The sequence below is a fragment of the Chionomys nivalis genome, chromosome 16 (assembly GCF_950005125.1).
Source record: "Chionomys nivalis chromosome 16, mChiNiv1.1, whole genome shotgun sequence".
Classification (NCBI taxonomy): domain Eukaryota; kingdom Metazoa; phylum Chordata; class Mammalia; order Rodentia; family Cricetidae; genus Chionomys; species Chionomys nivalis.
This window is the reverse complement of record NC_080101.1, coordinates 38,060,470-38,132,558: the sequence shown is the minus strand read 5'-3', so window position 1 is coordinate 38,132,558 and position 72,089 is coordinate 38,060,470.

Here is a 72,089-nt window from a genome sequence, read left to right as displayed (position 1 = left end):
CCAATATTTTAATTCACAGCATTTATACTATATTAAAATGTGTGGGCCTATTTTATACAAGTAAATTGATGAAAAACTCTTTTTAGAAATTAAAAATAATAAGTACTCTTAGAGTTTTAATTCCATCAAAAATGTCAGAAACCTTCCTGCATTCTCATATTATTTTCGTCAGCTTCACTACAAATGTTGTGTGTTTCACTTCAGTGGCTTACACTTTCATTTAAACTAATGGTTAGATGGGTGAGGGGTAACTCTGCGTCAGAAAAGCTACATGTCCTCAGAGGTTTTGCTTTATCTATTTACATCTAACTTTCTGTTTATAGAATAGCAATGATGATAATATTGCTCCTGTAATGCTACAAGATTTAACATAGTAATTCATATCATTCTCAAAATATATATCCCAGTTCAAAATACTCAAAATTGTTCATTAGTTTTATTATTATTATTATTATTATTATTATTATTATTATTTCAAATTATCTGTAAGTAAATCTACATGGCCAATGATATCCTTTATAAAATATTCAAAATTGATTTTTGCAAAATTCATTCTTCATCCTATTTTTGTTCATCTAGTACATTCTTTCTAAGAGAAAGGACTGTGTATTTTCCGCAAGAGATCAGTATATTTCAACTCTTTGGGGACAATGCAAACAAATGATATGATCTGGCATTCTGAATGGGGTTAGCGGAAAATTTGGCAAAGAGCATGCCTGGTAAAGAAGAATGAAAACCACTCATTTTTATTTTCTCCATTTTGTCCTCATTAAAGCCTTCAGGTGAGATGAGTGCCTGAGAGGGGAGAAAGCACCCTCCCTTTGTGCTGTGCCTTTGTTTTTAAGATGACAAGAGTTTTAAAATTGTCCCTAATGGGAAATAGTATGGAGTGTATGCAAATACCAGGAAATGCTATTGGTGGTCGCGGAGAAGTGGCTGGTGGGAGGATAAGTGGAGGATGGGAAAATTTACACTTATCAGAGCCCCACAGCTCCCCCTTTCCCCCAGGAAGCAGAGGACTTTTGCCAGCTCTAGATCCAATACTGAACTGGTGTGTGGTTAGACACAGCACAGTGATCACAGCCTCGAATGAGGTTGGAATTTAATACTCTGACAGCTGTGGAAACAGTAATGCAATCCACATCACTGTGGATGGTTGGGTCACATTTGCAGGCTTCACTGAGGGTTCAGAAAAGCACAACAGCGCCTGCACCCCAGAGCTGCTTATAGTGCTTTAGAACTTTGAAATTGCTCTCTTTCAAGAAGGACAAGAGCTCAAGGTCATTGCTCCTGACTGGTGTCTCACTGATTTATTTCATTTCCCTTGTCCAACTGGCCTGTGTTGACCTTACAAAACTGCATCAACAAATTGAGTTAACATCCTCTTAAGCTAAGAACGATGAAATGATTCTTTCCTTATGCCTTCAGTGTACTATAGACAATTGTCTTCCTAGGTCCCTCATCCATTTAAGCAATAAGATAAACTTTAATCGAAAAACAATGAATATGCAGAAAAGCACTGCTAATATAATCCTCTTAGGCCGAAAACAGTTGGAAATTAGAGATATAGGAGACATGTCTATCACATGTATGATAGTTTAGATCAGCTGTGTTTTGGGGAATGTCCTATCTTGTTGGACACTTGTGTGCGTTTTTGCTTTAAGTACCTGCAACTCTTTTCACCAAATATTTCAATATTTTCTCTTTGGCAGCCATTTCCCTACGAGTGCCTAAGTTTGTCATTGTGTGCCTGTGTATGTCTATGTCTTTTTCTCTTTGTGTGTATATCTCTGTGTGTTTCTCTATGTACTGTTGTGTCTTTGTGTGAGTCTGTGGGGGAGGCGTCTGTGTGTACCTGTGTGTAACTTGGTGTATGTATTTGTGTGAGTCTATATATTTCTGTCTGTCTATCTGGATGTATCTGTGTATGACTCCATGCGTATGAACATGCCTTTGTGTGATTCTATCTGTGTATGTATATCTATGTTTTATTTCTGTTGCTATTATCACTTTTCTCTCTTTTTTACCAGAGGAAGAAAGCTGAGAGCAAGAGAAAGGTATACTGAGAAATTTTTCTGAGTAAATGAAGAAACACAGTTATGTGAGAGTTGGAAAGGAAATAATAACAAAAATAATAAATATCTGTAACATACAAAGCACATAAACTGCTGTTTCAACGAAATCTTGTTCACCATTAATAAGAATAGTAACTGAATTTTTTCCAAAGCATATTAAAAGCATAAAACACATTGATTTAACACAATGTCTGATATACTGGTTGTCTAGAATTTTGAGTTGGTTCTAATATATATATCTGGGAGCTAAGTTAGATCACGGATCTATTTTGGAGGCCAGAGATCATCTGTGACTAACTTCTCAGTACTTTTCCAAGTCCAGGTTACATATGGGGGCACTCTGCAAAGACTGGCCTTCTCATGGAGAAGGAATCCAGGGCTCTGTGAAAGATGCTTTTCTAAGCTGTCAAGTTTAGGGAGCAAGTGAAGTCCTGAGTAAATGTATGTTGTTGACATAGGGACAGCCATGTTCAAGAACCCCACAGGAGTGGCAAAGCCATCCCCATATGACTCTCAGAGGGATAGCAAAAATGTCTACCAGATCTTTCCCCACCCAGATGTTGATATCCCAAAGATTTTTCCCCTACAGGGGCTGCTCCTACCAAGATTAGCTCATCTTGCTAATGATTTGGCTGTATGAAAATATCCCCCATTCCCGTTGAACTGTATATAATGAAGATGTTGAAATTTAGTTGATGCAGTTCTCTCATCATAATGAGTACAGCCTACCTAGTCACAGTATTTGTATTTCCTATGTCTTTTCTTCATTTTGATGTCCCAGTCGGGTTAGTTACTAAAGACATAAGAAATATGTCAAAGTGACACTTGAACAGTGATGATGACACTGGACACCTGACTACAGGGAACTTGTATTGGTCAGAGAGAGAACATTCCTATGAAATGTGTGCTGATAAACAGAAATGATGAAACAAATGTAAGACAGAAAGTAGGCGATAAAACCTGGGGCAAAAGCAATCTAGACGTAGACAGTTGTTTGCTGAAGGAGAGTTTGGCAATAAGTGAAATCTAGAGCTAACATAGTTACGTGTTGGTGCTTTGATGGAAATTCTGGGAAACCACAGAGAAGCTTGGAGACATTGAAGCTTCATGTTTTTTTGTGCTGCATACAGTTAGTATCATGGGTTTCCAGAAAAGACAGTCATGAATTTAACTACTTGAAAGGAAACTAAAAATGGGAAGAACCGAAGAGTGGATACCTAGTCCAGTGTTGTAAAAGATTTACCTCTACGATCAAACTATTCTATTCTACAACGGTGTTCTTCAATACTGAAGGTAAGCAACACAAAATTCTTCAGGAAATCCCTGAAGCTGACATATTCACTAGACCCCTTTCTTCCAGAATCAGCAATAAAACGTGCAAAGAGATCTCTCAGACAAGCCAAGCTGAAGACTGAGATCAGACCAGCCACCTGAAAGAAGCAGAAACCAAACAGCTACTTGGATGAAGTTTAAAACAACTGGTTCAGTTGGAAAGGACATTGTGTCTGTCTTGGGCTCCCTGTCTGGGGTAAGTAGACATGAGTGTAGCATGTCACCATGAAACATTTTGTTACACAACACGGAGGTTCCATTATGTTTCAACTTTTGCTTTCATTTTACACTTAGCAAAACCAAACTACCACCACCACCACCAAATAAACAAACAAACATTGTCGGAGAACTGTCCATACTGACAATTCTCTCTGCCAATAAAGCCACCTTGAATCAAGCAACTTAGTCAGCAATTGACTGACCAGGATTAATCATAGAGATATTGGACTGAAGAAGTTGGATAGAGAGGGACAGGAAGAGAGAAGGAAGGCTAGAGGGAAATTTCTGGGGCTTTGCCATCCGGAACACATGGAGATTAGGGTGGGCCAATTGCCCCTCTTCTGTTCATTGGATTTATCAGGTTTTTAATCACAATTTCTGACTCCAGAATTTTGATTAATACTAGTAGAATTTAGGTAAATGTTACATCTGGTGTCCAATGCAAGGCATTATTAAACCATGACAAGTGGTAAACACACCAACTGACCACCATAGCCCCCATGGCTGGCTTTGTCCCCCTCTGCACGGGCTTACATAGTTGTCCAGTTTTTACATTGCAGGCTTTCTACAATTGCCTCCAGCTGCTGCTTGCCCTCCACCCCCCACCCCCAATCCCAATGGCCGGATCCCAAAGGCCTCTGGTCTTAGCTGCCCACCCCTGGCCATTGCCCTTACTTCCTACCATGTGGACTTTTCCTGCACCTGATCCCCAGGCTACGAACTCAGGTCAGCTCAGCTGCCTTGATACTTGATTGCACCTGCTCAGGCTTCTATTACTACTCCCAAAGCCGCACACCCTCAGCTCCCAGCTACACACGAGCAGCTGCAGGTGCCTCAACCCAGCCTGTGTAGCACAGCTATAGCCCACTGCAACCACAGCACCTGCCACATAAGTCTGGCTTCCTGGGCACCCCCCTTTCCCACAGCATAGCCACTACAGCTGACTACTTACCCTCTGTACATCTCTGCTATTGCCATAGACACTGCTGTGGACAAACTGAAAAGTTATCAGTTCTGGTGAGCTACCTAGGAATTTGTGAAATGAGAATTAGATTTTAAAGAAAAAAAGGGGGGGAGAGGGTCTTTCCCATGTTAGGAATAGGAAATATGACAATGCAGGGAGTTAGGACCCCATTTAGTGCTACTATGGAAGGCTTGCTAATGGGAAGAATAAATGAGGGGATAAACCACTTAGCAGAGATTGACATAATGCCATTTTTAATTGCTATCTGTTTGGTAATTTATATTCTCTCCTTAAAAATTGTTTGATAACTGTGCCATAGATGAAAATTTGAATAAGATATAAACCTTACAAAGACTTAGTATTGATAAGATTCAAGCTTAGAAAGACTTACTAGTGAAAATAATAAAGATTTGACTGAGACGATACAAACCTTAGTGACTGCAACCCCAGCCCCTAGGCTCCATATTAAGGCCCAAAGCCCTCGCAGCCTTATGGAAGGCCAGGTTAGTCCTAGGAACCACAGGTAAAACACTTTCCACTGCCTCAAAACCCCATTAAAACCTTTCCAACAACCACAGGCTGTACCCCAAACACCCCACCTCTGGCTCTATATCCTGGTCTACAAGTTTAGAAGAAGTCTTTTGCTTTGCCAGAGGATAGGCCAGATGGAGGAAAGACAGCTAGGACACTGCTCATTATCCACTAATACTCCTTAAAGCCTGCCCAGCACCCCCTTCCCTGGCCTCCACACGAAGGCCCACAGCCCACAGCAACTGTACTGGAGACCAGAGTGGTCCTAAGGATCCCAGAGAAGATACCACTCACCACTCAGTAAACCCCTTTAAGTCTGTCCAATAATGCAAGACTGCAGCCCCATCCCTCAGCCCATATACCAGTCAGTCTACTACTTTGGAAAAGGTCTTTGGCTTTATGACAGTCCAGGCAGGATTACGGAACCCAGATAAGACAATTCCTACCACCAAATAACATTTTAAAACCCAAACAACAACCAAGTACCCCATCCCCCGGGTTCCATGCTAGGGTTCAAAGGCCCTGCAGACTTATGGGAGGCCAGCCTGATCCTAGGAACCTAAAGATACTGCTCACTAACCACAACAACCTCATTAAAGCATGCCCTACATTCCCAGACTGCACAGCCTCTGACCCCATCCCCAACCCCTGGTTCCACATCCTGGTCTACAATTTTAGAAGAAGATTTCTGCTTTATAAGAGGTCAGGTCAAAGCTAGGGAAGCCAGGGAAGACACTACCCACCACCCACTAGCACTCCTTAGGACCACTCAGCAACTCAGGACTGCTCCCACTCCCCTGGATTTCACACTAGGGCCCACAGCCCCCAACAGTTCTATCAGAGGTCAGGGCAGTCCTATGGACCCCAGGGAAGACAATGCCCATCACCCACTAAACCCCTTTAAGCCTGTAAAACATCCCCAAACTGCACATACACCAACCCCTAGAAGAAAATCAAGAAGAAAAAAACAAAACAAAACAGATAAAGGAAACTGCTCAAGACCTAAAGATGAAAATAGAAGCAATGAAGAAAACACAAACAAATGGAATCCTGGAAATGGAAAATCTGGGTAAGTGAACAGGAACGACAGATGTAAGCATCACCAACAGAAGACAAAAGAAAAGAGAATCCCAGGCATTAAATATATAATACAGGAATTAAATTTAACACCTTGCCACATAATAATAACCACAGAAAGAGCTTCGCTGCACTAATGGGAGCTCACCGACTCTGAATTGACAGTGGGGGACCTAGCATAGGACTAAACTAGACTTGCTGAATATGGGTGACAGTTGTATGGCTGCAGCATTCTGTGGGGACACTGGCAGTGGGACCAGGATTTATCCCTACTGATTGAACTGGCTTTTTGGAGCCCATTCTCTTTGAGGAGATACCTTGCTCAGCCTAGATATAGTGGGGAGGGCCTTGGTCCTACCTCAAAGTAATGTGTTAGACTTTGTTGACTCTCAATGGTGTTGGAGAAGGCCACTGGTTGGTTCCCGGCCACCTGGCTAGCTTAGACCCAAATAACACAGAAACTGTATTAATTAAATCACTGCTTAGCACACTAGCTCTATCTTATTATTGTCTAACTTTTATATTAATTTAACCCATTTCTATTAATCCACATATCGCCATGTGACTGTGGTTTACTGGGTACAGTTCCCAGCATATGGCTCCATGGCTTCTTTCTGACCCTGCCCTTCTTTCTCCCAGCATACAGCCTAGCTTTCCTCACCTAGTTCTGTTCCTCCCTGCCATAGGTTCAAAGAAGTTCTTTACTCATTAACCAATAAAAACAACACATAGACAGAAGGGCCTCCTACACCACAATGGGAAGCCATATCCTCTCTGAGAAGTGCCTCCTAGTGGGGTGGGGGAAATGTGGAGGAGAGGAAGGAGGGGAGGGAGTGGGAACTGGGATTGGTATGTAAAATGAGAAAAGATTATCTTAAAATAAATAAATATAAATTTAAGAAAGCACTAAACATGCAGAACAAGAAAAGAATATTAAAAGCAGCAAAGGAAAAAGGCCAAGTAACATATACAGGCAGACTTATTAGAATCATACACAACTTTTCAACAGAGACCCTAAAACTGTGAAAGGATAGATTGATGTCTTGCAGACTCTAAGAAACTGGGTTGACTGCCAGCCCAGACTACTATATCCAGCAAAACTTTCAGTCACCAGAGATGGAGAAAACAAGATAGTTCATGACAAAGTTGCATTAAATCAATAACTACCCTCAAACTCAGTCCTACAAAAGGAAGGGAAACTCCAACCCCAGAAAGTTAAAAACACCCACAAAAACACAAGCAATAGATAATCTCACACAAGCAAAACCCAAAGAGTGGAAACACACATACTACCATCAACAACCAAATAGCAAGATTAGCGATCATTGTTCATTATTATCCCTCAATATCAATGGACTCAATTTACTAATAAAATAAAAGGCTAATAAATGGGATACAAAAACAGGATCACACCTCAATATCAAAATAGATACTACCTCATAGTAAAAGTTTAGAAAAATATTTTGCAATCAAATGGACCTAAGAAGTAAGTTTGTGTAACTGTCTGAATATCTAGCAAAATAGACTTCTGAGCAAAATTAATCAAAAGAAATGGAGAAGGAAATTTCATATTCATCAAAGGAAAGATTCATCAAGATGTTGTCTGATTTCTGAGTATTTATGCCACAAATGTAAGGACATTAACATTTGTAAAAGAAAGTTACTAAAGTTTAAATCAAATTGAGAACCACACACACTAATAGTAGAAGACTTTAACACCCCACTCTCACCAATGAACAGGTCATACAGATAGAATATAGACATAGAAATAAAGGAACTAACATAGGTTATGACTCAAATGTATCTAATAGATATCTATAGAACATCTCACCCAAACAAAAAAGAATAAATCTTCTTTTCAACACTGCATGGAACAGTCTCCAAAACCGACCATATACTCAGTCAAAAAACAAGTCTCAACAGATACAAAAAAATTGACATAACCCTCTGTATCTTATTAGACCACCATAGATTAAAGTAGGATTTTAACAGAAATCCTACAAAATTATGGAAATTGAACAATTCTCTACTGATTTACCACTGGGTGAAGGACAAAATAATTAAAGAAGTTAAAGACTTCCTAGAGTTCAATAAAAATTAATGCCCAATGTACTCAAACTTTCAAGACTTAATGAAAATGGTACTATTACGAAAGTTTGTAGCACTAAGCGTCTTCATGGAGAATTTGGAGTGATCTTATACCAGTGACTTAACAGCACAACTGAATGTGCTAGAATGAGAAGAAGATGTGGTAAATAATTAAATTGAAGCCCAAAATCAATAAAATAGAAATAAAGAGAACAATGCAAAGAATTAATGAAATGAAGAGTTGGATCTTTGAGAAAATCAACAAAATAGATAGCCCTTATTTAAACTACCCAAAAGGCAAAGAGAGAATACTTAATCAACAAAATAAAAAACAAAAGGGGAAATAACAGACTCCAAGGAAATACAGAGGCTCATTAGGTCATATTTCAAAAATCTGTATTTACAAAATTGAAAAATCTAAAAGAAATGGACAAATTTCTTACTAGATACCACTTACCTAAGTTTAATCAAGATTAGATAAACAATTTAAGTAGACTGGATATACCTAAGGAAATATAAGCAGTCATTAGAAGTCTCTCAACTTAAAAACTCTCAGGGTCAGGCAGTTTCAGAGAAGAGTTCTACCAAACTTTCAAAGAAGCACTGATATCAACACACTATGAACTACTCCACAAAATAGAAACAGAAGGAACTATGCCAACATTTTTATGAGACCAAAGTCACCCTGATACCAAAACCACATAAAGACTCGACAAAGAAAGAAAAAAATCAATTTGACTCATAAATACAGATATGCAGAAATAGTCAACAAAATAAGGACAAACCAAATCCAAAAATACATAAAAAAACATCATCCACCATGACCAAGTAGGCTTCATCTCAGAGATGAAGGAATGGTTCAACATGAAAAAATTTGTCAATGTGATCTACTATATAAATAAATTTAAAGAAAAAAAACATATTATCATCTCAATAGACACTGAAAGGCCTTTGACAAAAACAAACACCCCTTTATTATAAAAGTCAAAACTTAATAAAAATAAAAGCAATATACAGCAAACTGACAGCTAACATTAAATTAGATGGAAAGAAACTCAAAGCAATTCTACTAAGATCAAGGACAAAACAAAACTGAATGCCAATGGCACAGGCAGTAAGAAAGACAATAAATGGGACCTTATAAAATTAAGAAATATTTGAAAGGCAAAAGACACCACCAATAAGGCAAAATGGTAGTCTATAGAAAGGGAAAAGATATTTAATAACCTCACATCTGACATGGAGCTGATTTGCAAGATACATAAAAAAACTCAAGAAACTACACATGAGCAAACCAAATAATACAATAAAAAATGGTTTAGAGATCTAAATGGAATTCTCAACAGAAGAATCTGAAATGACTGAAAAACACTTAAGGAGATGTCTGACATCTTTAACCATCAGGGAAATGCAAATCAAAACAACTCTGAGATTCTATCATACACCATCAGAAGGGCTAAGATAAAAAATACTAAATACAGTTTATGTTGGAGAGGATATGGAGCAAGGGGAACATTCCTTCATTGCTGGTGGAAGTGCAAATAGCCTTTTTGGAAGTCATGGTAGTGCTTTCTTAGAAAACTTGGAATCAACCTACCACAAGATACAGCTATAGCACTCTTGGGCATACCTAAAGACTGTACAATAATATCACAGTTATACTTTCTTAACTAATTTCATAGCAGCTTTATAATGTAATAGCTAGAACCTAGAAACAACCTACATGTCTCTCAACGGGTGAATATATAAAGAAAATGTAGTACATTTACACAATGGGATACTATTCAGATGTTAAAAATAAAGACACCAGAAAATTTGAATGAATTCCAAATGAATTAAACTAGAAAAAAAATCATTCTGAATGAGGTTACCCAGACTGAGAAAACAAACATGGTATGTACCCATTCATAAGTGTGTATTAGCTGTAAAGAAAAAGAAACTGTACTACAATCCATAGATCCAGAGAGACTAGGTAACAGTGATCATTTATGGGGGGCATCTAGATCTCCCTAGGAAAAGGAAATAGAAGACATTTTGTGAGTGAGCTGAGGAAAGGTAGGGATGGTAACAGGAGGAGTCAGTGTGGGGTGTGGGTGTAGGGTATTGAGTATTTCAGGGTCAGGTGAATGCCTGGTTCTGTGTAATCTCCCCCAGAATCTACATGGAGTACCCAAGTTTAGACTCCTAGAAATATCAGATGTGTAGCCTCAACTGGCCATCTCCCGTGACCAGACTGGTGCCTGACCCAATTGTGATTCAAGAGGCACCATCCAGAAACTAATAGAGGCATATTCAAATCCACACAATAGTCAAACAATAGGCAGCATTCAGGAATCCTGCATGGAAGGAGGAGAAAGGAATATAGAAGCCAGACAGGTCAAGAACATCATGGGAAGGTCTACACAATCAACTAACCTGGGTTTATAGGGATTTACAGAGGTTGAACCAACAACCAAGGAGCCTGCATGGAACTGATCTAGGCACTCTGCATACGTGTCATAGTTGTGTAGCTTTGTCCTCTTGTGGGACTCCCAACAGCAGGAACAGGGGCTGTCCCAGACTCCTTTCACTGGCTTTTAAGAAACTACTTCTCATACTGGGTCACCTTGCCCAGCCTTAATACATAGGGAAGTGCTTAGTTTAAATGTAGCTTAATATGCCATGTTTTATTGATACTCATGGAAGATCTACCCTTTTCTGGATGCAGATGGAAGTAGAGGGGTGTTGTAGGAGACTTTTTGTTAGTTCATTGCTGCTCAGCCATAAAATACTGTTTAGCTTAAGTGTATTTCTGGCTATCTCATATCTTAAATTAACCCATCTCCATTAATCTGTGTATCACCATGAGGCTGTGACTTACCTGGTAAAGTTCCAGCATCTGTCTCCAGCAGGGCTACATGGCTTCTCTTTTGACTCCACCTTCTTTCTTCCAGCATTCAGTTTAATTTTCCCCACCAAGCTAAGTTTTGCCTTTCTATAGGCCAAAGCAGTTTCTTTATTCATTAACCAATAAAAGCAACACATAGACAGAAGAACCTCCCACACCAGAGGGGATGGGAGGTTGAAAGCATGTGAAAGAGAAAGGAGGGAAGGGTCTGAAAGGAGAGGATATGGGTGAGACTGTGTCTAAGATGCAAAATAAATAGATAAAAAACAAAACAGCAAAGCAAACAAAAGATAGGTCTTGCAAAGACTCACTGATGAAAATTTGACTAACAGGATACAAGCCTTAAAAATACATGGTAATGGAAATAAGAAAAATATTCAGACACAGAGAAATTTAGAGCAGAACCTATTGCACATTTTGCATTATAAAATTGAAAAAGAACAGCAGCTCAAGGTCATTAGAAAACCAATATTTGTTTATCCAGTTACCATATAAGAATGACCCCCAGATGATAGGCATCCCCAAGTCTATGCAGAAATTGACTGGAATCCTATAAAAGTTTTTGATTTGAAGATATTTTAAAAAGCATTCATTTCATATAGTATCCATTACCTCTATGTGACACAGATGTTAAATTCATGGGCACCACAGAAAACAGAATTATTCCACAACACTGGAAAGATTTAGCTACAGCAATATTCTAAGCTGGTCCTCAGTTGCAATGGAAAACATGGTGGAAATAGGAAGCTAGAATCATAGAACAATGAGGTAGGACCAGGGGTATGGAAATTTCCCAAGATCAGCTTTTCCATGAATGTCAGTATGCTTCTTTGAAAAGATGGTCTAGATTTGATGATTACAACTTGGTACTTTGACATATATCAGCTTTGAATGCCAGGAACAGGATTGAGGAATCAGGGAAGAGATTGAATCATTTCCTAAAATTATACAAGTATCATAAGAAGCCTTCATTGATTTTTCACAAAGATTGACCTCAGTGGTACATAAGACGATATCAAATCCAGACATTAGACAAATATAAAATAAATGCTAATTTATGATATAAAAGGGTGACTAGGCCATTAGAAGCAAGATCAACACCATTAGATGCATGGATTAGAAATACAGCTGATATTTGATCTCATGCTTATGATGATGCTTTGATAGGAGAAGTAATTTCTAGAAATTTCAAGAAAAATCAAAATGTCAGATGTTTTAATTGTGGTAAGCAGAGACATTTAACAATGGATTGTAGATAAGTTGTTCTTAAAAACAACAGTTTAGTTTTTCAAAGAGATGACCCAAAAAGAGTATGCAGAAGTAGTGGCAGAGTAGTCCAGCATTGGACTAATAAATGAAAATCAACAAGGGACAGGCAAGGTAACCATTTGCCATCATAACACAGCCTATCATTGAAAGCAGGAAGTAAAGCAAGGCAGGAACCTGGAGGCAGGAGTTCTTGTAGAAACTATGGAAGAGTATTTCTTCCTGGCTTGTAGCCTCTCCTCTTGGAGCATGAAGGATACAGGGATGGCACTATGAGTCCCTAGTGAGCTGGGTCCTCCCATATCACTCATCAATCAAGAAAAGGTACCCCGGGCCAACCAGGTAGGAACATTATCATAATCAATCTTTCTGCTTCTCAAATGACTACAATTGACGTCAAATTTACATAAAACCACCCAGCTCATTCCACCTCTGTGTTCAACCATTATAACACACTGACTGAGCTTCAACGGTGCTAAGGCTCTTCCATCAGAATGAGTACAACCCATATGATCCAAGTGTTTCTGTGATCATATATCTCTCATTTTCTCATTCTCTCATTATTCCTGGTCAGGGTTCCAGGTCTCACAGAGAAGGACATATCTCAGGCAAATGAAAATGTAAAAACTCCTGTAGTCATTTATATAATTTTAAATACAAAGGCTTCTTTGGATTGTGTCTGGTTTATAGTTCAGGGTCTGTGTTAACCTGGTCAATCTTTGGCAGGGCTGTTGTTCATCATAAATTCCTTATGCAGGAGAGTGGCAGGGAGGAGAATTTGGCCTTAAGAACCTCATACACCTCTGTCACTGCTATAGTTTTCTATACATTTTCCCTTTTCTTCTACTCTACTTCTTCATGCTCTTTCTCTCCTCTTATCAAATATCAAAGTTACTCTTTTGTCTTGTGCTGTATTACAGCAGGCTCCAGATGACATTGGGTTTGCCCAACCTTGTGGCCAAGGTCTTAGATCCACATCTCACTATGTTCTTAAAAATCTCATAGTCACAGAGATGACTTTTTTTGTGGACACTTTTGTGATGTCATGTGTGTGATGTGAGATCTTTGTGTTTTAAACTGTAAGTAACTGATTATGCCAAAAATTCCCAATGAATCCCCCAATTCACAAACTCACACAGTGTTGGGGGATCATTTAACACTGAAAGGCTGCTAAATATATGGTCATGGACCACTGATATTAAAATGATCTAATTTAAAGTTTTAGAGAAAGTTATCTTTTCAGATGATGGGAATGTAGTATGAGAAACAACAAGCAAAGGATGCCTTGCATTCTATAATTCCTCTCTAAAAGCCTTTTGATTATAAAGCATCAATGTTAAGCCAATATCAAATTCTGTTTTTGTAATTTTAAAAATGATAGTATCACACTAAGTTTCTGATTCTGCAGAAATAGCTCAGAAATACAGAGACAGAGATGCTTCAAGATACATGTTCACATATTGTAAGTTATTAGTGGTAAGGTGTCTAAAGAAGCTATTGCTCAGGGAGGACTCATCCCATTCCATTCAGACTTCTAAATTGTCTTTATTGGGTAAACTTGGGGTTCTTATTTCAAAATTCTTTTAGGGCTTCATATTCACTGGTCTTGTGTTCACTAAACTCTAGTTTAATAAATGGACTCATTAGTATCCATGCTTTTTGCATCTGACAAGTCCCTGCATATATAACCATAGTTTTGGCTTTTATTCCTTTAAATACACACACACATATACACACAAACACACACATGTACACAAAACACAATATCTTTTCTAGGACACCACATGTTATAAACTTAACAAGTTGAAAATATAATTTTCTAACTCCCCACAACTCTACCTTCTTATCCATTATTGTATCACACCCTCCAATTCTCTAAGCATGAATGTGTGCTGTCCAGTTTTACCCCTAGATCCTTCCTTAATTATCTCTATTCCAAATACTTATTACTTTTTGTTGATTCTATCATTGTAATATCTTTAATATCCATCACATTTTTATTTCCACCACTTCTGACCTCAGATAATGCAGGACCTCATTATCCTGGTTTAAACTGCTCCAGTAATCTCCTTTCCAGTAGCTTTGACCGTCTCTAATCCGTATCTGACAATGCAGCTAGAGTAATCTTTTAAAATGCAAATTTAATCATTTTATTTCCTTGTTTAAATCCTTCAAATGGCTTCTCATTTTCTATAGGTTGAAGTCCAAATGCATCTGCGTGTCATGCTGGTCACTCCCATGGTCTCCAGCCAAATGCATCTTTTACGTCTGACTGTGTAGGAACCCTTTGGATCGGGTGAAAGGTCCAAGCTCACTTCTTAGTTTTGAAAATCCACCAGTCCCTGAGCATCAAATCCCACCAATTCCTGGACTCACCCCAACCTTGGACTTGAAATCCCACCAACCTCAGACTTGAAATCTCACCAAACCTCACCAATAGGAAAGCTCTGCCCCAAGAATTCATATATATTCCCTGTCTCATGCTCAGTTCTTTGCTGTTTCTCTCCTCAGCAGAGGCAAACAGCCTCTTATGGTTTTTCGAATACATCTTTTGTTTGAGGTTTGTGTGTTGTGTGACTTTGTAGTATTCTTTTGCTTTTGACTGCCAGAATACCTTTTTCTTTAGAGCCACAACATTTACACTTATTCTTGACATCACAAATGCATAAAAGAGCTTCTTCACAGTCCAAATCGAATTTATCACATCTTTGCTCTGTTTGCAATGTCCTTTAGTCTCTTTCTACTTCTAAAATCCATCAGCCACACTTACTATTCTACAAAACCACTTATCTTCATGATTTCTCTAGAGGAACAAAACTAATGAGGCAAGTATGTAAATATACAAAGATATCAAGAATTACATAGAATACAGCATCCTTTCTAAACGCAGTATCTACCTTATTTCATTATTCCTTGTGTGATCAGTTACTATATGGCAGTCTTTTCCTGGGGAGATGAGATACAAACTTCTTCTCACACCAGATGGGATACCATGACAGACCAAAGTATAGACGCCATCAAAATCCAACTTGGTGAACCAGTGAATTTTCTTGGATTTACTTAAAGGAATATGGGTGAGAGGTTCTTCACAGAGGAAAACTTATCCCAAAATAGCTGCATCACCAAAGTCCACTGCAGGATGGGTAACATCTCACAAAATGTGAGGACTCTAAACACATTGGCCAACCTGCAAGCAGCTCAACAGGTTGGTGAGGATCCTCTTGAAGTTGTTCAGTTGCTCTAAACTTTTTTTAGGAACTCACCTGATTTCTGCATCTTCCAGGTAGCTGTCATGGTACGAGTCTTTTTTGCAGCTCTTTCAATTGCTTGCTCTGACAGAGTAGGGCCTAGTGAATCTAGTTACTTTCAGAAACTTCCTGAAGCTATTTTTGAGTTCTTTATCTTCTATCTTAAAGAACTTCCCTGCAGGATGAAGTGATTTAATCTCAGAGGAATCTGCTACATGGCACCAGCATTTTTTTAAAAATAGTCTCTTCAGCATGAATTATGTATACAAACATTGTCCAGTGTCTTTTTTTGGAGGGAAAGGGAGGAAAATTAAAGAATTTATTCATGGAGGCAACAAGTCAAAATATATAGAGCCATTATCCCACTTAAAGGTCATCAGGTAGAAACAGTCAACTTTGCTGATGATGTTTAATACATAGTCAGTTACAGAATGTATTACCAAGTAAAGTTCAGTCTGCCAGACTCATTGAAACCTTCAACTAAGTCAAGAACATCTTTATTATGGAGAGATGCAGCCATTTAAATGTTTATTTCATCTACAGAAGCGTTCATGGACACAGTCACAAAAGTAATTGACCCGTTCTCCTGGAAATCTGTGAACCTGACAAATTGACACATAGCATTAACTAAAATACTCTGTGGAGTAATTCCGTTTCTTGTGATGCTTAACCTTGATTGTTAATGGGACAGCATCTAGATTCACCATTACAAGAAGGCTGCCACCATGTCTTTGTCAAATTGTCTAGATTAGGTGAGGTGTGAAGGCCTACCAAAAATGTGACAATAGCATTTCTTGAGCAGCTGCCCCAGACGAAATAAGGAGAAAACAAGCGTAGAACAGATGTTCAGTGATCTCAGTCTCCCAACTGTGGATATAGCATGTATGATAAGTCATTTTAAGCTCCTTCCTCTTATCATTTTCTAACATGGTAGACTGTGAACCAAGACAAACTTAGTTTGGGTTTTTATCGCTGCGAAGAGACACCATGATCGTAGCAACTCTGTAAGGAGAACATTTACTTGGGGTGGCTCACTTCGAGTTTCAGAGAGTCAGTCCATTATCATCAGGGCAGAGAGCATGGCAGCATGCAGACAGATGTGCTGGAACTGACAGTCCTTACATCTTGAGCAGAAGGCATAGGACATTAACTGAGAGTCACACTGAGAGAAGCTTGAGCAAAAGAAATGTCAAAACCCAGCCTCACAGTGACATACTTCCTTTAAACAGGCTACACCTCCTAATAGTGCTTCTCCATTTGGGGGCTATTTTTTTTTCAAATACCACACAAGCTCTTCCTTCCTTAAGTTCTACTTGTTTGTTAGGTTTATTTTGTCCCATTGTGGGATGCAACAGAAGCCCTGAGCAAGTGAAATCCTGAGTGAATGTGTGTTATGACCATGACTATGTCGAGGGCCCCAAAGCCTCAGCACTATGAGAATGACAAAGTCCTCAGCAAGTGAGGCTCAGAGGGATGGCAAAGACTTCTTCTGCTCTAATTGTGAATGCTGACAGTGTGTACAGAAAATGCCCACCATAGTTTTTCTACACACCTGAATTATGGCCTGAAGGCTACGCCTGTACAGAGACTACTCCTTCTATTCTAAGAATAGCTAATGCTGCCTCCTTATTCAGTGGTATGTAATAGCCCTACCTCCCTGTTCAACTGTAAATAATAAATATGCTGAGCTTCCAAAGCACTGAACATCTCCATCAGAGATCCCAGGAAACATGGTTCCTGATTTTTCTATGTACCTGTGTGTTTGTCTTTTTATTTTATTTTATTTTTTTTAATCCCCTAGTTTCCCATAGTCAAGGCAATCCCTGGGGCAAGGGTAGAACATCACTGCAATGAAAGTAGCAACTAACACAGTCATGCAGAACGAGGTAATTAGATATTCTCTCCTTGTGACACAATGCCATCTTTTCTAGATATCTTCAATTTTATAAAAACTGTTTAAGCAATTGTTTGTGTCAGTTTCTCCTTCCATCTGAGATTATAAGGAAACAATAAATAGAACAAACGTCATATAAATGGCAAATTGAATGTTTGATAAGCAAGTTAATGACTGAATCAATAGATATTTGAGAAAAACCTATATAAAAATTTAATATGAACACTTGCTCGGGTGAGGCTCCTTACAATGGGAAATAACAATTATAGTCAGAACAGATCTTGTTTCCAGTTTCAAATTCCCTTGTCTTAGCTCATTCTTACATTAACCATGCTTTTGAGTTGCCAGGGTTTCCTCATGAAACAGATGGGCAAGGTAGGGTTAAAGAAGGTAAAAATTTGGTCTATGTTACAATGATAATTACTGACATCATCTGGCTCCTGAACCTTTACTCTTTTAAATTATTCTCCCCACAATATCCAGGTTTTAATAAATGTATGTTATAGTATCTCGCTATGATTTCCTCAACAGTCTTTTACTTCATTATTAATTTTCAGCTGTTCACTGTACATGGTGAACTGATATGCTGTTATTTGGAGCAATATGTTGGAACAAGCTACTGCTTGACAAGTTTCCAATTTTTAATATTTATAAAAATGGAAGTAGTTCAAATAGTTGCAAATTAAAACACAGTTAAAACTACTGTATCATATCAAACGTACCAGTGCTTTGATTTCTAAGTGAATACTGCCTGCATATGTATAATCCATCACTACTTCAAATTAGAAAAGTACTTGTAGCAGGTCATTGATCCTTCTGACAAAATGACCTTCTAACTACTTCTTACACAAAATAGATGTGTTTTCCCTTGCATGTTATCAAATCGAGATATTTATAGTGGAGGCTCATTTTTGTACTCTGGGAAGCTTAGTTAAGTCCATGATTTAATTAAACTGGTGTTTGCATTTGGAAAGCAGGAATAACCAAGGGCAAGGACATCCACTCACACATTGCCCTAGTTCTGCATGGAGATGTGCACATCTGTCAAGGTTGCAGAAACTGGACCCATGTGCCTGGGTAATATTGCATGGTGTATCTGTAGCCTGCTTTCAGGGCACTGTCATTTTACAAATCTACAAGGGATAAAAGGAATCTTTCCTGAAACACACCATTATTGAATTTGTCTAGTATTTTTCATCTCCTTAAAGGTTTATTTTGATTGCATTTACTTTTGGGGGAAAAGCATAGAAAATCTAAGGAACTATAAATCAAACACACTAATTCAGTATCAATACCTAGCTAATGGCAAATGCTGCGCCACTGAGAAGTATGTAGGTGAGTAATTCAACATTTCATCTTCATAAAAATTGAGATTATAGCTGGGCTGTGGTGGCGCACACCTTTAATCCCAGCACTTGGGAGGCAGAGGCAGGCAGATCTCTGTGAGTTCTAGGCCAGCCTGGTGTACAAGAGCTAGTGCCAGAACAGGCTCCAAAGCTACACTGAGAAACCCTGTCTCTAAAAAGAAAAAATTGAGTTTATATAAGTTTAGACTTCTTTCTCATTTCAGAATCTGTATTACGCCACAAAACCAATTTTCTTTTCTTTGTCTTTGTGATTAGCACTCGAGAAACAGTCTCCTCAACTGACACTATTTTCTACAACTTCTATTGTAGAAACTTTCTATTTCTGATGCACAATCATAATATCTTTATGTTCTAATAATATTAAATTAAGTTCTAATATTACTAAAGACATACTAGGTGGCATTATATAAGATTTTTTATAGGATAAGAGCTATAAATTATTTTAATCATAACTACCAGATTGTTGATTTTGAATGACATAATCTTTTTCTTAAAGGAAAATTCATGGGAGGAAATATTGAAAGTACTGAAACAATAGGGAAGAATCCTAGACTTTTTACTGTGAGATGTTTTGGGAAGCTGAGTACAGGCATGAGTAGAAAATTATCTTTTGGGTGCCTCCTCTGGGGAGAGACTATTGAAAAGAAACATGAAGAAAAGGAGAATTGAGATAGGAAAATTGGCCACAGTTTGAGGAACTGATGATTTATTTTTACCAATTGAAGTCATCTCTGGCATCAGGAAAGGTCTCTATTTTAGCATACCAAAGAAGAGAACATGAAAGGGTGGTGTAGAATATGTGCAATTTGGTAAAGCATAGTACCCTGGGCACTTCAAGTATGTATACCCAAAAAAGATTAGAAACACATGAGAAACAACATGTGAAGGTAATGATATCAAGGCAAGACATAGTTCTTATCGATGTCCTTGGCAGACTGTGGGTATCTCTATAATGCCCTTAGGGCTTTCCGTCTCTTCACCCATTCCGGTGATGAGAGAGAGAACTATATATGGTTTGCACAAAATTACACGAGTGATCCTGCTTGGTAAGACAATGAATTCATAGGTAAGTTGTACAATAGGATTTAAAGAGGTAAAGGATGCAAAGAAAAGTGTCACAAGAGTGGGGTTTGTCTTTATTGCTCTTAGCAGCAGCTTATTTATCTTAGCAATTTGGCAATTGTTCATTCAGTCTACATAGCCATAATTTCTGTCTACCCTCTTATGCAGGATACCTGCTAATTCTTGTTTGACAATAATGGTAAGATCTAGTAACAACAACTGAAAACTGTCATTTCATTAATATTTTTAAAAATGAAGAAATAGTTAATATAAAATAATCAAAATAGAAGCATAAATATCCAAATAAAATGTGATAGAGATTTAGATAGAAATTTAACATTGTATGATAGAAGTTTCTGGTTCTGTTTTTATTTTTTATTTATTTATTTATTTATTTATTTGGTGTTTCTTTTTTTTTCTTTTTTTTCTTTTTTTTATTGTTTATTTATTTATTAAAGATTTCTGCCTTCTCCCCACCACCACCTTCCATTTCCCTCCCCCATCAAGTCCCCCTCCCTCATCATCCCTAAGAGTAATCCGGGTTCCCTGCCCTGTGGGAAGTCCAAGGACCACCCACCTCCATCCAGTTCTAGTAAGGTGAGCATCCAAACTGCCTAGGCTCCCACAAAGCCAGTACGTGCAGTAGGATCAAAAACCCATTGCCATTGTTCTTGAGTTCTCAGTAGTCCTCATTGTCCATTATGTTCAGCAAGTCCAGTTTTATCCCATGCTTTTTCAGACCCGGGCCAGCTGGCCTTGGTGAGTTCCTGATAGAACATCCCCATTGCCTCAGTGTGTGGGTGCACCCCTCGCGGTCCTGAGTTCCTTGCTCGTGCTCTGTCTCCTGCTCTTGATTTGGACCTTGAGATTTCAGTCCGGTGCTCCAATGTGGGTCTTTGTCTCTGTCTCCTTTCATCGCCTAAATGTTTTTCTTTGGGTTCACCTTCTTAATTAGCTTCTCTAGGACCACGCATAATAGGCTCAACGTCCCCATTCATGGCTAGAAACCAAATATGAGTGAGTTACATCCCATGTTCCTCTTTTTGGGTCTGGCTCACCTCACTCAGGATAGTGTTTTCTATTTCCGTCCATTTGCCTGCAAAATTCAGGAAGTCATTGTTTTTTACTGCTGAGTAGTACTCTAATATGTATATATTCCATACTTTCTTCATCCATTCTTCCATTGAAGGGCATCTAGGTTGTTTCCAGGTTCTGGCTATTACAAACAATGCTGCTATGAACATAGTTGAGCATATACTTTTGTTGTATGATAGGGCATTTCTTGGGTATATTCCCAAGAGTGGTATTGCTGGGTCCAGGGGTAGGTGGATCCCGAAATAAGTTTCTGGTTCTGTTTTTAAACCATCAGTTTGCATAGTACAATCTTCACTTAACTAGACTATCATCTGGCTAATTAAAGAAAGTAAAGCTAAGCTCAAACAATTATATTTTAGTTCTTGCTACAGAAGCAATTTTAAGTCAAAGATAAATTTTACTTTTGATTGGATAATATTTTTTTTGTAAAAACATGTTATATGCTAGTAGATATGGTTAGGTTCAATAAGCTATTTCCATTATTCCACAAAGCTTACCCAAAACAGTATGCTAAAATTATCTCAGTTTCTAAATTTTCTGTTTGAAAGTGGCTTTGCATTCATTTGTCTTACAAAATGGCACATGTTCCTTTTCCTGGAGTTCAGTGTCCCAATCTATGACTCTAGCTTGACTGCAAATAAGAAGAAATTTTTAAATAAATTTAAGGGAAATCAGCAATGAAAGAAGAAAAAGCAAATAACACAGACTAGCCTCCTTTGGCCCCAAACAGAAAAGATGCGGACGTTATCACGCTGTATGGAAAATGTTAGAACGTCAGAGTAAAGCCCTATCTCTAATTTACAGAAAGCATTCAGGGATGAGGCTTGCACCCAACCGAAAGAGCAGAGCAGTTGATGGATATTGGCCCGAAGCTCTGGAGCCATGCGTGCACTTGGAAAACATTTTAACTCTAATCAAAAATATTCAAGATGGTTTGAAGAACCATCTACTCTAAACATAGTGTAGGCTACTAGACAGATTCGTCATTAATAACAGTGAAGGATCAGAAACAAAATTAAATCAATTATATATAAAAGATAAATATTTTCTTCAAACTAAGAAGTACATTCTCACAGTTGTGTTTCCCTTTTAATGGAAGTGGAAGCAATTGCCCATCTCCTTGGTAAATGATTCTCTGAGCATGTCTTTGGACCATTTGTACCTACTCATTCCGTATCAGCTTCCAACTGTGTCTGCCAATGCACTCAGCACTGGTACTTCGAGTATTGATTGTCATTGTTAAACTTATGAATATCACACAGAACTTTACCAGGTTATCTGTTTAATTTTAAACATGAAGTATAGAGCAATTGGTCTTATAAAAAATGTCACATATTTCTTCAGGTATCTGCCCTCCCATCTTTAGAAACTTTATATTTCTTCCACGTTCTTAACTTTTGCTCACACAATCCCTGCCACTTGGTGTCCTGTGATGTGGCAGCTACCTACATGTCCTCAGGCCTGCAGGGTACACTGGACATCAATAGAGATATGAAGGATAAGCATCGAGGGACTCTGCACACCTTCAGACCTGTTTCTGGTCTCTGGATGAACAGCAGTGAACTCAGGAACTTGTACAATCTGTTTGGCCTCAAATTTCTCCTTAATCACAGCCTTTTCAGCCCTGCTTGTCCTCATACTTTATTCTCCCCAGGGTCCAGTAGAAGTAGAAAGAAGTCCTGACGTCCCATGGGTGCATACAAGAGATAGTTCATGCCCTGAACTTTGGAGTCAGCATCTGACACATCATACCCACTGAGTGAGTTCTCTTACTGTTGTACGGGATGGCAATGTCCAAATACTGAAGTAACAAATGTGACTTACGTAGAGAGATGGTATGCAGGATGACCTAAGACAATTCTGTTCTCAACGGCACCAGTGGCTGAAGCTGCCAGCACCAGCTTCCCCCATGTGCTCCTGTGCTTTTCAGACTTACACTACAAATACGAACCCTATTTCTCTTTTAAATGCACTATTCAGTCTGAAAGTCAAGGTTGATGCATCCATAATAAGTTCTTGCAGAAGAAGAAGGATTTTGCAGACAACCTCTTCCTCTACAGGACATCAAGGACTCTGGTTGTTATGTGAGTTTCTTTTTGACAGGAATCAAGAACAACAGCATACCAGGACATGGGCTGTGCCAAGAAACTCTTTCCCCCAGTTTTCAATGACTTCTCACTATAGTTGCTACTCTTTCTTTGTCACCAGTCTTTATTGATTCTACTCTCCTTTTGTTGTTTTCTTGTTTCTGTCTCTGCTATTGCCTTATGTGAGGACTGAATGAATGACAGGCGTCCCGCTCACCACAGTTGGCCTCTGTCTGCATTGTGCCATCCACTCTTTGGCCTAGGCTTCCAGGTAACTTCATTAAGGCAGAATGATCGCCTGCCTAAACTCACTCTTTTTTACTGCTTCCCAGAAAAGACAATGTCAGAGCATTACATTCACTTGTTTGAAATTTAAAATTTCGCATTTTATAAGCCATATTGGAATTTAGGAATTCGAGAAAGTGGAGTAGGATCCTTGATATGGAAAAATGTAAGGATTTTCCTGTGGCTGTTGTCTAATGTGGGAACCTTATTAGAGTCAGACAGCAGGCAGGTTACCCCTGTTAAGGAAACAGATAAATAAGGATTGTTCTAATATTTACCTGCTTTTGTAACATCTACACTGTGTGACTTTCTCCCTGATATTGCTAGTTCTGCTAGTCTGTTACATTCTATGTATTAGTGACTTTGAAATTTCAAGTTATTATATTTCAAAGGGATATTTTAAAATTAATTTCAGAATAAATAACTTGATTAACCATCCTATTTCTCAAAAGCTTCTCAGAATTAAAATATTTATAATTTACACAATTAATGTAGTCATAAATTGTGTTCTTTACTATTTGAGGATGATGTGTGTGTGTATGTGTGTGTGTGTGTGTTTGTGTCCAGATTGACTAACAATGAATGAGTTGTTAACTTCAAAATGAGATTATCCAGAGAAAACTAAACAAAATGAACATTATCTTCTAAGTTCCTATGAATTACTAGCATAATTGAAATATTAGTTGTCTTGGGGTTCAAGATACATTGTTGCCAGAAAATAAATTGGTACCTCAAAATCTATGGGAGGTTGTCTCTAGACTGTTTCCCCATATGAAAACCCATAGCCATTTTAGACTTAGATACGAAATGGCACAACATCTACATAGGCCACGTTTGAGTGGTTCCAAACACTTTACAGTGTAACTGCTTTATACATATTTTACTGTGGTATTACTGGGAATAATGAAGAGAGTGTAGCCAGTACAGGTTTGGATGAATATCACAGTTGAACTTCAAAGGTGGAAGACTGAAATAAGAAAGCACAAAATGTGTATTTAGTTTTTTTATTTGATCAATTTCATTGACTACTAAGATTTCAGCCACTAAGAATGTAAGCTTTGAATATTAATTAAAGATATAAATCCAAGCGTATGTTGCAACTTAATTATTTAGCAAGTCTATATAGTGAATATGAACTTGGCGTGATTATTTTCTATTTATACATTCCCCTATGAATCATAATTGCTAATTGCTTTGACAATATTCTTTTTGTCACAATGTGACATTATTTTGAAAATATGATCAATATAAAAATTTAGTAAAACAAAATGAAAACTCTAGAATATCAAAAAACTCTTGATTTTTAAATTAATTGAATAAACATATCATGGTATGTACTACATACCCCAATACCGTACAAGGAACCATAAATTCACCCAACTGTAACACAAAATCCCTGCTGTTAATCATCTTTCTAGGGCTGGTGTCCAGAAGCTTCACTGGCTTACTGGCTATTGTATTGGAAAAGCTGATTCAAAGACCTTTAGCAGCTTAAGGTTCTGTTTAGGAATCGTTATTCCTCTTTGATATTTACTCTTATTTCTTCCCCCATTGATGAGGATGAAACTCATGGTTCCCTCGAAACTTCTGAGAACTGATCCAGTCCTTGCCAGGCTTTCTAGGAAGAACTGACTTCAGATAGAAACAGGCCACGTATTTTCCATTTTTAAAAGACTATAATTCATGAGAGAGAGAAAAATATCAACATTATCCACATGACTGATTTTTTTTGACAAGACACTTTTGTCTAGAAGTAAATATATTTAGTTTGATTATGTTGATTAATGTGTTACAACAGTCTAGAAATAAATGCATTTGTTTTGATTACTATGATTAATTTGTAACAACAATTTCTTATATTGTGATCAATATTTATGGCCATAAGCCCCAAAATGAACCATTACTTTAATGGACATGAAACATTCAGTTCTCTCCATAATACAGCTCCCAGAGCACTTAAGCGGTAAATAATGTGATGCTATACCACAAGAAATCCACAGACACTTAGTCAATTCATTCAGATAGACTCAGAAATAAGTAGGTGCATACATTTACTTAGACTCCTAGGATGCTGTCACTGTGAAATATTTTTATGGAAAAGCATAGAATGATCAAATTCTTCTACCTCTTCCATTAAGGCAGAACTCTAACTATAAATTTCGATAAAACTAGCTTCTGTTTTTCAATCATTTGTTCACACGATGTTTGCTTCATTTTCTCTCTTTGGATACACATTATTCTGTCCTGTTAGCAGACTCACTGCTACTGGCTACCACTTTAAATTCCAAGGCCTGCACACAGTTTCTGTTCTGTGATCGTACATCATGCATTTTTGCTGGGCTGACTGGAATGTAGTGGATGTAAGCGCATATAAAATAAAGCTTCAGCAAACATGACAGAGCCCAGAACAGAAAGGCTACAATTGTATAAACACATAACCGTGATTATAATTACTTTTCTACAGAATATGTAAGAAGGAAAACTGAAATTCCCTAAATGATTTTGTTTCAGGAGCTTTTCTCCAGATAATTTTCTAAACAACTGGCAAATGAATTGTCTGATTTCCTTTCATCTGTGTGTAAGAGGAACATCTTCTGGGAAGTGATTAAATGCTGAACAAACAAACAAGATAGTTGACGCCCACAGCTACCATGGTCTGCATTTAAAGCCTTTCTTTCTAGGTGCAGTCCGAGCTAAGCATATAAGGAGTGTGCGACCTCAGGGAGGGATACACACTTGGAGACCCTAGTGATAGTCAGAGGGTACACTTGCCAGCCGCAGTGGAGACGCAGGATGTGTACACGTCGAATTCTCACCAGTGGAAAATATTTTATAAGCAGTAGTGGTAGAGACTAGGCAGTGATTTTCCTACAAGTGATAGGGACTCAAAACATACTCTAGACTGAAAGGGATGCTAAACATGAGAAGAGGCAATTGAGCAAGATCAAAGGAGTTCCCCAGCTGTTCTCTTCTCACTGTCTTGGGCACTCTTTGATGTCTACATAACTGTTTGGGCTAAAATCAGAACCCTGTGGGGAAAAGCCCACCCCCATTTATCTGAGCTACTTTTACCATCCTGCCTAGAGACTGATAACTGGGAAGACATCCCAGTATATTTGCTGGTTAAACATTAAAGTCAAAGGGGCATTCTTATTTTATAGAAAGGTGATAAATAATTAAATAGAATGCGTACGTGTTTAAATGATTCTTTGTTATATAATGATTTTACTGAGAATAATTTATGCCCCTTACACTCAAAAACCATTGCACTGTGGATTGTAAACAGTGAATTGTAAGTGCAGATATGTGGAATCATCGTCAATGGCAACTTCAAAACATTTTCTTTACTTCAGGGAGAGAAACCCTGCAACAGTTAGCCCTTGTCTCTCCTCCCCATACTAAGCAGTCACAGTTCACTTTCCATCTCTCCAAATCTGCCTCTTCTGGACATTCCACATTCATGGAATAATGCATAATATCTGGTCATGTATGAGTGCCTTGTCAGCATAAGGCTAGGAATTTTTCCCTCGAGTTGAATGTTTATTTTCAGTCCCCTCTGCTAATATAATATTTCAAGAGCTTGAACCTCTGACTTTCAAGAATGAATCTTATCATTCCTTCAAGCTTCAGCTGAAATGTCCTATTACAATAAAAGTAATATAAATTTTCTTTGTCTTAAGAAACTTCCTAGAAATAACAAGGTTAATGTTAAATATAAATTAAATATGTTAGACACCATCAAAGTCGAATATTATTATGCCATGTTGTGTCTGTCTGAAGATATTTTTTTCCTTAGCTGAGCGATTACTTCATGACTTCATTAATTGTCTTTCTTTTGCTTGTGAGAGGGACAGAGTGCTTTTATGTCTTCAGGAATTTCGGGCTAACTTAAAAATCCCCTATCTTCACACAGCAGGTGAGTATACACTCCCTAAATCTTTCACTATGGAAACACTTCTGGCTACATAACTCAGGCTAAAATGACACAAATTTGATATCCACGGGCAGAGTTTTATAGCCAGAAACGAAATTGAAGGTAGTTATTAAGTTGTGAACACCTCTACCACAAGCCCCCAAACCACTTGGCTAATAGGTTTCCTCTTTGAAACAGCCCCACAAATTACCACACCTCACACTTCAGTCTGAATGTAGAGACCTGACAATTTGAAGACGATGGTATCGCCTCTGCACATAAAGACGTCTTAGTAGCAATGGGTGTGTTCTGAAAGAAGATTGTGCCAGGTATCCAGAAGATCTGTGCAGCAGTCTTAAACAATATCACACTGAAGTGGGTACATTTTATTTCTGCCCTAAAGTTGAAGATATTCAGTACCAATGGCTAGTTTTCTTTCCCCTAAACTTGGAAATGTCACTTAAACTCTAATATGGGGAGGTGGGTGTACTTAGAAAGTATCTAGCTGGGGAAAGAAGGAAGTCGTTCCATATAGAACATACAGGAGAAAGTGTAGCCGTGTTACTGACTTTGCCATTCTTTCAGAAGCAACATTTTCGATGTATTGTACTTTCATCTTTTAAGACATGAATTTAAAAATATTCACTGTATCAAACATACTTTCTACATAGACATTTGTTTTTAGAATGAAAACGTTTTTTTTTCTTCATTCTGGGTACGGTTTTGCTTTGTTTTATTTTCCTCCAAAGAAAAAGACTGCAAGGTAAAGCATAGCAGATTTCTTGAAATCTTTTGATGTACACCATTTCCTTTTACGATCTTGTTTGGAAAAGTTATCTTAGGGACATAAAAATTATTACAATAATGGCACAAAAGAAGGAAGGAAGATGAGAATGGGATAATGTATCACAGGCAAACATAAGGTCTAGCTTCTATGAGAATTTACAAACCATTTCTGCAATACCAGTCACACTGTGCAAAGGGGTTGCCAACAGAAGGGATTTAAGGATACAGGGCATAAGTTATACTGCAGATGCCCCATGAGTCATGCTGTATGCTTTTGCCCTTGGGTTCCAAGGGATTTTTTTTTTCACACAGGATTGGCCCTGGTATTGTTCTGGCAACAGAATGGCCATTCTGGCTGGTGATCTCAGAGTCTCCAGTGAGCACTCGCTGAGTGGCTTCATCCACAGCATTCTCCTGTTCTATCTACTTAATCTCTCCCAGTGGAGATGAAGAAAGAGAACAGTGAGGGTGAACATCCCAGAACCATTTAATCAGGTTCAAAGAGCAAACTGGAAAGCACCTCTGTGGCTCAGGATGGAGATATCACAGCTGTCAGTTTGGTCACCAAACACCAATTTTAAAGCAGAAAAGCAAGCCTTAGCAAGCTGTTGCCTTCTCCCAAGAGAAGTCAATTTAAAGTTCTAAAGCCTTATTCATACAAAACCACCTAATAATCATAAATGTTTTTCATGCACCTCTAATATGGTAAAACTTTAGGTAAATGTATGTACTTATCTCTCACAGTTATTCACTTACTCGGTTCATTCACGGTGGTATATAGGACCTCTTCCATATTCAATATAAAAGCATGCCTACCTATAATGACTGTAACTACATTTAAAATTGTGAGGTTTAGTAATTACTACATTTCAGTTTTATAATTCTATGAAAAAGCTTTTTGTTTCAAGTACTTCCCTTAGAATGTACAAAACATCAGATAAAATATCCACCAGTGGATGGAAGCCAGAACCTTTCAGGAAAAAGGAAATCAACTCCCATCATTGGCCGTTTAAGGAGCTGTCATTTTGCGGGACTGAGACACATATCTGTTAACAACCTTTATTTGAATTTTCACCCTCAAGCGTCTCCACTTTACTCTCGGAAAGCACAGGCCACAGTGCTCACTGCAGTCTAACAGTGCCAGCCCTGTTTCTCAAGGCTTGGCAATCAAGACGGGGCTTAGATCTCTGCAAAGCTCATTCAGCAGAAACTTCAGTGAGCAAAAATTTATTGACTGGCTCCGATGTGCTTGGCATTTTAGGTTCCAGTTGGCCTAATTACTCGCCATTGCTCCAGCCTGATTATTCTCCTCCACGACTTAACTGCACAGATCTATGTTCAAATTTTTATCTATTCTTCAAGGTGCACCTTAAATGCTTCTTGCTTCTGAAACTCATTATTCCTTTCAATAAGAAGCAATTTCACCATTTTTCAAGCTCCGTATGATATTACCTGTACCCCCAATTTGGTATGCAGTTTGTGTGGCCCAATACTGGATGGAAATGAAATGCCCTTCTTCAAAGCTTCGTAAGATTGTCAGGATAGCAATATCAGAGCCCCCTACCAAGTGTGCAGCCTTCTAACATGACAACGCTATGAGACAGAATAGGTCACATGCCCAAGAAACCAACCTTGTCACTACTTCTTTGGCGATGAAATTTATAATTATAATTTAATTAGTTCATGAGATATTTGACACAGATTGTCTTTTCGTTTTAAATACACCTAGGCTTCTCAAGATCAGTGATGGACTATATTAGCAGAGCAGTTAAGAGCCTTGAAAGGTGTCTATTATTACAAACATTCACAGTGGAAATACATGTTTCCAACTCTCCCTTTTGAGAAAAATGATTAAGAGTTAATACCTATCTTATTTAGGGTTACTGCAGCTATGATGAACCACAATGATCATAAGGAACTTAGGGAGAAAAGTGTTTATTTTGCTTTTAATTCCACAACATAGTCCATCCCTGAAGACACTTGGGACATGAACTCAAACGGAGGAACCCAGAGGCAGAAGCTGATGAAGAGGCTATGTATGGGTGCTGCTTAGTGGGTTGTTTGGCTTTCTTTCTTTTCTTTTCTTTCTTTCTTTCTTTCTTTCTTTCTTTCTTTTCATTCTTTCATTCTTTCTTTCCTTTAATTGATTTAATTGAGCTATACATTTTTCTCTGTTCCCCTCCCTTCCTCTCTCCTCCCCTTCAACCCTCTCCCATGGTCCCCATGCTCCCAATTTACTCAGGAGATCTTGTCTTTTTCTACTTCCTATGTAGATTAGATTCACGTATGTCTCTCTTAGGGTCCTCCCTTGCTGTCTAGGTTCTCTGGGACATACACAATGGGGTACTACACAGCAGAAAAAAATAATGACATCTTGAAATTTGCAGGCAAATGGATCTAGAAAATATCATATTCAGTGAGGTAACCCAGAACCAGAAAGACAAATATATCTACTTTCTCATAAGTAGTTTTTAGACATACAGAAAAATCAGCTTGCTTTCTTATAGAACACAGAATCACTAGCCTGGAGTATCCTGTAGGTGAACTTTTCTGTCCCACCAGTCAGCTCCCAAATAACCAAACAGAAACTTATTATTAATTATAAATGCTTGGTCAATAACTTAGGCTTTTACTAACTAACTATTACAACTTAAATAATCCCATATTTTTTATCAACTTTCTAAAACATGGCTCCATACCTTTCTTTAACATGGCATACTCATCTTCCTTCTCCCTGTGTCTTCTGTCAACGACCCTGCCTTCATCCACATTCTCTCACAGGAAGGCAAGCAAATAGTAAATAGCCAGCCCATAGCAAATGGGCAGCCCTAGAAATATATACATGTAAATAACTTTATACTGACTGAACTGGGTGAACGGCACATATCCATGAGTTGTATTTATGTAATACATACATATATACATATTATGTATGTATGTAAAAATAATTAACAAAGAAAAAGGCCATGGATTTGAAAGAAAAATAGAAGCATATATGAGAATGTTTGAAAGGAAGAAAGCATAGGGAGAAATGATGTATTTATAATTTCAAATTAGAAATCTGTATATATTAAAAATGATTTTCATTTGTTCTTCTTTATGCTATGGCTAGATGAAGCTTGAAATAGTCTCAATGTAATTACTATGACTATTTTTACATATAGACATTGTCCTGAGATAAGTCTTCTACTTTTGTGAATACACTTTTGTCAAGAATGAACAAAAGATCGCACTTCATGTAGCTTCAGGGTAGCCCCACTGCTACATGCAGTGCTTTCAAACAGTGTTTGGAGATAAAGATCTTAAAAAATACTAGATCAACATTAAAACTGATGAAAATAAACTTTCACGTTCCTGGTTCTAACAAAATAATGAAATTGGAGAAGAGTTGAGGGTCAGTATATGCAAGCAGTTGTCTGGGGAATAGATAAATGTTCATTTTTATTTGCTTAAGATTACGAAGTGTTGGATCACTAGAGCAGTTGTAAATGATTTATGGAATGAGTCACATTCCTGCTTAACTTACAAAGACTATCAGCAGTGATGGCAATTACAGAGATATGCTGCTATTTTTAACAATCTGGTTACACAGAAACTGCATTATTATTATATGAAATATCATGAAATATAAACTGAGCTTTTTTTCACAACGGTGTGCATATGAAATTATTCCTAGTAGAAAAGCAGTGAAGAAATCCTGTTTCTTTGTAGTTGAATCTATGCTTGCAAATGATCTGGGTGCATAGCACATATCCATGAGTTCTGCACACGGTGCTAATAGGACCCTTTAATGGCTCTTCATATATAACCCAAATGTCATTCAACCATTTCACACTATACTGGTTATTTATTATGTAAACTTGACACAAGCTAGTGAATTTGAGCAGAGAGAATCTTATTGAGAAAATGCCCCACCACCTTGGCCTGTGGTCTAGTCTATGATGTGTTTTTATGATTGATGATTGATGTGGGAAGACTCAGCTCACTGTGGGCAATGCCACCCTGGGGCTGATGGTCCTGAGTGCTCTAAAGAAGAAGGAAGAGAAAATAATCAAAGATAAAGGCATTAAGCCAAACTCTTCCATAGTCTCTGTATCAGTTCCTGCTCCAGGTTCTTTCCCTGCTTGGGTTCCTGCTCTGGCTTGCCTAGATGATGGACAACAAACTGTGAGATGAAATAAACTGTTTTCTCCCCAAGTTGTTGTGTTTCATTGTGATTTTTATAGAAATAGAAACTCTAAGTAAGATACATACCCAAGAGCTCCACATTTTAGCCAAGAGTTTTCTGACTGAGTCTGCTACATTTCTGACCCTCTCCTTAGTCATATGAAGCCATAGTCTCCATTTATTCTAGGGTCTTCACCCTTGATCATTTCATTCTCTAAAGGTTCACCAAGTCATGAATGCATGGATGACACACACTGCAAAGTTCTGACAATAGGTGAGCTTTTAGAGCATCACAGGTTCAGAAATTTGACTTTAAATATAGCTACTTTTTCCTTAAATATTTTTTCCCAGCACTTCTGCCATGCAGTGCGTGCTTCTGTGTCACCCTTGGAATTCAGCTTCCTTTCTCAGATGACAGACAAAACATTGTCACTTGACCTCTCCTTTTGCCCTTGAACTCTTCTTTTTTTCTCAAGGGTTCTTTCTCAAGGTCCAGATACCTGCAAAAAAGAGTATGTGTTCATATAATGTTAGTGTTGTAGACATTTTTCATATATGGAATTATAGAGCTCAAAGCATAATCCCTGAAACCAAGGTGGTTCTACAGGTTCCATAAAAGTCAAACATACAATAGCAGAAAGCAAGATTAAACACCATATATCTACTCAAATATGCACAGGTAATAGAAATTTATAAATATAAGCAAGATATATATGTGTGCATACAAACTTATACCCACTATATGAATAATAAAATAAAAATATCTTAGAAATGGAAGATATGGATAGTACCACTCATTTTCTCTAAATCAATTTTCTGAAGTTCTAGTTTATTATGAACAGTTAACTATAATAAATAGATTTAAAGAAGACTGAATATTGCAGACTCATAAAATACATTGATTGCCTCTCAACAAAACAAAACCAAAATACTGGGAATAAAAATATAGCTCAGGGTTTGGGGAAGATGCCCAAACAGTAAAGTGTTTGCTGCACAAGTTTAGGGATATAAATTCAAATTTCTACCACCTCCACAAAATGTCTGGGCATGCTTGCACACACCTGCAATCCTAAGGCTGGGAAGGAAGAAATGGGATGTTACAGGGAGCTTGTTGGGCAGTTAGTCTAGCTAAATCAGCAAGTTCTAGATTTATTGAGATATCAGTTCTCAAAAACTAAGATGGGAAATAGCTAAGTACACACACACAGACACACATGCACACATATACACGCATGTACACAAGTGTGTGGGAAAAAGACAGGTTTGAAGATTATTAAAACTAAAGTTACATTATAGAAAGAAAGAGAGAAGGTGATGGCAATAATCTGTACTACGCAAATAAAACTAGGTGCCATTGTACATGTGTGTGATGATGCTGACTGAGATGAACGTTGTCTTATTCCTACGGTTGATAGCTTTGCATTGTCAGTTCCGTTTGGTCTCTTAAAAACCATGATTATTCTACGTGTGATAAACAGAGAAAACACTCTGGAAACAACTGAACGTTATCAACTCTGTGTAAGAATCAGAATAAAACCACTTGATGGGGTCTGGAGAGATGTCTCAGGGGTTAAGCACAGTTACAGCTATCGTGGAGGACCTAGGTTAGGTCCCAGCACCCACATAATGTCCTATAATTGTTTCCAACAAAAGTACCAAGGGATCCATTACTCTGTTCTGGTACCTTCACTGGTAGCATGCATATGAAGGATATATACTCATATATATAAAATAATGAAAAATATTTAACATCATCTAATGTCTTTAGTTTGTCTCTAAGCTGTAGGGTATTAATCCTGCAGTTAATCCAGCTAATCACTACACTTACATATTTTCTTAGTCTAAAAGTGAGCCAACAGCTTAATTTTTACCATCTCTGTCAGCTAAAACTTGTTTTATGAAATATGTAATTAATGATAACCCATTTAAGATGACAGCATGTTCATAAAGCTGTGATCATTATTCATAGATAGAGCCCAGTAACAAACAATTAATGTGGGTGTTTCCCTTTGCAAGCAGTAGATAAACAGAAAGGAGTATCAGTCCCCCTTTAAAACTGTCCACATAGTTAAGGTGCTATGTAGCAACTGAGTCATTGGAGATTTGATCATTGTCAAATTGTCTTCTTCACCAGAAGCCATTCCTCTGTGTCAAGTGCAGGGAATTATCTGACTCTAGAATAATTTCTATGGAATTTTCAAATTAAGATTTTTTTAAGGTTGGAACTTTGTAGAAACAAAACCACAAGTGAGACCTGCTTGATAGGTACAATATAGCCAAAAAGTTCATTGAACAATTTCCTAAGCAACCTCATTAATCATGTGCTGCTAATTTAGACATGTTTATTTGAAACATACAAGTCTAGTTGAACTAGGACTACCTGTGTGTGACCTCCTTGAGAACTTCAGAAGAATTAGCTCCTGTCTCAGGTTTCTCAGTCCTTTGCTCTCTAGCTAAACTCATATATTTCACAAATTGTCCTCCTGAATCTCTTTGTTCAATGAGCCATTAAATTGTCATATTTCTTTGCAAGATACATTACAGTGACTTTGTATATCCAAGTAGTAATTATATTGTTGTCATTGTTAAATACTATCAGTTGTGATTTATGAAGGGTCCACTATATGCTCCACACCATCTAAAATCTTTTATGGATTACCTCCTATGGTTTTTAACACCCTACTGAGAACATAATCCTGTTAGTATCCTCATCTTTAGAAAACTGAAAACCTTGATATAGCACTGTTAGTGACAATAGAATCAAAACCTAGGTATGGTGTTTTCCACCTTACCCTATGCAGCATCGCATTGGTTCTTTTCCATCATATATATATGATGGAAATATATATATTCAATTATTCATTCTAGTGCTCTGCACTCTGTTGTGTGTAAAGTGTGTATGTGCATGTGTGCGAATATATGTTTGCTTATTTTATCTGTTTTCACCCCCCCCCCACCTTTGACAGTTTTAACCCTTTAGCTTTCTTTCTGAGACACCATGCAGTGATGTGCTCTGACCTGACATGGTCTGAGCCCTTTGTTTATTTTCTTTTCCCACATGTGCCCAGCTTCCACACACAATAGCAACCTTGCTAACATTAGTCACTTTCAAACTTGTTGGGTCAAAGATTATTTTATACTCCCCTCAAAATATGGCTCATAGTCTCATTTATTTTGTTAATAATTCTTATGAATGTCTTTGTTTTTATGTTAAAAATAATTCTTTTGGTAAAAAATAGAATTTCTTTTAGCTTGTTTCATTTATGTTGTTTCATGTATATTTTATGCATGTTCCCGGAAGGACCAGTACTCTGAAAATGTCTGTTGACTTGAAATAGTCTCCTTACTTGACACCATCCACATCTCAACATCTGTCAGTTTCTCATGACCAGCAGCGAGAACTCACTCATGGTAACACTGATGAGCTTATGTCTGAGTGTCTTTTGGCCAAGGTGGCAAGGAGACTACAAGCTTTCCAGTTTTTCCATGCATGCTCCAACCTCAACCAAATTTAACTTTATTTTATTGGCAAACGTTTTAAAAATATTATGCTGCTTGCTTAATTTTAATATCAGCTAAACTTTGTTCTTCCAGATGGTGATGGTCTTGCTTGTTCAGCTCAGTGGACTGAGAAAAGCTTAGGAGTTTAGAAACACATGCTTCTGAGTAATCTGTCGGGACATTTGCAAAGAAGATCAAATCAGGAGATCTTTGGCCTGGTCAGTGGTTTAATCTACCTATGACCATTAATTTACATGGACTGGCATGAGGTTGTAGATTTATGGAGAATGGGTTTTCGTTGAAGAAGTGGGTCTCTGGGGTGTGTCTGTGTGGAATATATCTTGTCCCCAGTCCCTTCTTCTTTTTCCTTTCTCACTGCTTGGGGTGAGTAGCTTTTCCTGTCCATAACCTCCAGTATACCAGTATGTATTTGACACTATACTTCCCTTCAGCACAAGCCCACAGAGACAGGGCCAAGTGACCACAGCTCAAAGCTCTGAAAACATGAGCCAAAACACAGTTACGTTCTTGGAAACTATTCCTCACGTTTCTCATAATGACAGACACTGATCTTACTGAAGTCCCTCTGTGAAACTGTGTCTCTCATAGTGACAGACACAAGCATAGATCTCGGTGAAATTCTGTCACACTTCCATTTTAATAGCTGGACAGAATTAAGTATTTTACCCCAAAGTTTCTATTGATTTCTGACCAAATTTTCAATAGCTTTCTTACGTCAATTTAGGAACGTGTGGGTTTTTTCTTGATTTTCAAACTGAGAAGGAACTCAGTAAATTTTGCTCACAAAGCCTTATCAAGGGTTGGAAATGGAGGAAGAACAACCCCCACTCCCTGACATTCTTTGACACCGCCCTTTCCAGAAGCCTGATAGCCACGTGCTGGGTTCAGGTTTTATCCTCCTGCAGGGATGCTACTCAGAATTTGTCCTTTTACTTTTTCTCTCTGTTCTCTCATACGCCTCTCACACTTCTCTTTATATATAGCACAAGCCAATATCAAATTGCCTTCCCCAGTTTGACTCCGACAGAACTTTGCTTTTAGATGATCATTTGCCACCTCCAAGAAACATTAGAAGTTTTTTCCTCAGTAAACACAGTTCAATCCCTTAAGTTAGAATTCTAGACCAGTGGCTGTTACATTTACATTATCAAATCACAGTGCACATAAATCGGAAGCAAGGCTCTGATTGCTTGAAAGAAGCCCAATATTCTTAAACTCGCTGAAATATTTTAATGCCTTATATAATCACAGTTACTCTATTGCAGATTTGCTTCTTAATATTCTGTGTGAGCATGATTTTCCAGGCCCTTTTATTTTTCTCTACGACTATTAAAAAAAAGAGAGGGGGGATGGTTTGAGATTCTGAAACATTTAAAGCCGTTTAATCTTTATGCTTGTCCCTGTTATAGTCAAAGTCAAGTATTTCAGATTCTGAACCTGAGTTTTATAATTTCTTTGAACCCTCTCATGCCTCTGGAGGTTCCAGTCATCAAGGCATTCAGAGACAAGAATTCCTAAACCACAATTTGTATGCAGCATATGAGTTAAATCAAGAGACCTATACCATTGTTTAAATTTCCAAGCCACCTCTACTATCTTTATATGTGTGAAAGTCACATCTAAACACTGGCTGAATTAGCTTTAATATTGATCTACTGCATTTTGCCATTGATCTGATACTTCATAAAGACTTATTCAATCCTCAAACTGTAAGTAAAATGATTCTTGTTGAATTGGGGTATATGGCAACATACTGACATGTTGCTTATTTTTCACACCTTCCATTTCTGTGTTAGATACAGGGAGCTGGAGAACATTAGTTTATAATTAATTTACTAAGGTCATTATTGTTATAATTTTTTAAGTAGAGTTTTAAAAATGCTTTCTCAATTATGTGTGTGCCACCCTGGAAAGAAATAAATTATGATAAGTTTAAAGTGTTATTCTTTCTATTCATACTTGATAATTAATTGTGTTTAATTATAATTCATTTTAAAATAGTCATTATGGAAGAATAGTTAATTATTTCAAGTTATGACAGACTTGACTATAAAATAAGATATTAAAAATCAAAATATTATAGTCAAGTAAATATTTTCCATTGTTTAAATAATTTAACCCTTCAGATTTTTATCATGATATTACAATATCAAATTAAAATTATTGACAAATATTATTTTTGTGATTTACATTTTATATGGCCTTTAATATTTCCTTATGAACACATTTCTAAAATTTCTGAATAAAAAATGTTTCAGTTGTCTAAACATGGAAATAAACATGATAAAATGCAATTAAGCACAACTTGTTAATGAGTTTAATTAAACTGTAAAGGAGACAATGGTGAGATGCTTTTATTAAGACAAAGTTCAGATACGGGAGACTTATTCCCATCTCTTAGATCATAGTTTTAGTTGTCTATTGTTGTGTGTCAAATAGCAAGGAAGTATAGGACCTTAAAATCACTACCATTCACTCTTTCTTAGGCTTCTTCAATTTGGGCAGGATTGCTGGAAATAACTCATCCATATGTTAGATTAAGATGGCTCAACAGTGCATTGCAAATAACTATTCATATGTCTTGACCACCTACTGGAAGACAAATTGATGGAGCCTAAGGAATGCCTGAGATTTTCTCCATACTTGTCTTCCTTGATCCCAAATCTCACCAAGTTTCTGTATGGAAATTGAATACCAAAAGAAGACAGTCTAAAGTACCTGACTCCTTTGAACCCACATATCAAAACGATGGGCCTTACTTCTCTGATTCTGTTGGCCTCAACAAGTCACAGGATCAACCTAAGTTTGAGTAAAAGAGCAGTACAATAGGATACCTCGTTGATAGGAGGAAGGGGACTTATGTCAGTAATTTGCCTGATTGGTGGCAGCATCTGGCAATCAGCCCCTGTCCTCTAATCCCTACTAAGGCTGACATTGAGAAAGAGAATGGTAAACTTGAGAAATTTTCAATATGGAAAACTGGAGAAATAGAAATCCCATGCTTTTGGGGTGTGCTTTTTATTTAAACACCAATGTTACTATTTGAAAAACATGTATTAAAATCATTTTAAAATTTGTATTTTATTTTAGTATTCTTTCCTGTATGTGTGTCTGTGAGATATGTGCATGTGTGATGTGAATACACATATACCATAGCACATGTGTCTGGGGCAGAGGACAGTTTCAGAGAGTTGGTTCTTTCCTTCCACAGTAGGACAGACCTAGGACTCACACTCAAGATGTCAAACAGGACTGGCAACTGCTTTTTCTCATGAAGCTATCTCTCCTGGCATAATATGAGATTTTAAAGTGACAGTGGCATGGTGAGATGTTGGTAAAGTTAAAGGCTGATGAGAAATTGCTAGTAAGCACCAGTTAGTCACATATTCTTGATTCTAACTAGCTCTAAGTGTTCTATTCCAGGCATTTGGTATTCTCCTAAGAAGGACATACAAATAGCAGAAAAAGTGAGTGATGTGCTAACAGCCAAAATTATATGTCAATTATGACATTTCCAGTTGCTTACCACGTTTGGCAATTAACATTTTGGTACTCATCAGCTCTCCACATTGATGTGACTTTCTACAGACAAAAGCTAACCCTCTACCTTTCAGAAGTTGCTGTTTATCACTGGTGAATCCATAATCCGTCCATCAGGATTTCATTTGATTTATAACTGCTTTTGGTAATGAACTCACCCCTGGTGGGATTTGCTTAACATTGGATACATCTGTGAGAGATTCTTAGTTTAGATCCCCCAGCTATAACAATGAGAAGGTTAGGGATTTGTAGAGACTAGTAAAGTGTTTCTAATGAGGTTCATTTTCACATAGAATCTGTTTTCACAGATGTTCTCATACCAAGGTATGGAATACAGAATGCCATGATGATCAATATAAAAATCTTATAAATTGTATATTGTTAATAGTTCTTCACATGTGCTCATTGTTGGTGTATTTTGAGTAATGGAGTGGAGTTGTTCTGATAGAAGCAGATGTCTACACATTTACTTTAAAACAGAATTCTGCTTCACACTCTACGCTCAGCTCAGCACCAATAAACACTTAAGTCTTTAACTCTATCTCTTTTGTTCAGTAGACAACAAATGTGGCTGAGTAGCCCCACTTCGAGCTGTGGTCAGCCTTCTGAAGTAATCAGGATGAGTTCTACCTAATCTATGACTAGCAACTAGTAATATTATATTCATATCCAGCAAAACAGCAGAAATGCAAGGAAAAGTTGCAATAAAATGGTTAAATGCTTGGGGCATACAATATCTGTTTTGCAGTGCCAAAGTGATGTGGACAAACTATCTGAGTCATAGACTATGTGATATCCCAAGACAAAAACAGAAAGGTAGGGGAACATCTGCTATCTAACCCTCCACTCACCACAGCGAGTTTCCACAGCACGGTACATCCCGTATTGTTTGTGGGCTTTATATTTAATATCATCGGTAAGACAAGAATGGTAAGATAAAATATTCCAAAATATATTGGAATGAGCAGATTCTTTACAAAAAATATTATGGATACATAATCAGATGTTATCATTAAGCTCAACAAGTATCTGAATGATCAAAAAGTTTCAGATTCACTGCAAAAGAATCTTAGCTAGTTTCAAATTATTGCTCTCTATCTAGTAATTATTATTTGACTTTTATAAAATTAATGTTAACTTCAGTTTATTAGTGAAAATCACACAAAATACTCAGTTCTAGTTGGTACAGTCACATAGAATTCTTAGAGCTTTAGTATTCACTCAGAAATCTACCGGTGGACACACTAATGACTCAACCTAAATGAAATGCTCTGGAAACAGCTACCTTGCCGTCATAATAGGAAAACTGCCAGACAGAGGAAGGAATTCTTCTTACATGATAGTTTATATAAAAATAAGAAAGTTTAAAACAAATTTTTTATTATCACATAAAATTAGATTTCAAAACTACAGGAAATCAAATTTTCAGCACTGAAATTTTCAGTAATAATCACAAAGATATCAAAGGCAAGAAGCAATATGCATATGAATCAAATGAAGAGCTGAAGCTAAGAAAAGTTAGTAGTTAGGACAATTTCTGCCTATTTGTTCTGATTAGTGCCAACTTCTTTAAGTCTCTGTTACTTTCTCAACTTCCAAAAAGAATTTCCCTACATTGATTTTTTTTTGTTATCTAGAAAATAAGTGTTTGTTTTCAAAGAAGAGGCTCAAATTTAATCATTTTCTAAAAAAGTAGACATCAGTCAGATAGCTATAGCTGTGTGGGTTGATATTTATAATTCTCTATCCTAATCCAATTTGTGAACATGTATGGCTTTATGCCACTATCATGCTTTTAAAATATTATGATAGCTTTTTAAATATAATTTCTAATCAGGTACTTTGATACTTCCAGAATGGGTTTTTTTTTCCTCAGGCGTGTTTGCACATATATGTGTGTGTGTGTTTACATGAAATTATTTTTTCTATTAATATAAAAAATGTTATTGAAAATTTGATAGTAGTTGTTTTGGTAGTATAGTCATTTAAAAATATTAATTCTGCCAAGCTACAGAGTGTCAATACTGCTTACTTCAATTTGTTTCTTCACTGTTTCATAGTTTTCATCAAGAGATTTTCCCCCTACTCACTTAAAGATTAAAATTGCTGTTGAATGTACAGGTCTGTTAAATCCCATTCCCTAGCTACTGACAATGCAACTCTCTTCCACATGGTGGGATGACCCTGGTAAAGAAGACAGTGTAACAGTAATCAGTGATGAATCATAGTTGAAAGACATATTTTGGTGCAGAGTATAAATAATTTTAGATGAGACTAAAGAGTTTGAACATTTTATGTCAAAACCAGAATTTTGAGCAGAATGTTGAGAAGAGCAAAAAAGCATGTTTTGAGTAAACTTGTATGACACAGGGACATTAGAACATACTAAAGACATTGAAATTAGAAGAGGAAAGATGCAACAACCTCAGGCACGCAATGAAATGTATGCAATAAAACCCGGTGGGGGGGGAAATCTTTCACCAAGAAAGAATTGTTGGGTTCCCAAAGAACTGGATTCTATAATTTTCAATTACTAATTCAATCAAAAAGTTAATACACAAGAGGAAGATTTTTATTAGGATGATTGTGTGGTATGCAAAGAAACTTCTGAATTTATAAATCCATGTATGCCAATAGAGTGGGCTGACAAATGTGTTACCTTCCCTCTGTTAAGACATTCCATTGGTTCCCATATGTTATTGTTGAAAGACAGAAGCAGATGCTAATGGAAGTGATGTTTAACGATCTGTGACCCCACGTACAAAGAACACAGCCATCATAGTCATCTGCTAAGCACATCCATGAAGCCTGACAGTGCCATAGAATTCATGACCTTCAGATCTCAGGCAAGCGCCGGCCACTTTCCAATGAGTTGAAAGAGCTCAGCTGGAAGAAGAATAAAAAAAGAGTAAACATTTGAACAAGTGTGACATCCCATGCGTTGGGCACAAGTGATCTATGTGTGGCTTTCTCTTTGCCTCCCATTTGCCCTGCCATTAGGGCTCTCAGGGCACAGAGCAGCTGTGGATCACAGAAGGGCATTGCCACAGTTGGGTGCCAGTCTTTGATGGTACAGCCCTGTGTACACAGACATCAAGGTCATCAGCAATGTATGAAAAGTATTACAAGGTTCCATGAAAAGCACCTAAAATGATTCAACCTAATCAAACAGAAGCTAACAACAACTAACCACATGTGACATTGTATTTAAGCAAGTTGAGTTCACAGAAGGGCAGCATGCACACTGGCTCCAGGGACAAATCCCCCAGATGCATCTTTTAAAAATTATTTTTACGAAGTTAAAAGTTTCACTTGACAACGAGTGGCGCAAACAGGAAGCAGTCCCAATTTCTTAGGTGTCCTACCATGTTATGGTTAATTTTAAAGTCCACTCCTGGATGTGTAGTCGGAGAAAAAAACTGTGGATGTCTTGTGAAATCCATCCAATAGTAGGAATAAACTGTCTTTCCCAACGCGAGCTACGGACATGTTTATTTATGAGCCACTCTGATAAAATCGGAAAAGAAAGTGAAAATCAAGACAAGCAATGCAGAAAGAGGCATCGGAATGATCTTCCTTAAGCAACTGCTAATGGTAAGCATGTAACAGAGAAAGCTCTGAGTCTTCCAGCTTGAAAGCTCAGACCACTGGCTCAGTGGCTTGGGTTTTGTATTTGCCCCACTTTTAAACTCTTAACATACTGTGATTGTCCTCAGCATCTGTAAGTCAAGGTAAATAAAATGCCTTTCTAAATCTTCAGTTTGGACTTACTATGAAAATCCATAAAGTGCATATATAACCAGAATGTCAGATGGTCTTTATTTACCAAGTCTGTGGCTGAGTTAGTATATTTGTAGTTACAAATAATATTTTTTTTTACTTGTTTTATGCCATCCATTATTTTTACAGTGCTAGTGGAACAGGTACAGGCATGATAAATTTTTAATAAAAATGAATGAATGAGTGGCTATGAGTAGATAAGGATACTGCTACCAAGCCCCATTGATATAATAACAAACATTATATAAACTTTAAAAATTATCTTTCAAATTACACTTATCATGAGCACCTGGAAAAAATTTCTACAAACTACATAGTGAATATAGCTAATAAGAAAAACTTTAAAAGTAGTTCAGTTGTATATCAAGTGAGTTATGTAGGAAGAAGAAAGATATGATCTTTGAGACATTTGATCATCTTATTAAACGATACTGTATGAAAGAAGAGATTATTTATTGCTTTAGATTTCATATATTAATACCTTTAAATACCATCAAAAACATAAGTAAAGGGAACATTGTTTGTGCATTAAATAACCTAACTAATATGATGAAAATTGAATAAAGAAAACAAAGATTGCCAATGATACAATGATATAGCTCATGCTAGCACACATGCCTAGAATGCTGAGGTTCTAGTCTGAAACTCATGGTCTGTAATACAAATGAGTAAATTCGGGAGCAAAAAGAGAGATTAAAAAGAGAATATTTATTATTCCATTCCTTGCAAAAGTATGACAACTCAAAAATATGAAATCTTGCAAACATTTTCATATAAAATTTGGCATAAATAATTATAAACACATAGCAATCACTATGTGTACATTAAAAATCATAATATGTATTCCTATGTGATGGAAATAATTTGAAAATCTGAATAAAAATAAGGAAAAATCACACTTAGGTAATATAACCTAAAAGTTAGCTAGACATTATGAAATGAATAACCAAAATGCATCAAAGTAAAATTACCTAGGTTCTTGTGATTTATAGGGGTATGGGAGTGTTATTTATAGCACATTTTAAGAAAGGAAAAAGTATTCTAATCTTCATGAAGGGATGATGAATATATGGTATTTATATTGTGGAATAGTACTGAACTGTAAATAAAATGAAATAGATAGAAAAAGAAAAGTTCCTGTTAGCTAACATAACCCATAACAAGGAAGAACATTACGTGTACCCTCTCATGTGTGACTCCTAGCTCTAAGCCTCCAGTGAGTACATATTCTGGAGTAACTCAAGAAACGAGGGAAGTAAAAGGAACTATTGCTCAGTTAGGAAGATTGGCGGTTTGATATAGAGGGAAATAACAGGGTACAGTGATCTGATAAGAGAAATGGAAAAGAAGGTAGCTCTGTTTCAGAAGTGGGGAGGGAGATAAATACAAATTAAGGAAGGAAAGAGGAGGGTAAAATAACATTAAAGTGTCTAAAAATGTCCTAGAAATCATACTGCTAATTATTGACCTAATAATACCTATAATACAGTTAGTCTGTGTTTAAATACACATACATTATTTAAGTAAAAATTTTCCATTTGGGTTGACAAGGCTCCCTCCGAGGGCCAGAGACCAAAAATAGAAGCATGTCTCAGAGACAGAAAATCCTGAAATTCCTCCTGGAACTTTGTGTTAGAATGAAAATCAAACGTCACTTAGGAAAGCACACTCCACTGTGTTGACTGAATCTGACCTATGACATTATTCTTTTTTTGTTTGTTTGGGTTTTTTTTTTTTTTTTTTTTTCGAGACAGGGTTTCTCTGTGGCTTTGGAGCCTGTCCTGGAACTAGCTCTTGTAGACCAGGCTGGTCTCGAACTCACAGAGATCCGCCTGCCTCTGCCTCCCAAGTGCTGGGATTAAAGGCAAGCGCCACCATCGCCCGGCTTATGACATTATTCTTTAAGACAGTTGCTGTTAATTGCTGAGGTTTCAACTCTGGGATCCATCCTCAGGGCCCTTCAGTGACTACACTAAGGCTTTTTTGCCCCAGACAATTTGCAGCCTAATTAGTCAATTGCATTATATGTCTTATTACACTGTAAACTTACTATTCAACATTCCCCAATGATCAACCTTGAGAGCTAAAAGGTAAACTTCATGAGGCACAGGTGAAGTTTCAGTGATTTGGCCATTGTTTACCACATGGGATACACTTAATATTTGAAAATATATTGCCAGAACATGAAAACAACCAAGATGCTCCTCAAACAAAGAATGAATAAAGAAAATGTGATACTTTTATACAATGGAGTACTACACAGCGGTGAAAAAAATAATGACATCTTAAAATTTGCAGGCAAATGGATGGATCTAGAAAAAAACAAACTGAGTGAGGTAACCCAGACACAGTAGAGCAAATATAATATGTACTCATTCACAAGTGTATTTAAGACATAAAACAAAGAAAGAAAGCCAGCCTATAGTCCACAACCTCAGACAACCTAGACAACAAAGAGGATCTACATGGTTTTATGTAGGGAGGAGAAAAAGACAAGATCTCTTAAGTAAATTGGAAGCATGAAGTTCAAGAGAGAGAATAAAAGGGGAGAGAGGAAGAAAGTAGAAAAGCGGAGAATAATTGCAGAATGTAATAATTATATGTATACAGTTACCTTCTTCCATGTGTTAAAGATTTTATAGAACATATATTGGTTTCAATTTATTTTATAATGCTGGAATGGTTAAGAAAACATTAAGAAGTATGTGAATGCATCTACATACTAATATGAGTTAAAAAAGAAAGAAATTGTGATAACCAGTGTAAGTATTTTCAAAAGCATTCTATCCAAGTAAACAGATACTTTTATTTGAAACTCATCCGAGTGCCATGGTGCTGATGAACTCATAACACTGAAATAGACAAAGAATTAACTCCTAAGGGAAACAGAAGACCAATTCATGGAGAAAGCAAACGTCACAGCTCCATTCTGGAACAGGCTCTAAGGCTGGCAATGTACTGAATGGAGTCTGAGTTTGCCTCTCCCTCATTGGTCCTGTTCTGATAACTAATCCTAGGCCTTCCTATCATTTCTCCTTACAAAACCTTCTGGGAACAAGGAGCTGCTCTCTTAGGAAAGCCTCCTTTGCTTTCCTAACCACCTCAGTTCCTCTAGTTTCCCCTCAGAATCATTCATGAATAGAAATGTTAGCATCTTAAAATAGATGTGAGCTCGATATTAATAAATGATTGCAAGAATAACTCTGTACACTAGAAAGAGTTGATAATGTATTCTATAGTGTAGGAATGGCTAAGCCAGCATTAGGAAGTTTGAGAATGCATCTATGCATGTACACATGTTGAAAAGAAGGAAGTGTGATTACTGGGCTATTTTAAAATTATTGTATCAAATTAAACAAATAGTCTTACTCGAAACTTTAGATGAGAGAACAGCTAATGCCTCTAGGATGCTTTGATGTAAGCTAGTGGGATCTTTTCTCTTCAGCACTGCTCTGGGCTTTCTGCCCTTGTCATTCCTCAGGGCCTGGATACTTTTTTTTTTTTTTTTTTGATCTTATCTATAAAGTTTTCTTTATTCATTATTTTTTTTTACTTATTTATTTATTTTTATTCTTTTTTAATTAAAATTTCCACATGCTCCCCATTTCCCATTTCCCTCCCCTCCTCCCAAATATTGCCCTCCCCCCACTTCCCTCCCCCTATCCCCACTCCTCTTCTCCTCCCCCCACTCCATTCCCCCTCCCTCTCGATACTGAAGAGCAGTCCAAATTCCCTGCCCTGCGGGAAGACCAAGGTCCTTCTATCTACGTCCAGAAAGGTGAGCGTCCAAACAGGCTAAGCTCCCACAAAGCCAGTTCATGTATTAGGATCGAAACCTAGTGCCATTGTCCTTGGCTTCTCATCAGTCTTCATTGACCGCCATGCTCAGAGAGTCCGGAATCAACCCATGCTTATTCAGTCCCAGACCAGCTGGCCTTGGTGGGCTCCCAATAAATCAGTTCCACTGTCACAGTGGGTGGGTGCATCCCTCGTGGTCCTGATTTTTTGGTCATGTTCGCAGGTGTCCAGGAATATGTCCCCAGCTGGTACCTTGGGCAACTAAGGAGAGGGAACCTGAAATGACCCTATCCTATACTGATGAATATCTTGCATATCGCCTTAGAACCTTCATCTGGCGATGGATCGAGGTAGAGTCTCAATTTGGAGCAACGGTCTGAGCTCTTAAGGTCCAAATGAGGAGCAGAAGGGCCTGGATACTTTGAGGGTTGCCTCTTACCCTTACACTTAGGTTTCCAGTGTCTGTTTTTGTCCCTATTCACCAGGCTTCACAGGAATGGTGAGGCTTTATGACTATTTGTTATAGTACTCTGCACTATATCAGTAGAGAGTGGGTATTCATGTTGTCTGGCAGACACTAATATTGACTAGAGCAGCAATCTGGAAAACTTGTATTCTAAGTTGACTCACTTATCCTTTGCTTCTGAGTTCCTGGTATAATGATCTCTTCTGAAGATATTAGCAACTAGAATCAAATATTATTGGTCAACTTAATGCACTGTGACCCACACATTACCTTGATCGAAGCTGCACTAAATGCATGACCTACTTTAACTATTTCAGACAAGAATTGAAATGTTGATTGATAGAAAAGTATTGAGTCCAGATGCAGGAACAGATCATGTATAACTTCTTGGTCAAGAAAACATTAGAACAGTATTTTGTTCCTGAAGAAATTACTTTCTCAAGAAGACATGAAGACTGAATGATTAAAATTTCTACAAAAAAATTTAAATGAAAATAAAATAGCTCATTGGTTTCAAATCTCTCCTATTGTACACAGGCAGAAGGAAACAAGATATAAAACAGATTTTAAAATGTAAGTAAGTACCTCTTGTTCTATAAGCAAATGAGAGTGTTATTAAAAGAAAGAGGATAGAAATAGTTCATGAATATGTAATTTTAAAACTAAATATAATATGTATTTGATAAGCATAGCACACATTGAGATGTATCAACTTTGAGACATTAATTTTTCTGTGTGATTTTTATTAGCAAATCTTTTATAATAAATTTCATATTTTTATAAATGTATATGATTCATAATGAGTAATAGTCAGATAGCTATCAGAAGAATTTTTCTTTCTTGATATTTATGCCAATAAAATACTAAAATAATTTATAAATTGACGTAAAATAAAATATCAATAGCTTTTATATAAAATAAATAGGGACAAAAGCATTTGAATTAAAAACCACATATATGTGAAGTTTTAGTTATGAAATTTACATTGATTGAATAATTTAACAAGAAAAAGTAATCCATGCCAGTTATAGCTTTCAATAGATAAAATGAGACATGCGGGATAAATTTCCATTAATATTGAACCATCTATGAAAATCTTGATATCTCTTTATAGAAAATTATATACAAATGTGTAATTTCCTTTGTGATTCTATATGTACAAAATAGGGAACTGGGCAGGGCACACTCAAGCAATGCTTTTACCTTTACTTTTTTTGATGCACAATGACAAACAAAGAAATAATATGCATTTTGTGATGCTTCAGATCGAAGGAAGGACTTTGCACTTGAAGACAAGTGTTCTGCCGCTCAGGTATGTTCAGATAGGTGATGAACTATGCAGCTCAATTTGCCTGCAACTTACAACCCTCTTTTCCTTGTCCTTGAGTGATGGGACTACAGGTGCGTGCTGCCATACATGACTAGGAATATCTTACTACAGGTAATAATAGTGATAAAAACATAATGAAAAACTTGTTTTTAGAAAATAAAATCATATTAGGGCACTAATAATTTATGTAATGTGCTGCTGGCATATGAATTAATAAGTCTAACATGGATATTGTTGATATTTAGATGTAGATAGATCCATTAAGATATGTAAAAGGATGCAGCACAGATGAATTAGGGAAATAGGTGTGTCTAGTCACCAAAAAATATGAAGAAATGTGTCTACAGGCAAAATGAACTTTGATCATAATCTTGCAGTATGCATCACAAAGCAGAATAATAAATCTGAAAATGAAATGAGAAGAAATTGAGGTGACTTCTTATCTGTTTGAGGAATGGAGAAGTATTTACTAAATGTAAACACAGAGGAAGATATAAAACAAAATAATAGTCAGTCTAAGCACATGAAAATTTAAAGCATTGTGTACTGAGAAAACATAGTTTCTGAAATAGAATTCTTTATTCAAACATTGGAATGGAAAGGTAGAACAGAGGCACTGTATGCGGGAGGTCCTTCCTTCCTGGGAATCCTTTCTAGAAAGGCCGTGAGGACCTAGTCTAAAAAAGGAGAACAAATAGGAAGCAGCTATGATCTAACACATCAAATCTGTCAACACAGGACAAAACAATCTTACTTAGAGGAAGATGGTCCATGAAATACTAACTCGGGAGACATTAGGGAAACTAAAATGTCAAAAAGTCATAGCTATAAAATATGGGATCGAGTAATCAGAATCTGCATAGAAAATAAACAATTGTATTGGAAAGCCTCCTATTGCTAGCGATGGCGGTGCTTGCCTGTAATCCTAACTCTCTTGACAAAGAGAAAGAAAAATATCTTAGAGTTTGAGATAGTTTAATGAGTCCTAGTACTACACAGTGAGGTGCAGATTTAAAAAAATAAAAAGCCACAGTACAAGTGTAAGGAAGAAAGTTTAGGAAGATAAGGCCTGAGACTTTCGAGTCCCTAGAAGAACAGAATGGAAACAATACAGTGAATGTTAACAAGAAAGGCTGTGATCACAAACAAGTTGTTTTATTACTATGAGAAAAGTCACATCTTAATATCTTTCCACAACAACTCAAAGCATGGAAAACTAAAAAACTCCAAGAATAACACACAATTCAAGAAAATCTTGGTAGGTATGTAAAAGAATATAGTGCCACAACTCAGTAGACTCAAGCAGGCTTCTTTTAGTGACACTATATTTTCAACATTAAAGAGGGTTAAGAAGATACTTTAGTTGATAAAGTCTTTATTCATAAGCAAGAGATCCTGAATTCATACCCCCTGCATCTGTGCAAAAAAAAAAAAAAGATCCTGACTAGTCAGTCTAGCATAGTCAGTAAGCTCCAAGTCAACAATAGATTTTCTCAAAATGTCAGGTAAAGAAAGGAGAGAGTGAGTAAAGAGAGAGACAGGACATACACACACACACACACACACAAACAGGAGTGCTGAGAGACAAGAGAGAGAGAAAGAAATGGGGTGAGGTGGAGGAGATCAAACATGAAAGTAAGCTCAGAGAAGAAAGTATATATCTGTAAAAACTATAGTGTTCTGTAAGAATTAGACCTATTTAATCAGAATCATAAAAATAATGCTTGTTTATTTAAAAATTTAAACCAAACTCTAGATAAAATCAGAAACATTTGATAAGGCATAAAAATACACAAAAGGAAAGAGAACAGATAACCCTGTATTCTTTGTAAATTCACTTCAAGTTTAAGAAAATCAGAAAAGATGTATTGTCATCCATAGTCTCAAGTTGTTCAATTTTTAAGCAGTGGTTAAAATACGAATTTCACAAAACCAACTGGAAAAGGAGATGGATGTAAATCATCAAATTGTTTATTGTCGGAACCTGCCGACCTGTCAAACAGCACCTGAAATGGGATGTGAAGTTTAAAGGGAAAATAAAGAGACTGACAAAAGTTGCACCCAGGAGGACGGTCAGTGAATACTGCAAGCCCTGATTTCGTGGTGTTCAGTGCTTATATACTGCTCAGAACCAGTCAACAATGTTATAGACTTCTTTATCTGAAACTACTTTGAGTTGAAAGGACTTCAAAACATCCTGTTTTCAAGGAGGCAACATCTGTGCTGTTTTTCTTGACAAAATATCCTGGTTGTCCTTCTGGCAAAGGTAAGTAAAACAAGTAGGCACTGCGGACTCCTCAGACCAAGATGGCTTCACCAAAGCTCCCACAGTTCATTTATCAAGAATTCAGGGCGTCAGATTTATTAGCACTAAAAACTGTAGGTATTGCATGTAAAGGCAGAAGGTGACAAAAATTGAAATAACAAAATGATTGGAAAGATGATCTTATAATCGGGGTAATGGGCATGGAATAATAGAAGGTGAAGGGTAAGAATCATATTTAGAAATTATTTGTATCATGTCATATATTCGATAGTTAAAATATATCATATATGTAGTCGATTTTGGAGAAAGTTTCTTGAGCTGTTGAGAAGAAAATATAATTTTAGCGTGAAGAAAATATAAAATTATAGCTTGGGTGAAATGTTATATATATATATATATATATATATATATATATATATATATATATATATATATGTCTTTTAGGTCCATTTGGTTTATGACATCATTTAGATTCAGTGTTTCTGTTTATTTTTTTATTTTTATTTTTGGTAGGGATAATCTTTCAGTTGGCAAAAGTGGGTACTGAAGTCTCCTACTATCACTGTGTGAAGGTCAAAATGTGGCTTAAGCTGCAGTAGTGTTTCTTATATGAACTTGGGTGTCCTTGTGTTCAGTAGATAGATGTTTAGAATTGCAGGATCCTCTAGCAGATATTTCCTTTGATGAGTATACAAGTCCTTCCCTATTTCTTATAAATATTTTCAGTTTGAAGTCTTTTACTTTCCAAAGGTTTTTATTTACTTATTATGTATATAGTGTTCTCACTGCATATAGTTATGCATGCTAGAAATAGGCCCCAGATCTCATAATAGTTAGTTGTGAGCCACCATGTGGTTGCTGAGAATGGAACTCAGGACCTCTGGAAAACCAGAGCCATTCCTCTAGCCCCTGAAGTCTTTTTATAAGATATTAGAATTGCTACACTGACTTGCTTCTTGGGTCCATTAATTTAGGATATCTTTTTCTATATATCTACCCTGAGATGGTGTCTGTTCCTAAAGTTAAGATGTTTATTGTATACAAAAGTAGGATAGATTTGCTATTTAATTTAATTCATTGTGTCAATCTGTGTCTTTTTATTGGTGAATTGAGAACAACAGTGCTGAGAGTTATCCAAATAAGGAGGACGGGGGAAGAAGGGGAAAGGAATATGGAGAGAGACAGCTAAAACCAAGGGTCATTTGAGGGGTTATATGGAAACCTAATTCAGTACAAGCTATATATAAATAGAATTGCCAAATAATGGGGGATATAGAGCCCCAGTTGAGTCTCTCTCATCTCCAAATGAATACTCCAGTTCTGGAAATGTCTTATATCTAATAGAGTTGTTGGAAAAAGGGGTCACATGGGAACCCCAATCAATGAAGTTATTTTCAAAACTATTGGTTACTCTTCACCAAACGACAGCATAGTCATTTTGTTGAAGACAACACCTACATAACGCATTGAACATGGAGAAGTTGAGCTGGTGCCTGCCTAGAGCTTACAGTCCTACTGACTAATGTTCATGACACTGGAAAGTACTCTGACTATTACCAAGGGAGAAAGATAAACACAACCCAGCTATTAACCATTCACTCTACAGTAATAAGTTGTCTGCAAGATACGTTAGTGTAATAGTGGAGCTAAACTTGTGGGAGAAACTAATTGGTGGGAGTAGCTGATTGGATTTAAGGCTTAGTCCATGGGATGGAACCCATCTCCATCACTGCTCAGGTATCTGAGAACCTGAGACCAGACAGGCCAGAGATCTAAGGTAAAGCCAAATACTACTAAAGGAATGCAACAATAAAATGACTCCTAATGACGTGCTGCTATAGTCAAAGGTCAGTGCCTTGCTTAGTTACCAGCAAAGCTTCTGCATTTAGCAGACTGAAGAAATTAGAAGGACAGCTGGAAAGTTTGCAGAAAGTGCGAGACCTTGGAACACTCAGCCCTATGTAGGAGGTCTCCAACAAATCTTTACCGCAAGGCTCAGGAAAACCTCCAGAAGAGGAGTCAGAAAGATTGTAAGAACCAGAGGGGATGAAGGACACCAAAGAAACAAGACCTTCTAACACAGGAGGATTGACACAAATGTGAACTCACAGAGATTGTAGCCGCATGCACAGGACCTGCCCAAGGATGGCCAGATGGAGTCCCCATGCTGAGAGGAGAAGAGGAACAAGGCCACATCCGTAACCCAGAAGCTGTCTCACTGGGCATACAAACTACTCTTAGGGAAGGACCCATGCATCTGTATGTATTTCTTAGGCTTTTCTTAGGCTCTTTTCCCTGTGTTTATTTGTTTGTTTTGTTCTAGTCTAGTTTATTTTTGTTTTCTCTTGTTTTGTTGTATTTTTATTCTTTATTATTATTATTATTTATTATTATTATTATTTTTGTTCTTTTTTAATTAAAATTTCCACCTGTCCCCGCTTCCCATTTCCCTCCCCCTCCTCCCAAATATTGCCCCCTCCCCCCACTCCCCTTTCCCTATCCCCACTCCTCTTCTCCTCCCCCCACTCCATTCCCCCTCTCTCTCGATACTGAAGAGCAGTACAAATTCCCTGCCATGCGGGAAGACCAAGGTCCTCCCACTTCTATCTAGGTCCAGAAAGGTGATTGTCCAAACAGGGTAAGCTCCCACAAAGCCAGTTCATGTATTAGGATCTAAACCTAGTGCCATTGTCTTTGGCTTCTCATCAGCCTTCATTGGCCGCCATGTTCAGAGAGTCCAGTTTCAACCCATGCTTATTCAGTCCCAGTCCAGCTGGCCTTGGTGGGCTCCCAATAAATCAGTTCCACTGTCACAGTGGGTGGGTGCACCCCTCGTGGTCTTGACTTCCTTGCTCATGTTCTCCCTCCTTCTGTTCCTCATTTGGACCTTAAGAGCTCAGATTGTTGCTCCAAATTGAGTCTCTGTCTCTATCTCGATCCATCGCCAGATGAAGGTTCTAAGGTGATATGTAAGATATTCATCAGTATAGGATAGGATCATTTCAGGTTCCCTCTCCTCAGTTGCCCAAGGTACCAGCTGGGGACATCTCCCTGGACACCTGCGAGCCCCTCTAAAACAATCTTATATAATAAAGGATCGTCTGGAGGCATTACCATCCCTGACCTCAAACTCTATTACAGAGCTTCAGTATTGAAAATAGCTTGGTATTGGCATAAAAACAGAGAAGTCGATCAATGGAACTGAGTAGAAGATCCTGATTTTAACCCACAAACATATGAACACCTGATTTTTGATAAAGGAGCTAAAAGTATTCAATGGAAAAAAGAGAGCATCTTCAACAAATGGTCTGGCAGAAATGGTTGTCAACGTGTGGAAGAATGAAAATAGATCCATATCTAGCGCCATGCACAAAACTCAAGTCCAAATGGATTAAAGACCTCAATATCAGTCTGAACACACTGAACCTGATAGAAGAAAAAGTGGGAAGTACTCTACAACATATGGATACAGGAGATCACTTCCTACGTTTATCTTCAGCAGCACAGACATTAAGGACAACATTGAATAAATGGGACCTCCTGAAACTGAGTAGCTTCTGTAAAGCAAAGGACACTGTCACTAGGACAAAAAGGCAACCCACTGACTGGGAGAAGATCTTCACCAACCCTGCAACAGACAAAGGTCTGATCTCCAAAATATATAAAGAACTCAAGAAACTAGACTTTAAAATGCTAATTAACCCAATTAAAAAAATGGGGCACTGAACTGAACAGAGAATTCTCAACAAAAGAAATTCAAATGGCCAAAAGACACTTAAGGTCATGCTCAACCTCCTTAGTGATAAGGGAAATGCAAATTAAAACAACTTTGAGATACCATCTTACACCTGTCAGAATGGCTAAAATCAAAAACACCAATGATAACCTTTGCTGGAGAGGTTGTGGAGAAAGGGGCACACTCATCCATCGCTGGTGGGAATGCAAACTAGTGCAACAACTTTGTAAATCAGTGTGGTGATTTCTCAGCAAATTTGGGATCAACCTACCCCAAGATCCAGTAATACCACTCTTGGGAATATACCCAAGAGATGCCCTATCATATGACAAAAGTATCTGTTCAACTATGTTCATAGCAGCATTGTTTATAATAGCCAGAACCTGGAAACAACCTAGATGCCCTTCAATGGAGGAATGGATGAAGAAAGTGTGGAATATATACATATTAGAGTACTACTCAGCGGTAAAAAACAATGACTTCTCGAATTTTGCATGCAAATGGATGAAAATAGAAAACACTATCCTGAGTGAGGTATCCCAGACCCAAAAAGAGGAACATGGGATGTACTCACTCATAGTTGGTTTCTAACCATAAATAAAGGACATTGAGCATATAATTTGTGATCCCAGAGAAGCTAAATAAGAAAGTGAACCCAAAGAAAATCGTATAGTCATCTGCCTGGATAGGGGAAGTAGACAAGATTGCCGGGCAAAAACTGGGAACTTGCTGGTGAGGTGGCTTGGGGCTAAGGGGAAATGGGATGAGAAACGTGAGAAGGGGAGGATGGGAGGAGCTTGAGGGATTGGGATGGTTGGGATATAGGAAGGGTGGATACGGGAGCAGCGAAGTATATATCCTAACTAAGGGAGCCATCTTAGGGTTGGCAAGAGTATTTTTATTCTTTAGATGCCTGTTTGTTTTCTAAAAAGAGAGAAAGGGCAGGGATTCAGATGTGAGGGAAGATGGGGAGAATGTCAGAGATATTGGGAAAGGGGAAACCATATTCAGAATATAATGTTAGAAAAAATCTATTTTCAATATGAAGAAAATAAAAAAATATACATCAGTAGTACAAAACACATCAGATTTTAGAAGACACAGGATATGAAATGTTAACTAACTGAATAAGAAATATAATACTCTTTAATATGATATTCAAACAAAATGGCAGGTAATTTATTATATGTGAACTCTGATTATTTAGATAGAGGTAGTTCTTGAATTAGCTTATTTCACAGTCAAATTTAACTTCTCTAATTTTTTTTTTGTTCAAATAAGTCCATATAGCCTGAAATCATCAACAAAGTACATTCAAGGACTCTGAAATTCTTTAGTTAAATGTTTACAGATCATCACTAGTATAAAATTTTCATTCACAGATAGAAGGCTCAAAGGATAATTCCTGGGCTCATGATCACAAATAAGTATATTTTGAATAAATAAGTTCTACAGAAACAGTTTTTTTTTTATTTAGGCTAAATTATAGCTACATCATTTCCTCATAGACAGCACACTTACATACTTAAGTTTTTAACTTAGGCTTCTTAAGTAAAAGTTAGTATCATGATCCTAGTAATTTTATTTGGGTGTTTATTCTGAGGAATTTATCAAGCAAAGTGAAGATAATAGTTTTTTAATCCAATTTTAGTGTATCTTAATTAAATCACTTGACTCTCCTAGTTACACAAACACACACACATAACTTGAATTTGGTTGTACTATCTTTTAGTTTTAAATTTTGCCATGGACCTAACTGCTCTATGTGTCAATGCATGAGTCTCAGATCCTCACTCAGATCATAGTGCCCAGTACTCCCTGGGGGGATATATTGCGTTTCCTGTGTGGAATAATTTCTTCTTCACTAAAGAGGCCAAAGCATTCAGTACAGAGGAAGCATAAATGAGCAAATTGCTGGAATGTGAAGAGTGTTTCCCTTACTGGAGTGAAGGAAGCAGGACTAAGACTTTGAACTAGATTTTAGGCCCAAGGACAGTCAGGGCTCTGTCGTTGTGTTCTGTTGTTTGCTATGAGCATATGGGAACACTAGATCTCGGTTAAGGACAACATACCCAAGATAATGTATGAATAACTTTCTTAAATTAACAATTTATAAAAAAAAACCACATTATAATTTACATTCTTTCAGATACTCAGTGTTTTTAATCCTAGGAAAGGCACTGAGAAATATTTCACTAAAATACAAAATCTGCTTCACTTTAATTCATGTTATTAATTATTTAATATCATTTATTTAATTCCGTTATTTTCTCATTACAACTTAGATTAGGAAGTTATGTTTATTCTTTCAGGTTATCTGTTTAAATAGCTATTTATACTGGCATTACAGAATTCTGTAATGCATACCTTAGTGTAAACAAAAAAATGTCATTATATTACAATATTCTTATACTGTAAGAAAATATTTATTTTTGGAATGTTACTGCATTGGTCTTATTTCTTGACACTGTGCTTACATTTGCATAAAGAAAATTGTCAAGCCTCGTTATTACATATACAAAAGTAAATTTCAGTAGGTTATGATATATCTAAAAGGCATTAAATTATTTTGAAAAATAACCTTTTCCTTTCCCAGTTTCGCTATAAGCTACTAAAAGGCCCTTTGAGTATTTAATAAGTAACTTAAAATCAAAACTAAAGGATGATTCTTATTTTAGGGGTACTATGAATGTAAATGTATGGTAATTACTTTGAGGATTTCAGTTGTGAAAAGTAGTACCCTGCCCTCACCCAAAAGAAGTGGTAGCTGAGGAGGAGCGATTGATCCTCAGTGAAAAACACATGTCACATCCAAACTGACACTACAATTTTGGACTTCTGGATGATTTAACTCATACTTTTCATACAAAATTGATTTTGAGGAAGGTAAAAGGCAATTTTGTTAAATAATGGACTCTTCATAAAGCGCAATTCACACAAGTGGAATCAGAAGAGAAAGATTAATGTCTTTAGCTGTCATTGTCTGAAACATGTCTTAGGCTATTTATGATGCTGTCTGACAAAGCCTCCTGCCCACCCACTGAGTGATCAGAGTGAATGTGGCCTATAGAAGCTTCCTCTTTGGGGAAAGATATATCCACAGCCAACTGTCATCACCCATCCTCAAACTCCCTCTGAATAGACATACTCTTGGGCTTTGATTTTCAGTATTAGAAGAGATCGAACTCATTATGCCATTTAACACTTGGACTAGACAGCAACTTGGCACAGGAAAGAGCAGCCACTGTTCATAAGCTATTAAATAGAGGCACCTTTCAAGTTGTGCAGAATGAGATTTTATTAAGTAAAAGGCATACTACTGGCTCAGGGCCATTTACCATAAATATTTTCTGGTCAAGATCAATTGATGTAGAACATCTTGACTAAAGTTAAAGGAAACATAAAATGAGGAAGAGATGCCAAATGATATAAAGGACCACATAAATGCTTGGAATTAAAGTAAAATTATTTTTAGATCGTGCTTAGTGAATGACCTGGAAATTCCTTAAATAAGGCACATAAAATTTATTGCTAGCTGTATTAAGAAACTTGAGTTTGTACAACATAAAGAACAGGCAAATTATTCTCATCCCTATTGCTCTCCCAGTAGAATTCATGCAAAGCAAATCAATTTTTGGCCCAAGAAAGAATATGCCTTCAAATTTGGGGACATCAAGCAATCAATATCATCTTGGACGTCCTTGTTTATGTTCATTACTCTAAGCTAAGTGTCCTGAAAGTTAAACAATAGTAAAGGAGAAAAATTGAACATACTGTATTGAAATTGTACTGAAAACAAAGGCTTACTTCCGTGACCACTAATTAGTTAAGACCAATTTTTTTTAGAACATAATAAATAATTTTTCATGTTTAATTCCCAAAGGATAAAAAGCACTAGTCGGTCTTAGTGATAAGGTCAAAAAAAATGCAAGTAACTGCTTCAGAATAAGGAAAAAATAATTATTATTCCAAAGGAATATGAAAGCAAGTTTTTTGCCTATATCTGTAATAAATAATTTTTGGTGCTAATGTCTCTTTTCTCTGGATTTGACATGATCATTGACATTTTGACTGAAAGCATCTATGATCCCAGGCTGAGACATTCATGATGTCAATCCATTTAAGATTCTCTCATGGAAGCCAGGTGGTGGTGGCGCACGCCTTTAATCCCAGCACTTGGGAGGCAGAGGCAGGCGGATCTCTGGGAGTTCGAGGCCAGCCTGGTCTACAAGAGCTAGTTCCGGGACAGGCACCAAAGCTACAGAGAAACCCTGTAAAAATAAATAAAAAAATAAAAAAGATTCTCTCATGGAGAAAGTGCTATGGGTCAAGACACACTTGATGTCCCCAGAGACCCACAATAGGCTCCTCTCCACATCTCACATTCTAAGAATATACAAAAAGCAAACAATAGACTGGAGAGACTCTAGCATTGTATGACTGCCTATAAATTTCCTTGAGGACTTTATGAATTTCAGATAGTTTTGAATCATCCACCTTTCTGTAGACAATTCTGTAGAAACTGACTCACCAAACTGAACATAGTAGATGGAGAGCTTCCTTTGGTTGTGGAAACTTCTTTTATCTGTGGTGGAAAACTCTTTGACAGCTAAATACTGGTGGATGTAAAATCGAAGATGGAAAAGTAGATTCTGTAGATAGAGCACATGCCTTACGCCCTATTAAGAAAGTCTATCTATTAAAGTGTACTTTTAATATAACTCAACCAAACAATATTTGTTGTAACTGTTTGTAACTTGGTTTAAATAAATTATTTAGTATTTTTTCTGAAAAAAGGAAAATCATTTTGTCATTTGATGTCTGTCAAATCAGTTGTGTCTTCCAACTGTATTGTGTTGTCTAGCTTTTTTGCTAATAGAAAGTCTTAGTTTCTTTTTTTACTGCTGCGGATAAAACACCATGACCAAGGGAAATTATAAAAGAAAGAATTTAATTGAGGCTTAAGGCTTCGTTGGTTTAGAGTTTATGACCATAGTGGCAGGGAGTGTGGGAACAGACAGGCAGGCATGGTTCTCGAGCAGTTGATGAGAGCTAACATCTTGAGAAAATTCACGAGGCAAAAAGAGAAGCAAGAGAAACACTGTAAGAGGCACTGGGAATGGGAAGAATCTTTTGAAACCTCACAGCTTGCCCTCCAGTACACATTTCCTTCAACAAGGTCATGTATTCTAATTCTTCCAAAGGGTTCCACCAACAGTGGACTAGGTACCCATATATGATTCTATTAGGAGCTGTTCTCATTTAAACTACCATATCTTACTCTCTCGCTCCCATAGGCCCATGATCATACCATATCATAACTTAATGCAAGATGCATTTAATCTAACTTAAAAGTCCTGTTAGTCTTTCACAGAGTTCCCATAATTTAAAAGTCCAGAGATTCTTCTGAAACTCTGAGTGACCTCATAATTTTAATACTTCATTAAGTTTAATAAGCAAGTTACATATTTTCAGCATATAATGGTTCAGAATATACATTAACCATTCTAAAATGGAGTAATGGGGAAGCAGTGGGAAAATACTGGTCCAAAGCAAGACTGAAACTCAACAAAGCAAATTCCATATCCTGTAGCTCCAAGTCTGATTTGATGACTCTGCCATTTCATCTTTGCTGACTGAAACACACTCCTTTCTTGTCTTCACTCTCTGTCTGCACCTCACCTAGGCAGATGTCTCATGGCCCTGGCATCTCCAGCATCTTGTCATCTCAGTGCAACCCAGAGCTTTACTTTCATGACTTCATGAAATGTTCTCACTTGACCTCTGTGTAGCGATTTCCTTGCCACATGCCTTGCTTAGTGGATTTCCTTTATTTTGTGGAATATACTAAACCCCTTTCCACATATATTATCTATAACTCTAAAGTTATATCCACATAGATAACACTCATAAGTTTTGCTGACCATTTGGGTAAGAGCCAGGCCCCCAGAATAACATTTGCATAATCTTTTTGTTGTTGTTTGAAGGTACAGAAAATTCCTCATGCCTTTTCTTTGTGTAAGCTGGCAGCATAGTTGGGTAAGATCTTGATCTTTATTCCACTTCATTGAGACAAGCCTCTTTAAACTTCTCATCCCTTTCATCACAAGTCATGGCCCCACTTCTCGGTGCTCTCTTGGCTTCAAACTGTGCAGTTTGCATTTCTCTTTGTCTTGCTTGATCTTTTTATTTTTTTTCGAAGATCTACCTAAGGGTGATTACTGATAACCGTGCAGCAGAGTCAATAGTAGTTTGCTTGAAATCTCTGCTGCCATGGAAACGAATTCAAAATTCTTTGATATAGTCTTAGGCAGATACTTAGGATAATAGCAGAAATCAGTCATAGTCTTGAAAACATCTCGAGAATAGTTTCTAGTTCCGTTGCTAATATTGTTCCTTTCTGAAATCTCTTACGTTGGATCTCCATTGTTTTTGGCTTCTAAGCACCTCATATGCTTCCCCATTAAAATTTTCCTACAGTGTTCAACTACTTTGCTAGTTCCAAAGGTCTTCCACATTCCTCCAAAAAGAAGTATGGTCAGGGGGCTGGAGAGATGGCTCAGCGGTTAAGAACACTGACTGCTCTTCCAAAGGTCCTGAGTTCAATTCCCAGCAACCACATGGTGGCTCACAACAATCTGTAATGAGGTCTGGTGCCCTCTTCTGGCCTGCAGGCATACACACAGACAAAATATTGTATACATAATAAATAAATAAATATTTAAAAAAAAAAGAAGAAGTATGGTCAGGCCTATCATAGCAATAGCCCTCTCTCTGGTGAAAACTTCTGTCCTACTTACTTTTCTATGGCTGTAATAAAATGCTATGACCAAGGCAACTTTTAAAGAAATCATTTAATTTGTGCCCTACAGTATGAAGGAGTGAGCCTATGACTGTCATGGTAGAGAGTCCTACAGCAGACAGGCTGGCATGGCACTGGAGCTGGAGCTGAGAGCTTGCATCTTGGCATCTTGAGACAGAACCACAGGAACCACAAGATACAGAGAGAGACTAAATTGGTAAATCTTTTGAAATCTCAAATCCCACCCCACCGTGACATACTTCTTCCAACAAGGCTTTATCTCCCAATTTTTCCCAAACAGTTTTATACTCTTGGGTCTAAGTAGCCAAACATATGAACCTATGGGCAGTATTGAATATACTCAGTGAAACATGCCAAGAAAATGACATTTGGGATTACAGATACCTTCTTGAGGGTCGCAGTGAGGAAATTGGTGTACTTCAGCTGTATATTCCTAAAGAGAATACCAATTCCTAAGTATGTATTGAATTTTTTTTATGGACCAGATGATTTGTGTTTGTCTTAGTCAATGCTCTATTGCTGTGAAGAGACATCATGAACATGAAAACTTGTATGAAAGAAACCATGCAGGCAGGCACTGAAACAGTAGCTGAGAGAGAGATCTAGATTACTAGACAAAGAGATGGGGGGAAGGGAGAGAGAGAGAGGTAGAAAGAGAGGGAGAGAGCCTAGGACTGGTATTGGCTTTGAAACCTTAAGGTAAATACCCAGAAACACACTTTCTCTAACAAAGCCACACCTATTCCAGCAAGGTGACACCTCCTAATCTTAATTCTTTCAAATAGAGACATGCCCTGATTGCCAAGCATTCAAATATATTGGCATATAGGGTCCATTTTTATTCCAACCATCAAATTCTACTTCCTGACCCCCACAGGCTTATGTCATAAAATAATGGGAAAAATGCATTCAGTCCAACTTCAAAACTCCCTGTAGTCTATCAAAGTCTCAATACTGTTTAAAAGTATAAAATTCAAAGTCTATTTTGAGATTCAAGGCAGAATATCTTAATTACAGTTCCTGGTAATATCAAAATATACTTTCAGCACACAAAAGGAACATATTATATATTACCATCCCCAAAGGGATGATTGGGACATAGTGAAGAAATACTGAACCCAAACAACAACAAAAAAACAGCAGTGCAATCTCCAAATTCTGCTTCCTGATGACTAATGTCATATCACTCTTCTGAACTCAAACTCCTTTCAACATTGTTGACTGCAACACACATCTATCTCTTGGGCTGATTTCACATCCAGTCTACTGCTCTTCTTGACAGTTATTCCATGACTCCAGAATCTCCAACATCTTGGGGTATCCATTGAAATCCAGGTTCATCTTCACATCTTCACACAATGGTCTCTCTAGGCCTGCAGGGATACTTTTAACACATGCCTGGCCTCAACAACTATCTCTAGCTGTGGAAGAAGATTCAACAGTCCCTTTCTTGTATCTCTGACTCTAAAACCATATGGCTGATGTTGACAAGTTGTGCTACTTGGTACGGCTGGAACGTGGCCCCTTATTTAATTATATTTATATCCACTTTCTATTTTTGATGGTTTTCTTCACTGGTTATCTTTTGTTTAATTCCTTTTCACAAGTTGGAAGCTTGGCTGGGTGAGGTCTTGCCCTAAGATCACCACTCACTTTATTCCATTTACCATCAGGATTTTCTTTAAATATTGTATCTCCTTGATCACTGCAATCAACTTTATTACATTCTTGGTACTGTTTTATCCCCTTACAATGTACATGCTATATTTCTCCTTACCGCTCAGTTCAAATCTCCTTCAGCCCTGCTTCTTTCATTCCATGCTTCTACTAAGATGGTGCATTAAGTCCTATTTAAGCATCCAACTAATTCTCTAGTACAAAATCCCAAAGTCTTCCATATTCCTCCAAAAGAAAAAAAAAAAAGCAGCTTGGTTACTGTTCTATTGCTATGAAATGATACCATAACCAAGACAGTCTTTATGAAAGAAAATAATGAATCGTGTCTTGCTTACAGTTTCAGAAGTTTACTCCATTATTATCATGACAGGGAGCATGGCACCATGCAGGCAAGTTCTGGAGTAGGAGCAGGAGCTGAGTGCTAAATCCTGATCTGTCAACTGACAGAGAGAGCCTAACCAGAAACAGTTTTTAATACCCTCAAGCCAACCCCTAGTGACACACTCCTCCAACAATGTCACACCTACTTCAAGAAGGACCCACACGTTCTAATCTTTCTAATCATTTCAAATGGGGTCACTCCCCGGTGACTAAGCATTCAAATATTTGTGTCTACAGGACCATTCTTGGTCAAACTACTATACTGGTAGAAATCAAAAATGTGTGAGCACTTAAAGAACATAATGACCCACTAACAAAGTTCAAAGTGAAATAAAAATCTACTACTAATAATTGTGTATGGACCCCCAAACTAATCTAATTTAGTAGATGTATCTACGGACAGGCAGGATGAAAATCAGTTTAAGCTGGCTCCTATCTGATAGCAATTCAAATCTCCTGACTGTCAAATTCACAACATACAGAATTGATAGTTGCTTTTTTTAAAGTAGGGCAATGCTGATTTAAGGATAGTTGTGGCACTCAGGTATATAAGCTCTATATTTACTGAATATGTGTTCAGTATGTAATACATATATTATGAATAATCTATGTGTTACAGAAAAAGAGAAAAATCAATTCTTTAACTATATTCTCTTAAACACATTGTAAAATTAGTAATGATGATTGCTATATCTATTTTTATAAAAACAAATTTTGTACTGATGAGATTTAATCAAAAAAGTATCAGACCATAGTTCTGCAATGACATGGAAAAGTGCTTATTCCTGTCAAAAATATTTGGAGATTTCATGTACAACCTAATTTTAAAAGAGACAATTAAAAATAAAAATGAAATAAAATATCTCCTAAACAAGAGTATAAAAATATTTTCAGAAACTCTTATGATAAATTTACTGTGTTTGGAATGCAAACTAGATCTGAGCTACAGCAAAATTGTTGACATGGGCAGATAGAGTGAAGTCAATTTCACACACCTGGGGTAAATGTCAAGAAGGGAATGCAGCTGCACACTGTGTGACGTCACAGGGTCTTGCACACTTCTCAGACTCTTTTCAAATTTACCTGCATCTTTCCCTTTTCAACCACAATTATATTTCCTTAACAATTGGTAAACTCATCTTACTTTGCACTTAATTATGATCAAGGCTACTTAACTTTGTTCTTTAAATGTAACATATCCAATGTAAATAGATTGGTAGGTAGCTAGTTACGAGGTACTACACCTATCTCCCCCATTTATCTACTAAATTGTAGAAATAAAAACACAAAAGACTACTATTTTCCAAGTTTTTTTTCTCTTCTAGTCCAGTCTTTTTCTGTCAACCTCCTTTCTTCATTGTATTTGGAGCTTGTTCTCTCTCTCTCTCTCTCTCTCTCTCTCTCTCTCTCTCATTTTTACTTAAAAATTTTCACCTCCTTCCCTCCTCCCATTTCCCTTTTCCTTCCCCTCCCTCTCCAATCCAAAGAGCAGTCAGGGTTCCGTGCCCTGTGGGAAGTCCAAGGTCCTCCCGCCTACATCCAGGTCAAGGAAGGTGAGCATCCAAGCAGACTAGGCTTCCACAAAGCCAGTACATGCAGTAGGATCAAAACCCAGTGCCATTGTCCTTGGCTTCTCAGTCAGCCCTTCTTGTCCGACATGTTCAGAGAGTCCGGTTTGATCATATGCTCCATCAGTTCCAGTCCAGCTTGCTTTGGTGAACTCCCATTAGATCAGGCCCACTGTCTCAGTGGGTGGGCGCACCCCTTGCGGTCCTGACTTCCTTGCTTATGTTCTCCCTCCTTCTTCTCCCATTTGGACCTTGGGAGCTCAGTCCAGTGCTCCAGTGTGGGTCTCTGTCTCTATCTCCATCCATTGCCAGATGAAGGTTCTATGGTGATATGCAAGATATTCATCAGTATGGCTATAGGATAGGGCTATTTCAGGCTCCCTCTCCTCAACTGCCCAAGGATCTAGCTGGGAACAGAGAATTCTCTATCTATCTATCTATCTATCTATCTATCTATCTATCTATCTATCTATCATCTATCTATCTATCTATCTATCTATCTATCTATCTATCTATCTATCTATCAATGTGTGTATGTGTGTTCCTTCTTTTCTATTAAGTTAAATATTAATCTTTGTAATCTACAAACTTACATTTAGTAATCTCTGCTCTGGTGACATTTTGGTTGTGATCTAAAAAATAAAGCTTGCCTGCTCATTAGAATGAATAGCTAAGGCTACTGGTTAGCCACCGAGTCCAGGAAGTAGTGGCACACACCTTTAATCCCAGCACTCCCTGTCTAGTCAGTTCTGCGTGTAGGGAGGTGGACTATTTTTGCCAGGGCTCACTTCTATTTCCCTATTTCAGGATGACTCTTTTCAGTTTCAGACAACAGGCTGTGACTCCTTTTTACAATGCATTCAAACTTTTCTTCATCCAGGGAGTCCTCTTAGTCCCTAAACAGGAACTTTCCCCAACCTTAGCTTTTCAGAAAACTTTGTTGTGACTGTGATATTTTTTTTTCCTTTCTTAAACATTAGTCTTCATCTTTGAGTCTTTTTTTTCTTTGGACTGGTAGAAAAATTTGTTTGTTTCACAATTGCTTTTGTTTTGAGCCTATTTTGGGCTCACTGAGAAGTAAATGATTAATAACCCCATGAGTTTGGTTTTTTAAAAACTAAAGAACAAAGAACTAATATTCTTTTTTCTCATGTCAGAAGCTCAAGTTTTGCAGCAGGTTTATGCACACCTACACATGCCAGAGTCCATAAGATATCAACAGTTGAAGACACGAAGCTGTGCCAAAGTGAGGCTCATGGTGGGTGAAAGAGAAGACTGGATGACAGGACGCAGACAAAGCAAGTGAACCAAAGCTGAAGTGGTAATTTTTACAACCGGAATAATCTGGTATCCATATGTTTCAGGCAAATCTTAGGGAAGGTACTGAAACCATGATCTTTGCATTAGAGTGGAGTGTGTAAAGATCGACCTCTTAGCAGGAATACATTTACAAATGGAGAAAAAAGAAGAAAGCTTTTTGGCAACCTTTCCTGAAATGTTTGCAAATCTGAAAAGCCAGCGAGAAAGAGGAGTGTACTCACCTTCATCACATACCACATGTGAAAGCACACACTCAAAAACTGCCATGCCAGTGTTCATTTCATCTTCTTGAACTTGGCACTAGAACTACAAAAGCTTCAGAAATTAGGATGCAGCAATGGTCTACCCATTCATTTCAGTAACTCCTTTAATGTTTTTGTTTCACTAACTAGAGGCTAGGGCTTAATGCTCGGTATCTGAATACAGACTGTGATTTTATATTTGTTATCCTTACCTATTTTTTTAAAGAGTTTCAGTTAAGCCAAATAAATACTATACAGTCTAAACTGGGGAAAGCATAATGAAGTTCACTTCTCATGGATGTGTAAACATAGGTGGTCTTATTTCCTAATACAGCATTTTGCCCTTGCCCTTTTTTTGTCTTTCTCACTTTGTTGGTCTTTGCTGCCCCATTTTCTCCCATCATTTACTAATAATCTAATTGTTGAAGATCAGGAACTAGGGTTATTATCTAAGAAGAGATGTTTCACATTATTACTTTTATTGATTTTATTTTACCATTGTCCTCAAACATTGATGTTGGTTAATTTCTTGAGACAGTGTATTATAAAATCTGGATTCCTATTTTCAAGTCACTCATACTATTCTGTTAATTTTCACAAGCTATCGCTGAAGCCCAGGTGTTGACAGAGGTTTCTGTGCCACCCTGTCCAGCAGCCATTCAGGCCCAAAGAAATGCGCAGAGGTCTACATTAATTATAAACTGTTGGCCTATTAGCTCAGGATTCTTATTAACTCTTACATCCAAAATTAACCCACAATTCTTGTCTGTGTTAGCCACATGGCTTGGTCCATTTTATCAGTGAGGCATTCTCACCTAGCTTCCTCTGTGTCTAGGTGACAACTGCAGACTGAGCCTTTTCTTTTCCCAGAATTTGCCCACTCTAGTGGCCCCACTTCTTCTTCATGCCTGGCTACTGGCCAATCAGCATTTTGTTAAATCAATATAAATAACAAATTTTCACAGGGTATAAGACCCTTGTCCTACAGTACCCTGGAGGTGTTAATGTTGGGCTTCTACACTAAGGAGACCCTGAGAATTCTTTGTATCTAGCTTAGCAGCTAAGCAAGGAAGAACATAATGAAACAGCAAATATGCTGTCACCACCTGGCCTTCTGCAGTTGTGCTGGCGAGGGAAATGATGGAAAGGCCATCTGTTTCATCATGGTCCACATTTGACTCTAGCTTCTTCTCTGCACTGTCTGACGGATATTCAACAATTTGTCTAGAAAATTTAGTTATAATGCATTCACTTCTCCGGGAAGTAGAAACATAAGCTTATACTCTACTGTCTGAAGAATTTAATGAATGAAAATATCTAATGTACCTATTAAATATTAATTTTCAAATCTCCCTTTTTCTTATCCAATTTCCCCACCTCTCCCCCTTAGCAAACAATTCTTTCTACTATAGCAAAAAGAACTACATGTAAGGATTGATTTTAAGTTTTCGCTTACATCCATTTCCTAAATTCATCTTATGATGTTTGGTTTTGAAGCCCCCCACTTGTTTTTTAGCCTACAGAAAAAAAAATTCTACTGAATGTCTTGCTTTGCTGTTTGTACATGTGTTTATTGTATAATTTTTCCAGTATGCAAAGCACTTAAATAGACATTCCCCAGTTAATTCTCATAATAGCTATTCAAAGCATGTATTATTTATCTTTAATCAGTACAAGAGAAAACTAAGGTTGAAAGGTTAAGTGACTTTTGCAATCCCACAAAGGCTATATACAAAGTTAAGTGGCTTCTGTGATACACTAACATGAGTAAGTGGCAGTACTGGGAACTGAACCGAGACTTTCCAGTTGTAAGCTGAGTGGTCTCCTATTCTCCAACTTTGGCAGGACATTGACTGATATTTTTTTCCTTGCTGTCATTAATAAACTTCTATAATTTCCATGTTGAACACGGTACTGTCCTGTTGACTGATTGGCTTTCTGTTTATTTTCATTTTTCTTAACTTCTTCTTTCCCCTAGGAACTTGACCACAGCATATTTCTGTAAATTAGAATCTTTATCCACTTTCATAACAGTACTTAAGGTACATATAAGAAGGGAAAATATTTAAACCCACAGTATTTGAGCCAAACTAAAAGAGAAAAAAAAATATTTGTTTACAAATTTTAGGAAAAATTGGCACACTGACAGTGTATTTCAAGCATACAATGCTACTGAAGCATGTCACTTTAGAGTAGTACATACTCATTACAATAAATACATACAATAACTCAAACGTCGCAAAAGGAGCCCAATTATTATTGACACAATTAGCAGTTAACAGTGGTTGACCCATGTCCTTGGGAAAAGTCTGTGATAAATATTTTAAAGTAAGGAATCGGGTGAATATTTTAAGAATGAAAAAAAAGAATATGTTTTGTTGGTTTTGTTTTAAGTGTTTGGATCATTTCTCTAGCACTTCTGAGCATCTTTCAACAAAGCTCAAAAAAATTTAATTTGGGAACTAAAATGAAAGTGGGAAAAGATGAGAGAAAGAAAAATAGTTCAAGAAAATGAACAACTGACCATACTCATCACAAACAGAAAAGAGAAAAGGACTTTTGATTATATTACAATTGTTGAGTATTGTGAAAAGTAAAATAAGATTAAAAAGAAACAAAAATTTCACCTATAGTGCACATAAAATAATACTGCCAAAATCTCGACACCTCAATCCAAAACTGATAAGAGCTCCATTAAACACATTCACAGCATGGTTTATAAAGCACAAAGAGGAATATCGGTGACTGTGTTCTTGATTACCTATTATTCATTGGCATTCTTTTCAAAGCAGAACTGTCCTGACTTATTTTCCTGTGGATGATTGGATGAATTGCATTGATTCTTGTTTTCAAAGCTGTAAAACTTATGTGCTGCACTATTGTTTGGGATTGCTACATTCATGGATGGTCAGAATGACTTATGTTTTAGTTATCTGTGTGAATGGCTTTATGCTCTATCTAGCTGTAGCTCCAATTCTAATTTATTCAACAATATCTGTCTTATATTTAGCAAACTAATACAAACATACAAATTATACTGTGCCATTAAAATTCCTTAGTCCTTATATTTTAAATGATACATGTTTCACTCTTAAAAACTTATAAAATTAGCCTTATTACTTTAAATAAGAAAAATATTTACAACACAATGAAGTGATTTTTCTAAGAGAACCTTATATACAGAGAGTGATGTCTGAATTTCCTTTATATCAATACAGTATGAATATTTCTGTACAGAATCATTGAGCCTGGCCACAAAAAGAGTGTTCCCTCAACAAGTAAGAGCTACAAGCCCTTATATAGCTATCTTAACATAACATTTTTATGTATCTTTATTATAAATACATTTTATATTAGAAATAATATCTTGATAAAAGTAATAGCAAGACATTGTAAAAGTTGTGACTAAAACATCAATTCCTTTTGAAATGAAGGATACTAAACACACAATGATGTGTTATGTTAACAATATGAAGAAAATCATAGTGATTTGACTTCCTTTGAAGCACACACACACATGAAGAAAATTAGTAACTTGACTCTCCACTTACTCCAAAATGTTAATAATTTCAGACACTTATACTCAGCATCCTAAAAAGATGAAGCCTATAATTGTGATCCCTTCGTAAACTCCAGTCTGTATATAAAACATTGAGTTGTCAAAGTTCTCAATATCAGTTTCTAGACGAATCTCCAAGGCTCCAGGAACTATTCATGATATTGCAGTCACTCTACAGATTATGCTAGCATTAAATTTGGGTGGTTTTTATGTTTGATACATGGATAGTTATAAACATTATTATGTGTTTGTTCTGTATAAAATAGATATGCATAGTTTTAAATTTTCAATTTTTGATAGAATTTTCTAAAATGCACCACATTTCATTTTCTGTAGCAAAGGAGTAGAGGCACACATCAAAACTCAAAGTCTGTATAGCACTGTTTTGGATACTTTTCATTCAGCTACTGATCCTGCATTTCCTTCCATCATCAGGGAGATGACACTGTCAATTGACTAACAAAGGGACATAAAAGGAAACTCTGTGTTCAAGAAAAAAAAATAAGGCAGCCACTTTTTGATTGTCAGTGTGATCACATCAGACTCTAAGACCCACAGAGAGAACAGAGTTCTGCGATGTAGAGCTACTGCAGCTATGTGGGCAATTATGATCATTGACAGTCGCTCAATCTTTTTCCTTCTCTTCTGCACCACTGTTGCCCTGACAGCATATTTAGGTTTTACATTGTCAGTCATGATTGTTTTATATTCCTGGAAAATGATAAAAATGCATAATATAAAAAAGATGCCTGCTGGGACAAGGTGCTTGCTGGACAAGTACATTTCTTCCTTTGTGAGTTACTCTGGAAATGTGGAGTACACCCAATCTCACATAATCCAATTAAAGCAAGTTTTCTTATTTTAGTCTCTATATAATTCAAAAATTTGGCTCATTAAAAAAAATACCAAGTAGGGTTTTACAACTTCTTGAGGCATTCTGTTATTAGAAAAGAAAATCAATATAAGAAAAACAAAAGTCCAATTCATATCAAAACACTACAACCTATTGTCTGTTTCTGTGAGTAAAATCTTCATTAGGCTAAAATACATGCATTTCCAAAAATCAAAACAAATTCCTCTCTCTGTATATTGTATTTCAGTAATATACCACTTTTCAAAAAAAATAAGGAATTTTGTTTATTGTATTTTTTCCTGTATTTTCTTTCTAATTTCTTTTTCTTCTTTTTTAAGGACTTCATAAAAGCACACATGTAAAAGTAACTAAAATACTTGTAAATTCTCATAGCATTATCTGAGCCTTTTTTGTGTGCCCTAATTGCCAGAAATGCAAACGTTGTCTTTTGATAAAAACTGCTCCCGAAAAATAAGCTAAACATTTATAATAATATTTATTTGTTGTTTAAAATAATGTTTCGAAATTCTGACATTTCTAAGTCACAAATATTAGTGTACAATATAAGTGCTATGAAAGCAGTTGGGACTCTGATTATACGTCTCATCTCAGACAATCACCTTCAGAAACCTGGAGTACCCTAATTTGGGTATAGGTCACCAATGAAATTGCATTAAAAAGTCAGGGAAAATGTGGTTACAAGGTAAAAATGTAAGAGTAGTAATTACTTGATCTAAGTTAGGGCAAAGTGATAAGACGGAGTCATGTACTGAAACCCGATTAGCAGAGGTTATCAAATGAAATAAGGAAATGCTTACTGTAAGTGCCTTTGAATCAAAAGAATGTCACTGAAGAGTTTGAGTACTCCACTTAAGAGGAAAGGGG